We start from the raw sequence: 72089 nt of genomic DNA, 5'->3' as shown, positions 1-72089 counted from the left end.
AAGAACAAATTCTTATTTTCAATGACGGCCTAGGAACAGTGGGTTAACTGCCTTGTTCAGGGGCAGAACAACAGAGTTTTACCTTGTCAGCTCGGGGATTCGATCCAGCAACCTTTTGGTTACTGGCCTAACGCTCTAACCACTAGGCTACCTGCCGCCCCAGCGCTACCTGTCTAACAGAACACAGAGAGTGTTCTTTAATGGAAGCCTGTACAACAAAATCAAGGTAGAATCAGGAATTCCACAGGGCAGCTGTTTGGCACCTACTTTTTCAATCTTTACCAACGACATGCCAACGACATTTGAGTTAAGCCAGTGTGTCTATGTAGGCGGATGACGCAACACTGTACACGTCAGCTACCACAGCGACTGAAATGACAGCAACACTTAACAAAGAGCTGCAGTGAGTTTCAGAATGGGTGGCAAGGAATAGTTAGTTACTCCAAAATATTTCAGATGACCTTAAGTTACAAGGCCTACTATGCTAATTCTGTAGCGGTATTGTTAGAGGGGGGTAAAGATAAAGATTTTGTTGGGGAGCCAGACAGGTATTATTAACCCTAGTTATTAAAGTTAGTTATTACGTATTATAACATTATTATTATTATAAAATATTATTAAAACCGAAAGGATGAGAGTAGGATAGATAGAGTAGCGCTTCCAGACACATTCTAAACATGATAGGCTCTTAAAGGAGGACTTTAGCATCTAATGATGAAACATGATGGAGTCTTAAAACTTCTTATGGCTGCAATCCCGGTAACGGGATGATATGACAACAGCCAGTGAAAGTGCAGGGCTCCAAATTAAAAAAACAGAAATCTCATATTTAAAATTCCTCAGACATTCATGTGTCTTATATCATTTTAAAGGTAATCTTGTTGTTAATCCCACCAAAGTGTCCGATTTCAAATAGGCTTTTCAGCGAAAGCACTACAAACGATTGTTAGGTCACCACAAAACCACAATAATCATAGCCATTTTTTCCAGCTTAAGATAGCTTCACAAAAACCTGAATACAGATAAAATGAATCACTAACCTTCGATTATTTTCATCAGATGACACTCATAGGACTTCATGTTACACAATACATGCATGTTTTGTTTGATTAAATTCATATTTATATAAAAAAATCTGAGTTTACATTGAGGCGACTAGATTCACTAGTTGCAAAAACATCAAGTGACTTTGCATAGCCACATCGTTTCAACAGAAATACTCATCATAAATAGATGATAATACAAGTTATACACATGGAATTATAGATATACCTCTCCTTAATGCAACCGCTGTGTCAGATTTAAAAAAAACTTTACGGAAAAGAAACCCACGCTATAATCTGAGATGGCGCTCAAAAGTAAAACACCAGAGCCGCAAAGATGGCGTCAAAATAAACAAGAAAATATATGATAAATATTCCCTTACCTTTGATGATCTACATCAGAAAGCACACCAGGAATCCCAGGTCCACAATAAATGTTTGTTTTGTTTGAAAAAATCCGTTATTTATGTCCAAATACCTTCTTTTGTTAGCGTGTCTGGTTTACATATCCAAACACATCCAAACACATTTCAAACTAAGTACACAATCAATCATTAGGATGTTTTTAACATATAGCTTCAATAAAGTTCCAACCGGAGTATTCTTTCTTGTCTTCGTGAGGAATGAGGAAAAAGCATGATCAGAAAATGGCTGCTTGATGGACACCTGACTGATTCTGCTCTCATTCTCTCCCATAACATCATAGAAGTCTCATTATAATTTATATTGATGGTTGACATCTAGTGGAACCCATAGGCAGTGCAAACTCATATCTCAAGGGAATTTCTTTAGGGACTCTGGTGAATACATACAAGCTCAGATTTCTGACTTCCTGTTTTGATTTCAACTCAGGATTTTGCCTGCCAATATGAGTTCTGTTAATCTCACAGACATAATTCAAACAGTTTTAGAAACTTTAGAGTGTTTTCTATCCAAAACTAATAATAATATGCAAATATTAGCAACTATGACTGAGGAGCAGGCCGTTTGATATGTGCACCTTTCATCCAAGCTACTCAATACTGCCCCTTCAGCCATAAGAAGTTAAAGAAGGACTGTAGCATCTAATGATGAAACATTATGGAGTCTTAAAACTTCTTATGGCTAGTGGAACCCCTCGACAACATTCCGCTGAAAAGGCAGAGCGCTAAATTAAAAAATATTTTTTAGAAATATGTAACTTTGATGCATTCACAAGTGCAATACACCAAATTAACGCTTAACTTCTTGTTAATCTACCCATCGTGTCCGATTTCAAAAAAGCTTTACAGCGAAAGCACACCATATAATTATGTTAGGTCAGAGCCTAGTCACAAAAACACACACAGACATTTTCCAGCCAAAGAGAGGAGTCACAAAAAGCAGAAATATAGATTCAATTAAATTTATCACTAACCTTTGATGACACTTATAGGACTTCATGTTACACAATACATGTATCTTTTGTTCGATAAAGTGCATATTTATATCCAAAAATCTCAGTTTACATTGGCGCTTTATGGTCAGTAATGTTGTGCATCGAAAACATCCTGCAAATTTTCAGAGGCACATCAATTTACAGAAATACTCATAATAAACTTATAAAAGTTGATACAAGTATTATGCACAGAATTATAGATATACTTCTCCTTAATGCAACCGCTGTGTCAGATTTCAAAAAAGCTTTACGGAAAAAGCAAACCATGCAATAATCCGATTACGGCGCTCAGACACAAGCCATGCAGATACCCGCCATGTTGTTGAGTCAGAAATAGCGTTTTAAATATTCACTTACCTTTGATGATCTTCATCAGAATGCACTCCCAGGAATCCTAGTTCAACAATAAATGTTTGTTTTGTCCGATAAAGTCCAACATTTATGTCCAAATACCTCCTTTTGTTAGCGCGTTTGGTAAACAAATCCAAACTCACGAGGCGCGGGCAAGTCCATGCGAAAGTTCCGATGAAAAGTTCAAAAATGTATATTAAAGTTCGTAGAAAAATGTCAAACGATGTATAGAATCAATCTTTAGGATGTTTTTAACATAAATCTTCAATAATGTTCCAACCAGAGAATTTCTTTGTCTTTAGAATTGCAATGGGACGCAGGTTGTGCTCACGTGTAGGCGCGTGATCAGCTCATGCCACTCTGGCAGACCTCTGGTTGAAACAGCTCTCATTCCCCCCTCCTTCACAGTAGAAGCCTCAAACAATGTTCTAAGACTGTTGACATCTAGTGGAAGCCTTAGGAAGTGCAATATGACCCCATAGACACTGTACATTCGATAGGCAATGAGTTGAAAACTACAAACCTCAGATTTCCCACTTCCTGGTTGGATTTTTCTCAGATTTTCGCCTGCCATTTGAGTTCTGTTATACTCACAGACATAATTCAAACAGTTCTAGAAACGTCAGAGTGTTTTCTATCCAATATTACTAATAATATGCATATATTAGCTTCTAGGCCTGAGTAGCAGGAAGTTTGCTCTGGGCACGCTTTTCATCCGAACGTGAAAATGCCGCCCCTTATCCCAAACAGGTTAAGTACTGCAGTGCATCTCCTCCTCATGGACTGCACCAGATATGACAGTACTTGCTGTGAGATGTTACCCCTCTCTTCCACTAAGGCACCTGCAAGTTCCCGGGCATTTCTGGGGGGAATGGCCCTAGCTCTCACCCTCCGATCCAACAGGTCCCAGACGTGCGCAATGGGATTGAGATCCTGGCTCTTCGCTGGCCATGGCAGAACACTAACATTCCTGTCTTGCAGGAAATCATGCACAGAAGGAGCAGTATGGCTGGTGGCATTGTCATGCTGGAGGGTCATGTCAGGATGAGCCTGCAGGAAGGGTACCACATGAGGGAGGAGGATGTCTTCTCTGTAACGCAAACCGTTGAGATTGACTGCAATGACAACAAGCTCAGTCTGATGATGCTGTGACACACCGCCCCAGACCATGACGGCCCCTCCACCTACAAATCGATCCCGCTCCAAAGTGCAGGCCTCGGTGTAACGCTCATTCCTTCAACGATAAACGCGAATCCGACGATAAACGTGAATCCGACCATCACCCCTAGAGACAGAACCGCAACTTGTTAGTGAAAAGCACTTTTTGCCAGTCCTGTCTGGTCCAATGACGGTGGGTTTGTGCCCAGAGGCGACGTTGTTGCCGGTGATGTCTGGTGAGGACCTGCCTTTCAACAGGCCTACAAGCCCTTAGTCCAGCCTCTCTCATTCAATTGCGGACAGTCTGAGCTAGAGGTCGACCGATTAATCGGAATGGCCGATTAATTAGGGCCGATTTCAAGTTTTCATAATCGGAAATAGTTATTTTTGGGCTCCGATTTGCCCAATTTTTTTTTTTTGCTACCTTTAATTAACTAGGCAAGTCAGTTAAGAACACATTCTTATTTTCAATGATGGCCTAGGAAGGGTGAGTTAACTGCCTTGTTCAGGAGCAGAACGACAGATTTTCACCTTGTCAGCCCGGGGTTTTCAATCTTGCAACATTACAGTTAACTAGTCCAACGCAATAACGACCTGCCTCTATCTCGTTCCACTCCACAAGGAGACTACCTGTTACGCAAATGCAGTAAGCCAAGGTAAGTTGCTAGCTAGCATTAAACTTATCTTATAAAAAACAAAAACAATCAATCATAACCACAAGCATACAAGTATCTACGTTTCTGACTGAACGGTGGTAGGCAGAAGCAGGCGCGTAAACATTCATTCAAAAAGCACTTTCGTGCGTTTTGCCAGCTGCTCTTTGTTGTGCGTCAAGCATTGCACTGTTTATGACTTCAAGCCTATCAACTCCCGAGATTAGGCTGGTGTAACCGAAGAGAAATGGCTAGCTAGTTAGCGCGCGCTAATAGCGTTTTAAACGTCACTCGCTCTGAGCCTTCTAGTAGTTGTTCCCCTTGCTCTGCATGGGTAGCGCTGCTTCGATGGTGGCTGTTGTCGTTGTGTTGCTGGTTCGAGCCCAGGGAGGAGCGAGGAGAGGGACGGAAGCTATACTGTTACACTTGCAATACTAAAGTGCCTATAAGAACATCCAATAGTCAAAGGTTAATGAAATACAAATGGTATAGAGGGAAATAGTCCTATAATTCCTATAATAACTACAACCTAAAACTTCTTACCTGGGAATATTGAAGACTCATGTTAAAAGGAACCACCAGCTTTCATATGATCTCATGTTCTGAGCAAGGAACTGAAACGTTAGTTTTCTTACATAGCACATATTGCACTTTTACTTTCTTCTCCAACACTTTGTTTTAGCATAATTTAAACCAAATTGAACACGTTTCATTATTTATTGATTTTATTGATGTATTATATTAAGTTAAAATAAGTGTTCATTCAGTATTGTTGTAATTTTCATTATTACAAATAAAATTAAAATAATCGGCCGATTAATCGGTATCGGCTTTTTTTGGTCCTCCAATAATTGGTATGGGCGTTGAAAAATCATAATCGGTCGACCTCTAGTCTGAGCACCGATGTAGGGATTGTGCGTTCCTGGTGTAACTTGGGCAGCAGACGATACGCTGTTTATTGCAATTTATTGCAACATTGAAATTTATTGCCCTGGCCACATCTGCAGTTCTCATGCCTCCTTGCAGCATGCCTAAGGCACGTTCACGCAGATGAGCAGGGACCCTGGGCATCTTTCTTTTGGTGTTTTTCAGAGTCGGTAGAAAGGCCTCTTTAGAGTCCTAAGTTTTCATAACTGTAACCTTATTAAAGCATCAGACTCCATAGTAATTCAACATTAGAAGCTACAGGCCTCCTTTAATGCAGCTGGTGGCCACACCAGATACTGACTGTTACTTTTGATTTTGACCCCCCCACTTTGTTCAGGGACACATTATTCAATTTCAGTTAGTCACATGTCTGTGGAACTTGTTCAGTTTATGTCTGTTATTGAATCTTGTTATGTTCCAACAAATATTTACACATGTTAAGTTTGCTGAAAATTAAAGCAGTTGACAGTGAGAGGACGTTTCTTTTTTTTGCTGAGTTTAGATTGACGAGGGGGGGAAAACAATTGAATCAATTTTAGAATAATGCTGAAATGTAACAAAATTTGGAAAAGGTGATGGGGTCTGAATACTTAAAACCTCTCTGGGATATGTGGGACGCTAGCCTCCCACCTGGCCAAAAGACAGTAAAAATGCAGAGTGCCAAATTCAACTAAAATACTATAAATATCAAACTTTCATTAAATCACACATGCAATATACCAAATTAAAGCTACACTTGTTGTGAATCCAGCCAACATGTCAGATTTCAAATACGCTTTTCGGCGAAACCAAACGATGCTATTATCTGAGGATAGCACCATAGTAAACAAAGAGAGAGAAGCATATTTCAACCCTGCAGGCGTGACACAAAACGCAGAAATAGAAATATAATTCATGCCTTGCCTTTGACAAGCTTCTTTTGTTGGCACTCCAATATGTCCCATAAACATCACAAATGGTCCTTTTTTTCGATTAATTCCGTCGATATATATCCATAAAAACACCGGTTCCAACTTGCGTAACGTGACTACAAAGTATCTCAAAAGTTACCTGTAAATTTGGCCAAAACATTTCAAACTACTTTTGTAATACAACTTTAGGTATTTTGTAACGTAAATAATCGATAAAATTGAAGACGGGCTGATCTGTGTTCAATACAGGAGGAAAACAAACTGTAGCTAGCTTTCTGGTCACGCGCCTCTATCTAACAGTACACTTCAAGTTACCCTCGTTCTGGATGGCCGTACTTCTTCATTACACAAAGGAAAAACCTCAACCAATTTCTAAAGACTGTTGACATCCATTGGAAGCGGTAGGAACTGCAAGAAGGTCCCGTAGAAATCTGGATTCCCAATGAAAACTAATTGAAAAGAGTGACCTCAAAAAAAAAATCTGAATGGTTTGTCCTCTGGCTTTCGCCTGCTAAATAAGTTATGTTATACTCACAGACATGATTCAAACAGTTTTAGAAACTTCAGAGTGTTTTCCATCCAAATCTACTAATAATATGCACATCTTATCTTCTGGGGATGAGTAGCTGGCAGTTGAATTTGGATATGCTTTTCATCCAAACGTGAAAATGCTGACCCCTATCCTAGAGAAGTTTTTAACGAATGCACTGTGTGTGTGTATACTTAACCAAAATATAAACAACGATTTACAGTTTATATGAGTAAGTGATTGTAAATAAATAAACGAGGCCCTAATCTATGGACTTTACATAACTGGGCAGGGGCGCAGCCATTGGTGGGCCCTGGAGGGCATGCTCCCACCCATTGCGGAGACAGGCCCAGCCAATCAGAATTAGTTTTTCCCCACAAAAGGGCTTCATTAGAAAGAGAAATACAACTCGGGTGGCTGGTCTCAGACGATGTGGAGGTCCTGGGCTGGCGTCTTTATATGTGTTCTGTGGTTGTGAGGCCAGTTGGATGTACTGCCAAATTCTCTAAAATGACGTTGGAGGTGGCTTCTGGTAGAGAATTTAACATTCAATTATCTGGTAACAGCTCCAGTGGATATTCCTGCAGTCAGCATGCCAATTGCACGCTCCCTCAAAACTTGAGACATCTGTGGCATTGTGTTGTGTGACAGAACTGCACATTTTAGAGGCCTTTATTCTCCCCAGCACAAGGTGCACCTGTGTAATGATCATGCTGTTTAATCAGCTTGATATGCCACACCTGTCAGGTGGATGGATTATCTTGGCAAAGAATAAATGTTAACTAACAGGGATGTAAAAAATTCAGCATTTTTTTTTCAGCTCATGAAACATCCAACACTTTACATGTTGCGTTAATATTTTTGTTTATTGTAGTTACTCTCAGTTTTAGGAACATCTTCCTAAATATTTCACTTTAAAAAAGCTTGTCCGGAGAAGACAAGGTGAGCGCTTCCATCAGTCCTGTGTCATTGCCAATGGTAAATCATCCTGAGACCATTCATGTGTGGGGTTGCTTTTCAGCCAAGGGTGTGGGCTCACTCACAATGTTGCCTAAGAACACAGCCATGAATAAGGAATGCTACCAACACATCCTCCGAGAGCAACTTTTCCCAACCATCCAGGAACAGTTCGGTGACGAACAATTCCTTTTCCAGCATGAAGGAGCACCTTGCCGTAAGGCAAACGTGATAAGTGGCTCGGAGAACAAAACATCAATATTTTGGGTCCAGGGCCAGGAATCTCCCCAGACCTTAATCCCATTGAGAACTTGTGGTCAATCCTCAAGAGGCGGGTGGACAAACAAATACCCACAAATTCTGACAAACTCCAAGCATTGATTATGCAAGAATGGGCTGCCATCACAGGATGTGGCCCAGAAGTTAATTGACACCAGGGTGGATTGCAGAGGTCTTGAAAAAGAAGGGTCAACACTGCAAATATTGACTCTTTGCATCAACTTCATGTCATTGCCAATAAAAGCCTTTGATACTTATGAAATGCTTGTAATTATACTTCAGTATTTCATAGTAACATCTGACAAAAATATCTGAAGACACTGAAGCAGCAAACTTTGTGGAAATTAATATTTGTGTCATTCTCAAAACTTTTGGCCACAACTGTAGCTCGCATTCTGTATCATACAGCTATGAAAGTTATATATTTAGAACCACCTGCTCGATTGGAATTAAGCGACATCTGTGTCTTGAGTGTCCAAGAACGGTTTAGTTTTTTGTGTTCTGACTTGTAAAACAGAATGAATAAATAAGTAATGTAAACATTATCAGTAATTACCAGGAAACTCTACAACATTTGTTTTAAAATCACACCAAGATTGTTAAAACTGGCCTTAGGTTATTGAGCGATCTGATTAGGATTTACCCTCGTAGCAAGGCCTATTTATCATGTGGAGGTTTCATTCAGGTCTCTTTTTTTAAAAACACACTGTCTTTGGCAGGAGAAAGACCAGACTCAGAGGAACCAGAGCCAGGGACGTCCAAACCAACAAGAAGACACCAGTGTTCCCACTGTGGAAAGTGTTTTAACCAGTTAAGGGACCTGAAAGTTCACGAGATAATACACACAGGGGAGAAGCCTTACCACTGCTTCCAGTGTGGCAAGTGTTTTAAGCAGTTAGGGAACCTGAAACAACATGAGAGAATACATACAGTTGAAAAGCCTTACCAGTGTTCCCACTGTGGAAAGTGTTTTAACCAGTTAAGGGACCTGTACCGACATGAGAGAATACACACAGGGGAGAAGTCTTACCACTGCTCGCAGTGTGGAAAGAGTTTTAACGGGTCAGGGTATCTGAAAAAGCATGAGAGAATACACACATTGGAGAAGCCTTACCACTGCCCCCAGTGTGGAAAGTGTTTCAACCAGCCGGGGGAGCTGAAATGTCACGAGAGAATACACAGAGGGGAGAAGCGTTACCACTGCTCCCAGTGTGGAAAGTGTTTTAACAAGTTAGGGAACCTGAAACAACATGAGAGAATACACACAGGGGAGAAGCCGTACCACTGCTCCCAGTGCGGTAAGAGTTTTAACAATTTAGGGAACATGAAAAAACATGAGAATACACACAAGAAGCCTTACCACTGCTCCCAGTGTGGAAAGTGTTATAACCTTTTAGAGAACCTGAAACAACACGAGAGAATACACACTGCCTTACCACTGCTCCCAATGTGGAATGAGTTTCAACCAGCCGGGGGAGCTGAAATGGCATGAGAGAATACACACAGGGGAGAAGCCTTACCATTGCGGAAAGTGTTTCAACCAGCTGGGGGAGCTGAAATGCCATGAGAGAATACACACAGGGGACTTGCTGTCTTATATTGTTGACTGATAATGATTACCTGTTTTTACCATATGAACTTGAATTGTACAAAGTATACTAAAACATATATTTGTATGTTTTTATTAGAAAAAATGACTAGAATATGGAGTTTTAATATAGAGTAGGTCAGATTCCTTCTGTTTTAAATTGTCCTTTTTTAAACTCTGACACTGTGTGTGTGTTTATCTGTGTGTCATTCCTCCAGCACTGCAGATAATCAAGTGTTATTTGGATGTGATGCATTTGTTCCGTTGTTTACATTTGCAATGTTGGCCCAGTGATGATTTAATGAAATGAAAATGTTCACAGACTCTGTAATGCAAAATGTTAATTGTATGTGTCCACATATCTGAGTATGTGACTTGTGGTGGATGAATCAGAATTAGTTGGGTAACATAGATAATTAAGATGTCTTATCTGCATAATATGCTGATGTGATGTACTTGTTATTAGAATGTATCCCTTTGGACTCTGGTGATGGCAGTTGCACTTCTTCCCTCAGCTGGGGCTCAGTCACCTGGGGCCCAGAGAGGGAAGAGGTCAGGCTTGTCTTTTACATGTCCCTGGTGCTATGCAGAATATCAGGAAGGGAAGAGGACAGGAGGGAACATTGTCTTCATATGTGAATGTATCTGTTAAACTATGTAAAGGGATGGTGTGATTAATGGGGAACCAATTACTGGTTTCCACAATGTCTGTGCGCAAGTCACTCCCTCCTTTGGCATTGGGGGAGGTGTATGGCAGCGTCTGGAACCATTGTATGTCCTCTCTGATGTTGCACTTATCCTGGGATAGTGTATGACCTAGAGGCTCACTCCCCTCAGTGAGCTTGTCCAGGAGTGGGGTCAAGAAGGGGTTTTACTTGAGATGGGAGTATCTAGAGTTGACAATTGAGTTATGCCATTGGATGGGTTGGTGTTTTTGTGCAATGAAGTACCAGGAAAGAGATTAGAACCTCGTCTTAGGGACCAAACTGAATGATAAATTATAGCGAATGCTATCTGGCTACGGGATACTCCTTTCTCATTATAAAGTCTCACTTTGTGAACTGTTCCTAATATCTGTGGTTTGTTATGTCGACTAGGGGGGTGGATCTTTGCTATAAAAGATCTCAGTAGCCATTGTTTTGACACTCAACGGTTTATTATAAATAGTGAATTGTTGAAAGTCATTGCAAAGATGTAGTTTAAGTATAACTCTGATTGGTGTGTGAAGTTTGTCTCTCCTCATTTGGTAATACAGAAATTAACCACCACAGACGAAACTTGTGAAACTGACCTATTATAATCTCCTGTTCCTGGGAGTATCATCCTGCGTTGCAAACCAGCTGCCCCTGCGTCTTTGTATGAATAAAGTCCCTCCCAGGAACAGGAAACTATAAAGATATGTACTATAAAGATATGTGCTCATCACCTAATGCTTCAGGAATTCAAACTGTCTACACTGCGCTGTGTAACTGTTATTCTCTCTGAGCTCAGAAATAAAGAATCTTGGTTTGACTTGGACTCCAGCAGATCCTTATTTTATAATATCCACCACAACTCTCCCACGGATTGCTGTTTCATCATTGTCTCAAAGAAGAGTTCCTCATTCCACTTTCCTGGGTGCAAGCTTTCACTGGTTGAATAAACGTTTCCACGTCATTTCAACAAAACACCTTTTGTTTCATGGACTTGCAACCTAAATCCAATGACAGGTGACATCTTATGTTGATTTCATGTTGAATTGACTTTAGTAGACGACTCAAAGAAATGTAAATAGAAACTAGATGTTGAACTGACGTTTGTGCCTAGTGGGCTGGTTTGAATAAGCGGCAGGTGTTGGATCAATATCCACCTTAGTAGCTAAGTTTCCATGTAATTTGCAACAGATGTTCATGTGAATATTCTAAAATCTGCATTACACAATATATGCATTTTTCCACAAGAAATGTTTTTATCAGACAGACTTATTGCTGATCAAAGGCTTTATGAGACCAAAAAATACTTTTGCTGTTGAATTCCCATGTGCCGAATGGAAAAATACAAGTTAAAACCTCTTTGGGATATGGGGGCGCTGTTTTCACTTTGTAAAAAATCGTTCCCAAATTAAACTGCCTCGTACTCAATTCTTGCTCGTACAATATGCATATTATTATTACTATTGGATATAAAACACTCTCAGGTTTCTAAAACTGTTTGAATTATATCTGTGAGTAAAACAGAACTCTTTTTGCAGCAAACTTCCTGTCAGAAAGTGAAAAATCTGAAATCGAGGCTGTGTTCCAGGGCCTCCCTATTCATTTGCTTGAAATCTATGGATAAACATGCACTTCATACGCCTTCCACTAGATGTCAATAGGCAGTGAGAGGTGAAATGGAGTGTATAGCTTGATCTGAGGTCAAAAGAGAGCTCTTGGAATGACATGACCCCAATTTCCTTTGTTCAGGAAGGCGCGGGAAGGAACTCTGGATTGCCTTCTGAAGAGCTTTCGTTATAGACGGCTATTATCTCCGGCTTTGATTTTATTTGATAAATGTGATAATATCATCGTAAAGTATGTTTTTTCAATATAGTTTTATCAGATTATTGAAAGTTTATCGGGAGTTTTGGCGTGTTCCGTTCTCTGCGTTTGGTGACGATGGACAGCTTCGCGCCACTTGGCTAGCTTTGGTTGCTAATTCGACAGACGAAGAGAACATTCTAAATCCAAACAACGATTATTCTGGACAAAGGACCCCTTGTACAAGATTCTGATGGAAGCTCAGCAAAAGTAGGACCCATTTATGATGTTATTTCGTATTTCTGTCAAATGTTTAGTATTATTTTCCGCCCTGATTTTGGGCGCTGTCTCGCTATAACGTAAGCTGTATGTCGTACTAAAGTTATTTTAGAATTCTAACACGGCGATTGCATTAAGAACTAGTGTAACTATCATTTGCTGTACAACATGTATTTTTTAGTAAAGTTTATGATGAGTTATTTGGTCAGATTAGGTGAGTGTCAGAAATATATCCGGAGATTCTGGAAAAAAGTTGCTACGTTTTCACAATGTATAACCACGGATTTCAGCTCTAAATATGCACATTTTCGAACAAAACATAAGTGTATTGTATAACCTGATGTTATAGGACTGTCATCTGATGAAGCTTGTCAAGGTTAGTGAAAAATTATATATCTTTTGCTGTTTTTTTGCGATCGCTAACTTTTGCTGCTGATAAATGGGTTGTGTTTTTGGCTATTGTGGTAAGCTAATATAATGCTATATTGTGTTTTCGCTGTAAAACACTTAAAAAATCTTAAATTTTGGCTGGATTCACAAGATGTTTGTCTTTCATTTGCTGTACACCATGTATTTTTCATAAATGTTTTATGATGAGTATTTAGGTATTTCACGTTGGTCTCTGTAATTGTTCTAGCTGCTTCGGTGCTATTTGTGATTGTAGCTGCAATGTGAAACTATGATTTATACCCGAAATATGCACATTTTTCGAACAAAACATAGATTTATTGTATAACATGTTATAAGACTGTCATCTGATGAATTTGTTTCTTGGTTAGTTTGGTTGGTTCTTGGTTAGTTTGGTTGGTTTTGTGCAAGCTACCTGTGCTGTGAAAGAAATGTCTGTGCTTTTTTGTATTTGGTGGTGAGCTAACATAAATATACGTGGTGTTTTCGCTGTAAAACATTTAAAAAATCTGACATGTTGGCTGGATTCACAAGATGTTTATCTTTCATTTGCTGCATTGGACTTGTTAATGTGTGAAAGCTAAATATTTAGTTTTTTTAATTATTTTATTTCGCGCGCTGCCTTTTCAGTGGAATGTGGGCGGGGTTCTATCTGATGTCATAATACACCCCTCTGATAATCAAGTGATATTTGGAATGTCTGAGTAGTTCTATATGATGTCATAATACACTCTGATAGTGATCCATTTGCTCCATTGTTTCCATGTCAGTTGGTTTCCCACTCTGATGATTTATATCTGACAGAGGGGCTTTAAAGGAATAGTATGGTGACATCTTAGCGGGGCTTTAAATAAATAGGATTATTCATTAATTTAATACTCCTATAGCTACAATACACTGCAGCTTTGACATCAAGAAGAGATTGGGCTGATGGGTGTTGGTGCTACTATACAGGTAAGGCTGTCCAATATGAATGTGAATGTTCAATACACACAATAGGTTGATCGGTAGCCAGTTAGTTAGCTGCTACGTTTTTAGCAATACAACTCGCTATCAACTTAGTCAAAATGCCCTCCAGGCCTGGTAGTGGCAGCAGTGTACTACATCAACTGTTTACCAGAGCTTCCTGAGGGGAAACAATTAGGCTGTATATAGGTTGATTTTGGAGCCAGCAGCATACCACCCTACTTCCCACAGCTGGCTTGCTTCTGAAGCTAAACAGGTTCCTGGTTGGTTATGCAAACATTTGTTTATTACATTATGTTTATCATTAAGAATATTGTTTTATTTCTAAATGGTCACGCCTTGCTTTGGTCATGTGTTCTCTTATGGATCAATCATTTTAATTAGAATATAGCAATTACGGTGTCTCCTCAATCACTTCCAGTGCCTTTGGGAAAGTATTCAGATTGGGGACATTGCCTTGTGTCGGTTGCCATCTTTCAGATGGGACGATAAACGGGTGTCTTGACTCTCTGTGGTCACTAAAGATCCCATTGCACTTATCATAAGAGTAGGGGTGTTAACTCTGGTGTCCTGGATTAATTCCCATCTGGCCCTCATACCATCATGGTCATCTGATAAACAGTTTACAATTTGGCTCATGCATCCTCCCTCCTCTCCCCTGTAACTATTCCCCAGGTTGTTGCTGTAAATGAGAATGTGTTCTCAGTTGACTTACCTTGTTAAATAAATAATAACCATGTTTCCATCCAAAGTTTATTCATTAGGATATATACAAATATGATGATGTCATAGTGAATTCATGACATGTGAATGAACAAGCCTTTTCATACTTTATAACATGGCTATATACAATGCCTTCAGAAAGTATTCAGACCCCTTGACTTTTTCCACATTTTGTTACGTTACAGCCTTATTCTATTGTGTATTAAATCATTTTCCCCCTCATTAATCTACACACAATATCCCATAATGACAAAACAAAAACAGGTCTTAAAAAATAAAAAACTGAAAAATAACATTTACATAAGTATTCAGACCCTTTACTCAGTACTTTGTCAAAGCAACTTTGGCAGCGATTACAGCACTGAGTCTTCTTGGGTATGATGCTGCAAGCTTGGCACACCTGTATTTGGGGAGTTTCTTCCATTCTTCTCTGCAGATTCTCTCAAGCTTTGTCAGGTTTCAGGTTGGATGGGGAGTGTTGCTGCACAGCTATTTTCAGGTCTCTCCAGAGATGTTAGATCGGGTTCAAGTCCAGGCTCTGGCTCGGCCACTCAAGGACATTCAGAGACCAGAGACTTGACCCGAAGCCACTACTGCATTGTCTTGGCTGTGTGCTTAGGGTTGTTGTCCTGTTGGAAGGTGAACCTTCGCCCTCAGTTTGAGGTCCTGAGCGCTCTGGAGCAGGTTTTCATCAAGGATCTCTCTCTACCTAGCTCGGTTCATCTTTCCCTTGATCCTGACTAATCTCCTAGTCCCTGCTGCTGAAAAACATCCCCACAACATGACGCTGCCACCACCATGCTTCACCCTAGGGATGGTGCCAGGTTTCCTCCAGACGTGACGCTTGGCATTCAGGCCAAAGAGTTCAATCTTGGTTTCATCAGACCAGAGAATCTGGTTTCTCATGGTCTGAAAGTCCTTTTGGTGCCTTTTGGCAAACTCCAAGTGGGCTGTCATGTGCATTTTACTGAGGAGTGGCTTCCGTCAGGCCACTCTACCATAAAGGCTTGATTGGTGGAGAGGTGGAGAGATGGTTGTCCTTCTGGAAGGTTCTCCCATCTCCACAGAGGAACTCTAGAGCTCTGTCAGAGTGACCATCGGATTCTTGGTCACCTCCCTGACCAAGGCCCATCTCCCCCGACTGTTCAGTTTGGCCGAGCCGCCAGCTCTAGGAAGAGTCTTGGTGGTTCCAAACTTCTTCCATTTTAGAATGATGGATTCCACTCTGTTCTTTGGGACCTCCAATGCTGCAGAAATGTGTTGGTACCCTTCCCAAGATCTGTGTCTCGACCCAATCCTGTCTCGACCCAATTCCTTCTACCTCATGGCTTGGTTTTTACTCTGACAGTCTCATAATAAAGGGTCTGAATACTTACTGTTATGTAAAGAAGGTATATTTTTTATCTTTAATAAATGTTTCTATAAACCTGTTTTTGCTTTGTCATTTAAATGTTTTATATTTAACGAGGCAAGTCAGTTAAGAACAAATTCTTATTTACAATGACGGCCTACCGCTGAACAGTGCCTTGTTCAGGGGCAGAACAACAGATTTTTACCTTGTCAGCTCAGGGATTTGATCCATCAACCTTTTGGTTACTAGCCCAATGCTTTAACCAATAGGCTACCTGCTGCCCCAAATGATGGGCTATTGTGTGTAGTTTGCTGAATATATAAATATATTTTTAAAATCCATTTTAAAATAAGGCTGTAACTTAATAAAATGTGGAAAAAGTCATGGTGTCTGAATACTTTCCGAAGGCACTGTACAAACATCACATTGAATATTCTCCTCACTTTTGAAAAGCTCCATGAGGAAGAAAGGATTCCCAGATGATCTTTTAGATGTTCTGTCTTCAGGATGTTCTGGGTTGATGCCTGCTGGAGAGGGGAGGGGCAGTTGAGTGAGCTGGGGCCTTTTATTACATGATGAGAGAGTTAGAGAGGACCTACCCTTCCTCTGGGAGCCTGTCAGCTGTGACATGATGAAAGAGAGTTAGAGAGGACCTACCCTTCCTCTGGGAGCCTGTCAGCTTGTGACATGATGAGAGAGTGAGAGAGGACCTACCCTTCCTCTGGGAGCCTGTCAGCTTGTGACATGTTGAGAGAGAGTGAGAGAGGGCCTACCCTTCCTCTGGGAGCCTGTGACATGATGAGAGAGTGAGAGAGACCTACCTGTAAGATATGTGTTATAAACATACTTCTATTTGAAGAGCTTTTTGACCATTCAGGGAGCTAATCTCAAACACTCATGAAAACATGAGAAAAATATTGTCCACACGAAAGATAGAATTTGGTAATAAAAAAGATTCTTGAAAAGTTATATGCATGAAAATAAAGATGTTTAAAAAATGTGACATTTTGGAGAGGTTTCTGCAGACTATATGGGAGGCCTAAGCCTTGTTATGGATACATGTCTGTAAAGAATGACTGGTATAAGATATCAGCTCCATTTTTATTGAACATGTTGAAAAGATGTTGGGGAATCACTGGAGGGAAATGTTGACCAACTGAGCATCTCAGTGTACAGTTTAATAAACACAATAGGCATTTTGTTACATTTCAGTCTTCTGTGATGTATTTAAAGTGTCACATTGGGATGCAAATTCAAACATGAATACATTTAAACTGTATCTGACATGGTACTGGTGTCTTCTTTTTTAAGCCCATAACCATGTGTGTGATGTGTCAACAAAAAAGCCCCCCCCATAAAAATATCCTGCAACAGAAAGCTGCACAATATGTTGAGTAAAGTATTTTGCTTACCATGACAATATCAAACCCAACTCCATGTGTTGCCACTATTATGTATCCTACCATGACTATATCCAACCCTATTCCATGTGTTGCCACTAACATGTATCCTACCATGACTATATCCAACCCAACTCCATGTGTTGCCACTATCATGTATCCTACCATGACTATATCCAGCCCTACTCCATGTGTTGCCACTATCATGTATCCTACCATGACTATATCCAACCCTACTCCATGTGTTGCCACTATCATGTATCCTACCATGACTATATCCAACCCAACTTCATGTGTTGCCACTATCATGTATCCTACCATGACTATATCAAACCCAACTCCATGTGTTGCCACTATCATGTATCCTATCATGACTATATCCAACCCAACTCCATGTGTTGTCACTATCATGTATCCTACCATGACTATATCAAACCCAACTCCATGTGTTGCCACTATCATGTATCCTACCATTACTATATCCAACCCAACTCCATGTGTTGCCACTATCATGTATCCTACCATGACTATATCCAACCCTACTCCATGTGTTGCCACTATCATGTATCCTACTTGGCTGAAGCTTTGATCCAGTGGAAGAAGTATTGAGGAGCAGGGAGGTTAAAGGTCACTTCAGGACACAGCTGTTACTCTACACTATCCCTAGATAATCCAGTAATAAGAGAACATTTATACATTATTTAGGGCTCTATAACATCTCTATCTATATATAACATCTCTATCAATTATTATTATTATTTTTTTTACCCAATTCCATTTTCTCCGTTTAGGTTTTCCAGGTTTCTGATTTGTCCCTGTTTTTCTGCTTTTTGCTCTAAATCACACTGTTAATAGAAAACTACTGCAGCATAAATACTGGAGGGGTCAGGAGACACTGTGGTCCCATCCGATGAGACCCCGGACAGGGCCAAACAGGAAGGATATAACCCCACCCACTTTGCCAAAGCTCTACACAATATTCTGCTGCTGATGCCAGATGCCATAGCAGTCTCTTTCTGATGTAAAGCAGAGGGTCACCGAGCATGTGGTGCAGGTGATGGGGGACTTCATCTTGCAAACAACACAGCAACGCCTCCATGCTGTGCCCTTTTGGCCCTTAGGGACATCCATGCCTGCACAAATATATTTGGGCAGATGAACACTTGTGGCAGGAGCAGAAGGGACAGGGCGTGGTGCAGTGGTGCTGTAGCCAGCAAGCTCCTTGATGACCTGCTCTCTGAAGGCTTTCTGTGAGAGGAAGGGCTTTCCACAGCTCTTAGCCATTTCCTTGTGTAGGATGAATGCATTCACCACAGCAATGTCGACGAAATGATAGAAGAAGGTCTTGTACCATTTCATTGTCTTATGCAGAACATTGTAATAGCCTATCAGCGCATCTGATAGGTCCACACCTCCCATGCTCTTGTTGTAGTCCTTTACTGCAGCTGGAATGGGGACATTTTTGGTGGTCCATACCCCGTCCTTGACACGTCTGACCACATGATCCCCATTGAAGGATTTGTGGATTGTTGTGCACATCACCACCTCTCTGGTGTCCATCCACTTCACAAAAAGCAGGCCATCTTCACGGATCCATCGCATGGTCCCCCGCTCAGCCTGCTTAGGCATGTCGTTCACCTTCGTCTTCGGAAAGCCCACCCTGTTGGTACGAATGGTGCCACAAGCCCACACTTCCCGCTTCCTAAGGTCTGTGAACAGGGTAGGGCTTGTGTAGAAGTTATCCACAAACAGTTTGTAGCCCTTCCCTAGCAGTTTAAAATCCAATAACTCCATTACAGAGTCATAGCCAAGTCCCTTACCGGTAGCAAAACTGTTCCTCCCCTCATAGACAAAAAAATTGCATGTGTAGGCACACACAGAATCAGCCAACACAAACAGCTTGTAACCCCACTTGGTTGGTTTGTTTCGCATGTATTGTTTGAGGCCAATTCTGGCCTTTGAGGCTACCATCCTCTCATCAATTGACACGTTCTGGGCTGGCTGAAAGTACGTCTTGCAGGCCTCAACAATACTGGAGTAGAGAGGTTTTATTTTGCACAGTCTATCAAACGTTGCTGTGCCTCTCTTCTTGTCATTCTCTTCATCAACCTTTGGGTCACTGATATGAAGCGCCTGTGAAAGAGCCAGAAACCTTTTGCAGGACATAACAGTCATGGGGAAAGGCAGTTGGTAGAGTGATGACGTTTTCCAGTAGTCCGTCAGGCTTTTCAGCTTCACCAGCCCCATGTAGATGACCAGTGAAAGGTAGCAGAAAAAGTCTGACATGGATATGGGCTTCCATGCTACCTTTTTGCCCGCCTGCTTCTTCTTCCCATACTTATTCGTGTTCGACACGAGCGAATCTACAACGGATTGTGTGAAAAACAACTGAAAAAGCTGAAGGGGGCTGTAAGTTGTGGTCGAGTTCACCTGAGGTCCTGGCTTCCTTTTCGGACGAAAAGTTGGTTGGGGTGGCTCCACATCATCTTCTAGGACAGTGTGCCAACGCCCTTCTGTCCCTTTGTTAGCAGGTGGCACACTTCCCCTCTTCCGCTTCTTTGTCGGTGCCTTCACACCTGTAGATGGCCCAGAGACAGCAGGGGTCCAGCTGGATGAACAAGTTGGAGCTGGGGGCTCCCAGTCGGAATCAGTGCCACTGTGAATGAAAATGTTCAGTTAGAATAGTTTCACATATGAGCCCTGTATCAACAGGTATAATAAACATATACACTGTTCAAAACAATAAAGGGAACACTTAAACAACACAATGTAACTCCAAGTCAATCACACTTCTGTGAAATCAAACTGTCCACTTAGAAAGCAACACTGATTGACAATAAATTTCACATGCTGTTGTGCAAATGGAATAGACAAAAGGTGGAAATTATAGGCAATTAGCAAGACACCCCCAATAAAGGAATGGTTCTGCAGGTGGTGACCACAGACCACTTCTCAGTTCCTATGCTTCCTGGCTGATGTTTTGGTCACTTTTGAATGCTGGCGGTGCTTTCACTCTAGTGGTAGCATGAGACGGAGTCTACAACCCACACAAGTGGCTCAGGAAGTGCAGCTCATCCAGGATGGCACATCAATGCGAGCTGTGGCAAAAAGGTTTGCTGTGTCTGTCAGCGTAGAGTCCAGAGCATGGAGGCGGTACCAGGAAACAGGCCACCAGGAGACAGGCCAGTACATCAGGAGACGTGGAGGAGGCCGTAGGAGGGCTACAACCCAGCAGCAGGACCGCTACCTCCGCCTTTGTGCAAGGAGGAGCAATGCCAGAGCCCTGCAAAATGACCTCCAGCAGGCCACAAATGTGCATGTGTCTGCAATATTTTTTTGAGCAGTGTATATATAAATAAATAAAAAAAATAAAAAAAATGAATATGCGACAGTTTAAACAAATGCATTAGCATGAGAAGCAAAAACCTATTTTACTTACTGGTCTAAAAGTGGATCTTTTCCTTCCAAAAACATTTCTTCCGCGCTGGAATCATAACTGTGGCCACTCACAGAGTCCTCATCCATTCCTTCTGTGTCACTCTCCTGGTCAATGTCTGCAATAATATCATCAAAATGTTTATACTTGGACTGAGATTTAGCTTTTCCACTCTTAGTAGCCATGTTTAACTTTTTCAGATTTGAGAAGTTTGTAGAAGAGAAGGAACTGCTGTGAAACGTAAACTACAGTGCGTCCTGTTTCCTTTCACCAGAGAATGAACTCTGTTGTGCACAGCTCTAGCATGATGGCTGTTTGTCCTACAAACGGCATTCACATACTGCTGGAAAGCCCAGCTCATTGGCTATCTAGCTAGGTTTCAAAACGATAGGTGGTCATTGGACCAAGACCCTTTATGGGCTACTTCAGGTGTTGTATAGCCAATACGTAATGTAGAATGATGAAACGAGAGTCTGAGGATTGCACAAAAACCAAACTTGACCGCGTTAAACAACGTTTAGCCAATTAGATTTCATAAAATTGTTTTGTTGCAAGTTGAAAGAGTCGGAATCCTTGCAGAATGCTGTTTCCAACATGGATCGTGTTAGGATATACACTACCGTTCAAAAGTTCGGGGTCACTTAGAAATGTCTTTTTGCCAATTAAAATCACATTAAATTGATCGTAAATACCGTGTAGACATTGTTAATGTTGTAAATGACTATTGTAGCTGGAAATGGCTGATTATTTGTGGATTATATAGGCCCATTATTATCTACAGAGGATCATTATCAGCAACCATCATTCCTGTGTTCCAATGGCACGTTGTGTTAGCTAATCCAAGTTTATCATTTAAAAGGCTAATTGACCACTAGAAAACCCTTTTGCAATTATGTTAGCACAGCTGAAAACTGTTGTTCTGATTAAAGTATATAAATAAAAATGGCCGCCTTTAGACTAGTTGAGTATCTGGAGCATCAGCATTTGTGGGTTCGATTACAAGCTCAAAATGGCAAGAAACAAAGAACTTTCTTCTGAAACTTGTCAGTCTATTCTGGTTCTGAGAAATGAAGGCTATTCCATGCGAGAAATTGCCAAGAAACTGAAGATCTCGTAAAAAGCTGTGTACTACTCCCTTCACACAGCAGCACAAACTGGCGCTAACCAGAATAGAAAAAGGAGTGGGAGGCCCCGGTGCACAACTGAGCAAGAGTACAAGTACATTAGAGTGTCTAGTTTGAGAAACGCCTCACAAGTCCTCAACTTGCAGCTTCATTAAATAGTACCCACAAAACACCCGTCTCAACGTCCACAGTGAAGAGGCGACTCCGGGATGCTGGCCTTCTAGGGGTGCCTTTTGCATCCCTTTGATATAAGTAGACATTATGCTCCAATATTGCATTTTAAAAGCCTGTTGTATTAGATCAGGGGAACTTTAATACAGACCACATGGAGAGTTTAATACATCTAATTGAAAAGTCCCCCAAAATATATGTACCAATGGCAGATTGCCCCTTCAACAACTCCTACAGTACAGAACAACATATTCAAGTGTAGAACTTCAGTAGAATGCCCCTTTAAAAAACACATTAGTTCAAGAACCGCATAGTGTGTGCCCCTGTTTAAGACAGTACTCACTGGTGTTAATCTGATATTCTGTCTCCTCCTCTTTCACTCCCAAGACGTCTTCCTTCTTCACCTCTACTGAGATAGCATTGTCTTCCTTCTTCACCTCTACTGAGATAGCATCGTCTTCCTCTCTGAAAGGTTCTTCCTCTCTTTCCTCTATAACATCCTCTCCTTCTTCCACGACATTGTTCAGTCCCAGAGCTTTTTTCTGCATACAGCAGACCTCCTCTTCTTTAGCAGGGGATGAGTAGTTTAGTGAACTCATGATCAGGGATGTTAGCTAGCTAGCTAGCATTAGCGACTAGCCTAGTGCTAGGCTCAGTATCAATATTTAACAAGTTTGCAAATTGAACAAGCAAATTAGGTTAAAGTTAACTAGTTGATACGTCAACTGAACTGTGTTCACAACACTGAGATTAGCTAATGTACATTAACGTGGTCTAAAGCGTCAATCTTTCAGTGTTATGTTGGCTAGCAAGCTACCGAGGTGGTTGAAAGAGTAGCCGTGGTGTTGTTCCTGAAGATGCGCCCTGTCCAGTAAATTATACGTCACGCAAGAAGCATCACATGAAAGACGCAAATCGCCATCTGCTGACTGGAGTGAGTAATGCAGTTTGGAAACAATAGTTACTACACTTTTTTGAATGGGAAAGAACGTCATAATAATTTTACAATAAGGTGATATATTTTCTCTTACGTCTTACAAATAAAACCGTCCTGTACACAGACGTAGAAGCTTAATATGAATATGTAGATGCTGAATAAATACGTATATGAATAGGTAGTGTTTTACTACACATTTGCTCTGTTCATTTTTCACATTAGTTTTTATCTAGATGTGACGGTACTATTCCCTTAAAGCTACGCTCTTTAAGATACAAATCATCCTGTAAACCAGGGGTGGGCAACTCCAGTCCTCGGGGGCCTGATTGGTGTCACACTTTTTCTCCCTCCCTAGCAAACACAGCTGATTAATCAAACTGCATTCTAAACTGAAGATCATGAATTGTTGATTATTGGAGTCAGGTGTGTTAGCTGGGGCAAAACTGTGACACTAATCAGGCCCTCGAGGACTGGAATTTCCCAACCCCGCTGTAAACAATAGAGCAAATGCATCACATTCACATAGCACTTGATTATCTGTAGTGCTTTACACTGAGTCTACAAAACATTAAGAACACCTGCTCCTTCCATGACTTAGACTGATCAGGTGAATCCATGTGAAAGCTATGATCCCAAGTTAAATCCACTTCAATCAGTGTAGATGAAGGGGGGAGACAGGTTAAATGAGGATTTTTAAGCCTTGAGACAAATGAGACATGGATTGTGTATGTGTGCCATTCAGTGGGTGAATTGGCAAGACAGAATATTTAAGTGTCTTTGAACAGGGGATGGTAGTAGGTGCCAGGTGCACCGGTTTGTGTCAAGAACTGCAAAGTTGCTGGGTTTTCCAGCTCAACAGTTTCCCATGTTTACCAAGAATGGTCCACCACCCTAACAGTGGCGGTCAGTGCCATTTAAAATGAGGCAGGACGATTTGTTTTTTCATGAGCATGGCCTTAATTGTATTACACCATATTAGAAGAGTGTCATTCATATTTCACTCACCCTGTTCAATGTAACTGCAATAGGTTTAGGCTTCTACATGATACTAACATTCCCCCTATACCCATCCTGAGGTTGCTACAACCCCACCTATGAATTAAAGTTTACAATGTAGGTGCAGACAGGTCGAGAGCAAATTTGAGGTGACAGACAGTGAAACATGGACAGACAGTGACACATTCAATACCACCTTGCACACTCTTGCCTGCATCTAGCTGAAATACGGTGTAATCATTAGTCCAACAGTTGCAAACAAGAGTTTCTATTGGACAAATTCAGGTATGTTTATCTCCATTTTGTTCCGTTTAAGAAATGTTTTTCAACAACAATCGGAGGAATGTGTGGTCTGTCATGAAGTTTAAGTAGCCTATATTTGATGTGATATATTCCTTTACACACTGGGAGAAGAATGTGTGTTCTCTCATGAACTGCAAGTAACCTATATTTGATGTGATATATTCCTTTCGAGACAGGATTGTGTCACGGATCTGTGGAAGTGGACCAAAGCATTTCTGCAGCATTGCAGGTCCCAAAAAACACAAGGGCCTCGATCATTCTTAAAAGGAAGTAGTTTGGAACCACCAAAACCCACCAAGACTCTTCGGAGGAGAAGGGCCTTGGTCAGGGAGGTGACTAAGAACCCGATGGTCACTGACAGAGCACCAGAGTTCCTCTGTGGAGATGGGAATACCTTCCCAAAGGACAACCATCTCTGCAGCACTCCACCAATCAGGCCAATCGGGCCAAGGTTCACCTTCCAACAGGACAACAACCCTAAGCACACAGCCAAGACAAAGCTGAAGTGGCTTCGGGACAAGTCTAGGAATGTCCTTGAGTGGCCCAGACAAAGCCCGGACTTGAACCTGATCGAACATCTCTGGAGAGACCTGAAAATAGGTGTGCAGCAATGCTCCCAATCCAACCTGACAGAGCTTGAGAGGATCTGCAGAGAATGAGAGAAACTCCCCAAATACAGGTGTGCCAAGCTTGTAGCGTCATACCCAAGAAGACTCGAGGCTGAAAATTAGGAAAATAATTAGGCTGTATATAGCTTGATTAAACACGTTTCCATTCAAAGTTTTTATGTGAATAAAGTCATAACGTATAAAACTTCTCACGACAGATGTGATGGAAACAGTCTGACACATACAACCACACAGTTACACATGGAGTAAAACAAACATACAGTCAATAATACAGTAGAAAAATAAGTCTATATACAATGTGAGCAAGTGAGGTGAGATAAGGGAGGTGAAGGCAAAACAAAACAAATGCAATAAATATACATTGTAAACAAACGGTATATATTTATATTCCAGACTCTTGACATTAATCGTTCTACTATTTCTATATTTCTAAATCCTTAAAATACATTGTGGGGATTTGCATGTATTGTTTTGTTAGATATTACTGCGCTGTTTCACTACACCTGCGATATCAGAGAAATATGTGTATGAGACCAATAACATTGAATTTGATTTGATCTGTGGTCAGATGTGTGCAGACAACAGATGGTGTTTATGGTGCAGAGGACTGTGGACTCAGTGTAGGACATCCCAGCCACTTGGCAGTGTTAACATAACAACAATACACGGGACGAGACCCGTAATGACAATACACGGGACGAGACCCGTAATGACAATACACGACGAGACCCGTAACGACAATACACGGGACGAGACCCGTAATGACAATACACGGGACGAGACCCGTAATGACAATACACGGGACGAGACCCGTTACGACAATACACGGGATGAGACCCGTAATGACAATACACGACGAGACCCGTAACGACAATACACGGGACGAGACCCGTAACAACAATACACGGGACCAGACCCGTAACGTCAATACACGGGACGAGACCCGTAAAGACAATACACGGGACGAGACCCGTACTGACAATACACGGGACGAGACCCTTAATGACAATACTTGGGACGAGACCCAAAATGACAATACACGGGACGAGACCCGTAATGACAATACAAAAAAACTAAGTATATGTTGTTTTATAGATTGCACAAAAATAATTAATGATTTAAGTGTATGTAAATTGTATGGTGTATCTGATGTTAAGCTGTCTTTAAAAAAAACATATTTATGAGTTAGTTCATTAAGATGCTGAGTTTGAGTTTTAGGCTGGGTTTCTGTATAGACATGAAGCTGTCTTTAAAAAACCATATTGATGAGTTAGTTAATTAAGATGCTGAGTTGGGGTTTTAGGCTGGGTTTCTGTCTAGACGTTAAGCTGTCTTTTAAAAAACATATTGATGAGTTAGTTCATTAAGATGCTGAGTTTAAAAAGGGTCTTCTATAGAAATAGGTCAGGCCTCTTGCTTAATAGTACAAAGCAGATCATTCAATCGATGTTCTTACTGGTCCTAGACTATGGTGACATCATCTATATGAATACAGCTGCCACTTCATTAAAAGCCATTAGATGCATTTGACCATAATGCACTTTGTTTTATTCTGGGTACAGGTTCAGTACACATCCCTGCATTCTCCATCAGGAAGTAGGCTGACCCTCTTTGTGGTCACGTAGGTCCATTCATTGCTCTCTTTGCATTTATAAATCTCTTTGACAGTAACTCCCTCTGTAGCTAACATCTACAATAACCATTAGAGGTAAGAGTTGGTGTTATCATACACAGTCTCAGGGATGGCTAGCTCTGGGAATTCCTTTGGTCTGTACAGAGTTAGGTAAATCTGCTCTTAGCACCTTACTTGTGGAATAATCTCCAAACTTCTCTAAAAGTTGATGTTTTGGTGCCTCTAGGTTAATTCAGACTGCTGATTGAGGACCGGTTACAACTTACTTACAAAACCTTTAAAGGAGTTCATGAAACCATTCAGTCATGGATGTATGTAAACATATTTAGCAGGTATTGCTTGTTACAGAAGACTACTGTTGTACATTGAATAGTCATTCATCACTGTTACACCTCCTTGATGTGATGGTTTTCTATGTCTGTACATAGTGTGAATAGTGGTTTCCAAAAAGGGATTACCCCCCTAAACCAGAATGATAAATGACCTTTATGATCTTTTGTACCACTATTACTTTAGGGTTCGAATCCCCCTCTGTCAACATCCACACTGTGAACACCACATCTGTAACATTCATGAACCTTCACTATCTTCATCCCTAAACTAGCAACAATAACTATTGTCTATTGTTATTCTCAATGACCTTCCTGGCCATATGAAAGTCTTGCTAAATACAATGTTTTCATGTCTTTGATTATGCAAACATTTGTTTATTAGATTATATTTCTCATTAAGAATAATGTTGTTTTAATTCTATATGGGTCACGCCTTGCTTTGGTCAGGTGTTCTCTTATGGGTCAATGATTTTAATTCGAATATATCAATGATGCTCTCTCCTCAACCACTTCCAGTGCCTTTGGAAAGTATTCAGACCCCTTGACGTTGTCCACATTTTGTTATGATACAGTCTTATTCTAAAATGGATTAAATAAAACTATTTCCTCAGAAATCTACACACAGTACCCCATAATGATAAAGCGATAAAATACTTTTAGACATTTTAGAAAATTTATTTAAAAAAAAAAACATACATCTTATTTACATAAGTTTTCAGACACTTTGCTCTGATACTCGGAATTGAGCTCAGATGCATGTTTCCATTGATCATCCTTGAGATATTTCTACAACTTGATTGGAGTCCACCTGTGGTAAATTAAATGATTATTGGGTATTGTGTGTCGATTGACGAGGAAAAAATTTAAGTAATACATTTTAGAATAAGCTGTAATGTAACAAAATGTGGAAAAAGTCAAGGGGTCTGAATACTTTCCGAATACACTGTACAAACATCACATTGAATATTCACCTCACTTTCAAAAATCTCCATGAGGAGGAAAGGATTCCCAGATTATCTTTTAGATGTTCTGTCTTCAGGATGTTCTGGATTGATGGCTGTTGGAGAGGGGAGGGGCAGTTGAGTGAGCTGGGGCCTGTTATTGCCCTGCCTCTGGGAGCCTCTCAGCTTGTGACATGATGAGAGAGAGTGAGAGAAGGGCTACCTGTAAGATATTTTGTGCTATAAACGTACTTCTATTTGAAGAGGTTTTTGACCATTCAAGGACCTAATCTTTCATTTATATTCTACGTTTAGTTTTTCAAGGTTTCTGATTGTCGCTGTTTTTCTGTTTTTCGCTTCCAAAATCACACTGTTAATAGAAAAAAAACAACATTGGATGTTCTAAATCCACAACAATAATTTAACCACATCAGGAGACCACTTTTGAAGTCTGAGAAAAATATTTGAGATATCTGAGAAGATATTTTCATTTTTTTGGGTGTAGATAACGACAACAAGGTTCAGAATAACTTTGGCAAAAATGAATATAAATTATGCCACCAGATGAGCCTTGGTCAATTTAGCTAGGAATATGCCACCCTCTTCAATCTGTCACCTAATCCTGCCTAATGGGCAGGTCAGCCCTGGAGGAAAGTATTGGCTGTAAAGAAGGAGGAGAAAACATAACATCTGGTTGTTTTTAAATGACTTCTTATGACATTGCTTGCCAGAATAAACAATGTAATGGTGATTTTTTTCCCAGTCTGCGTTACCCACTCCAGGCAGCAGACGGCGATGTGAGTCTTTCAGTTGATGGTTCTTGTGTGACGTATAATCTAGTGGACGGGACGGGAGGCTTCTTCAACAGCGACAAAAGGCTTCTGATTCACCCACCGCGGTGGTCTGCTAGCGAACATAAAACCGAACCATTTAAGATCTTTAGACCATTATTGTGTATTTTATGTATTATTAATCTTAGTGTTTAGAACATCATTCTGTTTACGTATCTACTTGTTCATTTAAACGCAATTTGCTTATTACATTAGCAAATCTGTTACATTGGTATTGCGCTAGGCTAATGTCCCTGAGCATTTTTTATTTTTATTTATTTCACCTTTATTTAACCAAGTAGACTAGTTGAGAACTAGTTCTCATTTACAACTGCGACCTGGCATGAGTTCACTAAACTAGACGGAGAAAGAAGCTCTGATGGAAGGAGAGGAAGAAGCTTTCAGAATGAAAGACGAGGAAGAGGAGGCTATCACATTGAAAGGAGAGAATGATATTACAGTGAAAGAGGAAGATGGGAGAGAGGTTGTCAAAGTGGAAGAGGAGGAGGTAGAAGCTTTCAGAATCAGAAAGGAGGAAGATGCCGTAACAATACAAGAAGAGAATGTAGTGAAAGAAGAGGAAGAACCTTTTAGAGTAAAAGAGGAAGAGGAGGCTATCTCAATAAAAGAGGAGGAAGACGTTTTGGGAGTGAAAAAGGAGGAGGCTGAAGATCCGATTACCACCAGTGAGTACTGTCTTAAAAACAGGGGCACAAGCTATGCAGTTGTTGAACTAATGTGTTGTTTTAAAGGGACATTCTACTGAAGTTCTACACTTGACTATGTTGTTCAGTACTGTAGGAATTGTTTAAGGTGTAATCTGCCATTGATACATATATTTTTGGGACTTTTAAATGAGATGAATTGAATTCTCCAGGTGGTCTATATTAAAGTGCACTTCATCTAAAATAACAGGTTTTTAAAATGCAATATTGATGCATAATTTCCTACTTAAAATGTCAAAGGGAAGTAAAAGGCACCCATTTAGTGGAACGACCCTTTTACATTTACAACACAAACAATATTCGACAAAATGATGATGAAAGTGGCCATTTTAGGCCCTTTTTATACATGTTCATGCCTCTTGTAAGACTCTGTGATTGTAATAGATGGTCATAAGTTTACAATCTGTTTGATGTTCTCATTCACACAGGAGAGAGACATGACTATTGTGGATCCTCTGGGGAGCCTCAACGACATCCTGATGCTGACGAGGCAGAGAAGAGTCTCTCCAGATCAGAACACCAGATGGTACAGCTTGGTCTGGTCTAGTATACAGCTTGCTCTATCTGGGTCTGGGCTGGGTTTCTGTAAAGCACTTTATGACAACAGTGACATCAGTATCCATAATGATAAATGTCTGTGTCCCCTCTTTATGGTTACCAGGACAACACTAGCCCTTCCTCCCTCCCGGAGTCCGTGTGTAGTGCCTCTCCCGGTAGCACCTTACTGCTGGGTATGAAGAGGTTGTCTGTGCTGCTGGTGGACTGCAGGAAATCAACTTGTCTGAGTGGAACTGTGAGAGGAGGAGAAGAGAAGAAAGGATCAGATCTGACACATCAAAGTAAGTGCTGTAGTTTAGTTTGAACAAATACAAAAGATCTGCCCACTGGTATCTGTTACCAGGACAACCAGCAGAGTTCTGTTAGTTGACAGGAAGATAGACTGGTGCATATGGATGTTATGAATATCATAACACTGAAAAGGATTCTGTCAATGAAAAGAGAGAAACCAATAGACCATATTAAACCTTGATGAAAGTTAGCTTTGGAGAGAAAGTTTCAAGATGATCCGATGTAAGCTGCATGTTTTACAAACACTTTTTCTCAAAACATTATGGATGTTACATTGTCTGTCCCAGTCAACCCCCCCTTTCTTTACAAGACTCTAGAACACACAAACTAAACTCCAGACACTTCAATGTGGTCTCTATTGCTTCATTAACATCTGATCTACACAACAAATATATTGTTTAAAACAAACTCTGTAAAGCCTTTTCTAAAAGCCATGAAATATGTATAAATGAAAAGCATTTTTTGCGAGACTTGGCCTCCGTCCCTGTAATGGACAAAATTAATTTAATTTCCTACTTTATCAGGTCAAATGACGGCTGAACTCCAACATAGACTTTAAAGAACATTGTTTCATTTGAAATTACTAACTTTTTTGACATCAATGTGCTGCTAACAGTTTAGTTTCCTCCACTGTCCCTGTCCTCATACCGGGCTTAAACTGTTGATACCGCTTGCCATGTGGTACCGCTTGCCATGTGGTAAAAGAGAGAACAGTCTATGACTAGGGTGGCTGGAGTCTTTTGACAATTTTTGCATCATCTGTGGATCTGTTGGGGTGGTATTTATTTATTTTTTTTCACCTTTATTTAACCAGGTAGGCTAGTTGAGAACAAGTTCTCATTTGCAACTGCGACCAGGCCAAGATAAAGCATAGCAGTGTGAACAGACAACAACACAGAGTTACACATGGAGTAAACAATAAACAAGTCAATAACATGGTAGGAAAAAGAGAATCTATATACAATGTGTGCAAAAGGCATGAGGTAGGCAATAAATCGAATAATTACAATTTAGCAGATTAACACTGGAGTGATAAATCATCAGATGATCATGTGCAAGAAGAGATACTGGTGTGCAAAAGAGCAGAAAAGTAAATAAATAAAAGCAGTATGGGGGTGAGGTAGGTAAATTGGGTGGGTAGTTTACAGATGGACTATGTACAGCTGCAGCGATCGGTTAGCTGCTCATATAGCAGATTTTTAAAGTTGTTGAGGGAGATAAAAGTCTCCAACTTCAGAGATTTTTGCAATTCGTTCCAGTCGCAGGCAGCAGAGAACTGGAAGGAAAGGCGTCCAAATGAGGTTTTGGCTTTAGGGATGATCAGTGAGATACACCTGCTGGAGCGCGTGCTACGGGTGGGTGTAGCCATCGTGACCAGTGAACTGAGATAAGGCGGCACTTTACCTAGCATAGCCTTGTAGATGACCTGGAGCCAGTGGGTCTGACGACGAACATGTAGCGAGGGCCAGCCGACTAGGGCATACAGGTCGCAGTGGTGGGTCGTATAAGGTGCTTTAGTAACAAAACGGATGGCACTGTGATAAACTGCATCCAGTTTGCTGAGTAGAGTATTGGAAGCTATTTTGTAGATGACATCGCCGAAGTCGAGAATCGGTAGGATAGTCAGTTTTACTAGGGTAAGTTTGGCGGCGTGAGTGAAGGAGGCTTTGTTCCGGAATAGAAAGCCGACTCTAGATTTGATTTTGGATTGGAGATGTTTGATATGAGTCTGGAAGGAGAGTTTGCAGTCTAGCCAGACACCTAGGTACTTATAGATGTCCACATATTCTAGGTCGGAACCGTCCAGGGTGGTGATGCTAGTCGGGCGTGCGGGTGCAGGCAGCGAACGGTTGAAAAGCATGCATTTGGTTTTACTAGCATTTAAGAGGAGTTGGAGGCCACGGAAGGAGTGTTGTATGGCATTGAAGCTCATTTGGAGGTTAGATAGCACAGTGTCCAGGGAAGGGCCGGAAGTATACAGAATGGTGTCGTCTGCGTAGAGGTGGATCAGGGAATCGCCCGCAGCAAGAGCAACATCATTGATGTATACAGAGAAAAGAGTCGGCCCGAGAATTGAACCCTGTGGTACCCCCATAGAGACTGCCAGAGGACCGGACAACATGCCCTCCGATTTGACATACTGAACTCTGTCTGCAAAGTAGTTGGTGAACCAGGCAAGGCAGTCATTAGAAAAACCGAGGCTATTGAGTCTGCCGATAAGAATATGGTGATTGACAGAGTCGAAAGCCTTGGCCAGGTCGATGAAGACGGCTGCACAGTAATGTCTTTTATCGATGGCGGAACATCTGCTATCTGGATATGGGTAAAGGAGAAGCTGGGGAGGCTTGGGCGAGTAGCAGCGGGCCGGGCGGGGCTGCTGGCCAAGGTTGGAGTCGCCAGGTGGAAGGCATGGCCAGCCATTGAGAAATGTTTGTTGAAGTTTTCGATTATCACGGACTTATCAGTGGTGACCGTGTTATCTAGCCTCAGTGCAGTGGGCAGCTGGGAGGAGGTGCTCTTGTTTTCCATGGACTTTACAGTATCCCAGAACTTTTTGGAGTTAGAGCTACAGGATGCAAATTTCTGCTTGAAAAAGCTAGCCTTTGCTTTCCTGACTGACTGCGTGTATTGGTTCCTGACTTCCCTGAACAGTTGCATATCACGGGGGCTCTTCGATGCTATTGCAGTTCGCCACAGGATGTTTTTGTGCTGGTCGAGGGCAGTCAGGTCTGGAGTGAACCAAGGGCTATATCTGTTCTTGGTTCTGCATTTTTTGAACGGAGCATGCTTGTCTAATATGGTGAGGAAGTAACTTTTAAAGAATGACCAGGCATCCTCAACTGACGGGATGAGGTCAATATCCTTCCAGGGTACCCGGGCCAGGTCGATTAGAAAGGCCTGCTCGCAGAAGTGTTTCAGGGAGCGTTTGACAGTGATGAGGGGTGGTCGTTTGACCGTGGACCCGTGGCGGATACAGGCAATGAGGCAGTGATCGCTGAGATCTTGATTGAAGACAGCAGAGGTGTATTTGAAGGGCAAGTTGGTCAGGATAATGTCTATTAGGGTGCCCATGTTTACGGATTTAGGGTTGTACCTGGTGGGTTCCTTGATGATTTGTGTGAGATTGAGGGCATCAAGCTTAGATTGTAGGACTGCCGGGGTGTTAAGCATATCCCAGTTTAGGTCACCTAACAGAACAAACTCTGAAGCTAGATGGGGAGCGATCAATTCACAGATGGTGTCCAGGGCACAGCTGGGAGCTGAGGGGGGTCGGTAGCAGGCGGCAACAGTGAGAGACTTATTTCTGGAGAGATTCATTTTTAAAATTAGAAGTTCGAACTGTTTGGGCATAGACTTGGAAAGTATGACAGAACTTTGCAGGCTATCTCTGCAGTAGATTGCAACTCCTCCCCCTTTGGCAGTTCTATCTTGACGGAAAGTGTTATAGTTGGGTATGGAAATCTCAGAGTTTTTGGTGGCCTTCCTAAGCCAGGATTCAGACACGGCAAGGACAAAACGAGGCCAAGGCTTTTTCGATCACAGAAGTCAACAAATGAGGGTGACTGGGGACATGCAGAGCCTGGGTTTACCTCCACATCACCCGAGGAACAGAGGAGCAGTAGGATGAGGGTGCGGCTAAAGGCTATCAAAACTGGTCGCCTAGAGCGTTGGGGACAAGGAATAAAAGGAGCAGATTTATGGGCGTGGTAGAATAGATTCTGGGCATAATGTGCAGACCAGGGTATGGTGGGGCACGGGTACAGCGGAGGCAAGCCCAGGCACTGGGTGATGATAAAAGAGGTTGTATCTCTGGACATGCTGGTCTCAATGGGTGAGGTCACCGCATGTGTGGGGGGTGGGACAAAGGAGGTATCAGAGGTACGGAGAGTGGAACTACGGGGTCCATTGCAAACCAAAACAATGATAACTAGCCTGAACAACAGTATGCAAGGCATATTGATATTTGAGAGAGACATACAATAAGGCATAAAGTGATTGCAGGTCATGATTGGGAGAGCTAGCTAAAACAGCAGGTCAGATAACAGCAGCTAGTCAGCTAACACAGCAACAGAAGGTAAAAATGGCGACGACTGGGCAGAGAGGGTCAGATTAACTACACACAGATCCTGAGTTAAGGCACAGAGCCGACAGATAAAACACAAATAAACAGAATGGAGTACCGTGAATTAATGGACAGTCAAGCAGGCATAAGCTATGTAGCCAAGTGATCATAGTGTCCAGGGGGCAGCCGTAGATGGAGTAGTGAGGCCTCCACTAAGCTAGCCCGCGGCGTTTAAAGTTAGTAGCCCGGGGGGGTGGTCTGCTCAGACTGAGGGGGTCTGCTCAGACGGAGGCCGGTTGAGGGCACAGCGGATGGGGTATTTGTCTGCAGACCAGACGTGGTCGTGTCGACAGAGAATCCAAGCCGGATGGCGGTGGCGAAAGAGAGGTTGTGAGTTGTAGAATTGTGTTTGCTAACTGGTGCTAGCTTCGTGATTCAGACAGCTAGTCATGGGTAGCAAGCTAGCAGAAGATGGAGGTCTGTTTTTAGCCACGCCGTGCAATTCCGTCGGTAGATTAGTGGGGTTCCGTGTGGTAGAGGGGACCAATCCAATTGTCAAAATAGTTATAGTGGCCTAAGAAGATTGTTCGATAGACCTGTTCAGATAGCAGCCGATATGCTCAAGACAGCTAACGATTAGCGGGCCGCAGTTAGTATATGGACGTTCAGGTTACGTCGCGATGGAGGGGCCGGTTGAAATACTCCCTCGGGCAGATAACGTCGGTATCCCAGTCGTGAAGGCCCGGTGGGGCTCCGCATCGGCAGTAAAACGGGTCCGGATAGGTGATTGTAGCCCAGGAGTGGCTGATGGAACTCTTCAGCTGGCTAGGTCCGGGATAATTGGTGTTTGCTCCGGAATTGATGTTAGCCGATAGTCACTCGGATAGCAGCTAGTTAGCTGCAAGATCCAGGTGTAAATGTCCAGAGCTTGAGGTAAAAATCTGGGGATATGGAGAGAAAATAGGTCTGGTATGCTCTGGTCTGAGTCGCGTTGTACAAAACTGGCAATAGTTTTCCGAGCTAAAGGATAGCTGATGAGCGCTAGCTGTGGTTAGCTGAACTACTAACGTTAGCTTGTGAGCTGGCTAACTTCTGGTTAGCTTGTTAGCTTCTGTTGTAGATTTCGGATACGAGGTGAATAATACTTTTGAGGAAGAAAAAAAAAACAGATCCGCACCACATTTGGAGGTGGGTTGCAGGAGAGTGTTTTGAAGTTGAGTTTTTAAGAAGAAAAGAATATATATATAAAAAGATATGCGAAGAAAAATATATAAAATATATATACACGGGACAAGACGAGGACAATGGACATCTGACTGCTACGCCATCTTGGATTTAGTATGCAAATTGGAGTGGGTCTAAGTGTTACTGGGATAATGGTGTTTTCATGTGAGCCATGACCAGCCTTTCAAAGCACTTCATGGCTACAGACGTGAGTGCTACGGGTCGGTAGTAATTTAGGTAGGTTACCTTAGTGTTCTTGGACACAGGGACTATGGTGGTCTGCTTGAATTATGTTGGTATTACAGACTCGGTCAGGGCATGCTCGGAGTACACATCTGGGTAATCCGTCTGGCCCTGCGGCCTTGGGAATATTGACCCGGAACAGCTGATGCTCTCATGCATGCTTCAGTGTTACTTGCCTCGAAGCGAGCATACAAGTAATTTAGCTCATCTGGTAGGTGTCACGGGGCAGCTCGCGGCTGTGCTTCTCTTTATAGTGTGTGATAGTTTGCCCTGCAAATATCCGACGAACCTCGGAGCCGGTGTAGTACGATACGATCATAGTCCTGTTTTGACTCTTTGCCTGTTTGATGGTTCGTCGGAGGGCGTAGCGGGATTTCTTATAAGCTTCCGGATTAGAGTCCCGCTCTTTGAAAGCGGCAACTCTACCCTTTACCTCAGTGGAGATATTGCCTGTAATCCATAACTTCTGGTTGGGGTATGTACTAGAGGTCGACCGATTATGATTTTTCAACGCCGATACGGATTTATTGGAGGAACAAAAATAGCCAATACCGATTAATCGGCACATTTTTATATATATATTTGTAATAATGACATTTACAACAATACTGAATGAACAATTTTATTTGAACTTAATATAATACATACATAAAATCTATTTAGTCTCAAATAAATAATGAAACATGTTCAATTTGGTAGAAATATTGCAAATGCACAGCGTTGGATTAAGAAAGTAAAAGTACAGTATGTGCCAAGTAAAAAAGCTAACGTCTAAGTTCCTTGCTCAGAACATGAGAACATATGAAAGCTGGTGGTTCCTTTTAACATGAGTCTTCAATATTCCCAGGTAAGAAGTTTGAGTTTGTAGTTATTATAGGAATTATGACGCGTCGACTATTTCTCTCTATACCATTTGTATTTCATATACCTTTGACTATTGGATGTTCTTATAGGCACTTTAGTATTGCCAGCCTAATCTCGGGAGTTGATAGGCTTGAAGTCATAAACAGCGCTGTGCTTCAAGCATTGCTAAGAGCTGCTGGCAATCGCAGGAAAGTGCTGTTTGAATGAATGCTTACGAGCATGCTGCTGCCTACCACCGCTCAGTCAGACTGCTCTGTCAAATATCAAATCATAGACTTAATTATAATAAACACACAGAAATACAAGCCTTAGGTCATTATTATGGTAAAATCCAGAAAGTTTAATTTAGAAAACAAAACGTTTATTCTTTCAGTGAAATACGGAACCGCTCCATATTTTATAAAACGGGTGGCATCCATAAGTCTAAATATTGCTGTTACATTGCACAACCTTCAATGTTATGTCATGATTACAGTTGAAGTCAGAAGTTTACATACACCTCAGCCAAATACATTTAAACTCAGTTTTTCACAATTTCTGACATTTAATCCTTGTTAAAATGCCCTGTCTTAGGTCAGTTAGGATCACCACTTTATTTTAAGAATGTGAAATGTCAGAATAATAGTAGAGAGAATGATATATTTCAGCTTTTATTTCTTTCATCACATTCCCAGTGTGTCAGAAGTTTACGTTTCGGGTAGCCTTCCACAAGCTTCCCACAATAAGTTGGGTGAATTATGGCCCATTCCTCCTGACAGAGCTGGTGTAACTGAGTCAGATTTGTCGGCCTCCTTGCTCACACACGCTTTTTTAGTTCTGGCCACACATTTTCTATAGGATTGAGGTCAGGGCTTTGTGATGGCCAATCCAATACCTTGACTTTGTTGTCCTTAAGCCATTTTGACACAACTTTGGAAGTATGCTTGGGGTCATTGTCCATTTGGAAGACCCATTTGCGACCAAGCATTAACTTCCTGACTGTTGTCTTGAGATGTTGTTTCAATATATCCACAATTTTCCTCTCCAAAAAGTATAATCTTTGTCCCCATGTGCAGTTGCAACCTGTAGTCTGGCTTTTTATGGCGGTTTTGGAGCAGGGGCTTCTTCCTTGCTGAGTGACCTTTCAGGTTATGTTGATATAGGACTCGTTTTACTGTGGATATAGGTAATTTTGTACCTGTTTCCTCCAGCATCTTCACAAGGTCCTTTGTTGTTCTGGGATTGATTTGAACTTTTCGCACCAAAGTACGTTCATCTCTAGGAGTCAGAACGCGTCTCCTTCCGTAGCTGTATTTATTTATTTTTTATTTTACCAGGTATGTTGACTGAGAACACATTCTCATTTACTGCAACAACCTGGGGAATAGTTACAGGGGAGAAGAGGGGGATGAATGAGCCAATATGACGGCTGCGTGGTCCCATTGTCAGAGCTTCTAGGAGTACTGGGTGGAGGAGTCAAGCGCAGAGAGCAGGTTAGTTCAGGACGTGGTTTTTTATTCCTGTCGACAGTAACAACGGTCATGCCCAACACAACGGGCACATGAAAATCCCAGTCCAAACACACAGGACTAAACTGTCCGGAAAATAGCTTCCACTTAAATACCAACACCAAATAACAGAAAACAAGCCCGCACAAAAGCCGACGGGCCTACTGCCCTTAAATAGCCTACCCACAAAACTAAACTCAAAACAGGTGCACCCAATCAGCCCAAACTAACAGAAACAAAAAGAAGGGAATCGATGGCAGCTAGTAGGCCGGTGACGACGACCGCCGAGCGCCGCCCGAACAGGAAGAGGCACCATCTTCGGCGGGATTCGTGACACCCATGGTGTTTATACTTGCGTACTATTGTTTGTACAGATGAACGTGGTACCTTCAGGCGTTTGGAAATTGCTCCCAAGGATGAACCAGACTTGTGGAGGTCTACAATTATTTTTCAGAGATCTTGGCTGATTTCTTTTGATTTTCTCATGATGTCAAGCAAAGAGGGCACTGCGTTTGAAGGTAGGCCTTGAAATACATCCACAGGAACACCTCCAATTGACTAAAATTATGTCAATTAGCCTATCATAAGCTTCTAAAGCCATGACATAATTTTCTGGAATTTTCCAAGCTGTTTAAAGGCACAGTCAACTTAGTGTATGTACATTTCTGACTCACTGGAATTGTGATACAGTGAAATAATCTGTCTATAAGCAATTGTTGGAAAAATGACTTGTGTCATGCACAAAGTAGATGTCCTAACCGACTTGCCAAAACTATAGTTTGTGAACAAGAAATTTGTGGAGTGGTTGAAAACAAGTTTTAATGACTCCAACCTAAGTTAATGTAAACTTCCGACTTCAACTCTGTCAAATTCTGTCAAATGAGTTTCCAGTTCACAACGAGCCCGGTGGCCCTAACTGTTCCATATACCCTGACTCTGCTTGCACTGAACACAAGAGAAGGGACACTATTTCCCTAGTTAATATTGCCTGCTAACATCAATTTCTTAACTAAATATGCAGGTTTAAAAAAATCTACTTCTGTGCATTGATTTTAAGAAAGGCGTTGATGTTTATAGTTGGATACATTTATGCAAAGATTGTGCTTTTTTTCAGCAATGCACTTTTTTTAATCATCACCTATTTGGCGAAGTTGAAGTAGGCTGTGATTCGATGATAAATTAACAGGCAGCGCATTGATTATATGCAACGCAGGACAAGCTAGTTAACCTAGTAATATCATTAACCATGTGTAGTTAACTAGTGATTATGTGAAGATTGATTGTTTTTATAAGATAAGTTTAATGATAGCTAGCAACTTACCTTGGTTCTGTGCAACACAAGGTCCTTTTGACGCTGCACTTGTGTAACGAAGTCAGCCTGCCACGCAGTTTCCTCGTGGATTGCAATGTAATCGGCCATAGTCAGCGTCCAAAAAGGCAGATTATTGATTGTTATGAAAACTTGAAGTCGGCCCTAATTAATCGGCCATGCTGATTAATCGGTCAACCTCTAGTATGTACGTTCGGTCACTGTGGGGACGACGTCATCAATGCATTTATTGATGAAGCCAGTTACTGATGTGGTGTACTTCTCAAAGCCATCGGAAGAATCCCGGAACATATTCCAGTCTGTGCAAAATAGTCCTGTAGCTTCTGCTTCATCTGACCACTTTCTTAGTGACCGAGTCGCTGGTGCTTCCTGTTTTAGTTTTTGCTTTTAAGCAGGAATCAGGATAGAATTATGGTCAAATTTGCCACATGGAGGGAAAGCTTTGTATCAAATCAAAACAAATGTTATTTGTCTCATACACATGGTTAGCAGATGTTAATGCGAGTGTAGCGAAATGCTTGTGCTTCTAGTTCCGACAATGCAGTAATAACCAATGAGTAATCTAACAATTCCACAACTACTACCTTATACACACAAGTGTAAAGGGATAAAGAATATGTACATAAAGATATATGAATGAGTGATGGTACAGAACGGCATAGGCAAGATGCAGTAGATGGTATAGAGTACAGTATATACATGTGAGATGAGTAATGTAGGGTATGTAAACATTATATTAAGTGGCATTGTTTAACGTGTCTAATGATACATTTTTACATACATTTCCATCAATTCCCATTATTAAAGTGTCTGGAGTTGAGTCAGTATGTTGGCAGCAGCCACTAAATGTTAGTGGTGGCTGTTTAACAGTCTGATGGCCTTGAGATAGAAGCTGTTTTTCAGTCTCTCGGTCCCTGCTTTGATGCACCTGTACTGACCTCGCCTTCTGGATGATAGCGGGGTGAACAGGCAGTGGCTCGGGTGGTTGTTGTCCTTGATGATCTTTATGGTCTTCCTGTGACATCGGGTGGTGTAGGTGTCCCGGGGATGCGTTGTGCAGACCTCACTACCCTCTGGAGAGCCTTACGGTTGTGGGCGAAGCAGTTGCCGTACCAGGCGGTGATACAGCCCGACAGAATGCTCTCGATTGTGCATCTGTAGAAGTTTGTGAGTACTTTTGGTGACAAGCCAAATTTCTTCAGCCTCCTGAGGTTGAAGAGGCGCTGCTGTGCCTTCTTCACAACGCTGTCTGTGTGGGTGGACCAATTCAGTTTGTCCGTGAAGTGTACGCCGAGGAACTTAAAACTTACTACCCTCTCCACTACTGTCCCGTCGATGTGGATAGGGGGGTGCTCCCTCTGCTGTTTCCTGAAGTCCACAATCATCTCCTTTGTTTTGTTGACGTTGAGTGTGAGGTTATTTTCCTGACACCACACTCCGAGGGCCCTCACCTCCTCCCTGTAGGCCGTTTCGTCGTTGTTGGTAATCAAGCCTACCACTGTAGTGTCGTCCGCAAACTTGCGTCTATGTGTGGAGTAAAGGGGGTCTAGAGTTTTCCTCTGGTTGTGCATTTAACATGCTGGTAGAAATGAGGTAAAACAGATTTGAGTTTCCCTGCATTAAAGTCTCCAGCCACTAGGAGCCCACCTCTGAGTGTGTTCCTGTTTGCTTATGGCCATAGTTATATTGAACCTTTATATAACTGGGCAATGCCAGCAGCATACCACCCTGCATACCACTGCTGGCTTGCTTCTGAAGCTAAGCAGGGTTGGTCCTGGTCAGTCCCTGGATGGGAGACCAGATGCTGCTGGAAGTGGTGTTGGAGGGCCAGTAGGAGGCACTCTTTCCTCTGGTCTAAAAAATATCCCAATGCCCCAGGGCAGTGATTGGGGACAGTGCCCTGTGTAGGGTGCCGTCTTTCGGATGGGACGTTAAACGGGTGTCCTGACTCTCTGAGGTCATTAAAGATCCCATGGCACTTATCGTAAGAGTAGGGGTGTTAACCCCGGTGTCCTGGCTAAATTCCCAATCTGGCCCTCAAACCATCATGGTCACCTAATAATCTCCAGTTTACAATTGGCTCATTCATCCCCCTCCTCTCCCCTGTAACTATTCCCCAGGTCGTTGCTGCAAATGAGAACGTGTTCTCAGTCAACTTACCTGGTAAAATAACGGTAAAATAAAATAAAATAAATAAAAAAGTCAGTTAAGAACAAGTTCTATTTTACAATGACGGCCTGCATCAGACGACGCTGGGCCAATTCTGCGTCGCCCTATGGGACTCCCAACAATAGCTGGTTGTGATATGATGACTCGGTGAAACAGTTTTTAATGTCCCGTTGGTAGGATATATACGTAATCGTATTTCTTCTTTTATCGATTGATTGTACGTTGGCTAATAGGACCGATGGTAAAGGTAGATTACCCTCTTGGCGACGGATCCTTACAAGGCACCCGGACCTTCGTCCCTGATACCTCCGTTTCTTTCTCATGCGAATGACGAGGATGAGGGCCTTGTCCGGCTTCTGAAGTAAATCCTTCATTGAAGATGAAGTATTTCTCCAGTACGGGGTGAGTAATCGCTGTCCTGATATCTAGAAGCTATTTTCAGTCATAAGACACAGTGGCAGAAACATTATGTACAGAATAAGGTACAAATAACGAGAAGAAGCATACACAATCGCACAATTGGTTACGGGATCGAAAAATGGCAGCCATCTCCTTCAGCGCCATTCTTCATATGATCTACTACATCATAAAACACTACTCAACCCATATGATCTATTACATCATAAAACACTACTGAACCCACATGATCTATTACATCATAAAACACTATTCAACCCCTATAATCTATTACATCATAAAACACTACTGAACCCACATGATCTATTACATCATAAAACACTAAACCCATATGATCTATTACATCATAAAACACTTTTCAACCCATATGATCTATTTCATCATAAAACACTTTTCAACCCATATGATCTATTACATCATAAAACACTACTCAACCCGTATGGTCTATTACATCATAAAACACTTTTCAACCCATATGATCTATTATATCATAAAACACTACTCAACCCATATGATCTATTACATCATAAAACACTACTGAACCCACATGATCTATTACATCATAAAGCACTACTCAACCCATATGATCTATTACATCATAAAACACTACTCAACCCGTATGATCTATTACATCATAAAACACTACTCAACCCATATGATCTATTACATCATAAAACACTACTCAACCCGTATGATCTATTACATCATAAAACATTACTCAACCCGTATGATCTATTACATCATAAAACACTACTCAACCCGTATGATCTATTACATCATAAAACACTACTCAACCCGTATGATCTATTACATCATAAAACACTACTCAACCCATATGATATATTACGTCATAAAACACTACTCAACTCACATGATCTATTACATCATAAAACACTACTCAACCCACATGATCTATTACATCATAAAACACTACTCAACCCACATGATCTATTACATCATAAAACATTACTCAACCCGTATGATCTATTGCATCATAAAACACTACTCAACCCACGTGATCTATTACATCATAAAACACTACTCAACCCACATGATCTATTACATCATAAAACACTACTCAACCCGTATGATCTATTACATCATAAAACACTACTCAACCCATATGATCTATTACATCATAAAACACTACTCAACCCGTATGGTCTATTACATCATAAAACACTACTCAACCCATATGATCTATTACATCATAAAACACTCCTCAACCTATATGATCTATTACATCATAAAACACTACTCAACCTATATGATCTATTACATCATAAAACACTTTTCAACACATATGATCTATTACATCATAAAACACTAAACCCATATGATCTATTACATCATAAAACACTTTTCAACCCATATGATCTATTTCATCATAAAACACTTTTCAACCCATATGATATATTACATCATTAAACACTACTCAACCCATATGATCTATTACATCATAAAACACTTTTCAACACATATGATCTATTACATCATAAAACACTAAACCCATATGATCTATTACATCATAAAACACTTTTCAACACATATGATCTATTACATCATAAAACACTAAACCCATATGATCTATTACATCATAAAACACTTTTCAACCCATACGATCTATTACATCATAAAACACTTCTCAACCCACATGATCTATTACATCATAAAACATTACTCAACCCGTATGATCTATTACATCATAAAACACTACTCAACCCACATGATCTATTACATCATAAAACACTTCTCAACCCACATGATCTATTACATCATAAAACACTTCTCAACCCACATGATCTATTACATCATAAAACACTACTCAACCCACATGATCTATTACATCATAAAACACTACTCAAACCGCATGATCTATTACATCATAAAACACTACTCAACCCACATGATCTATTACATCATAAAACACTACTCAACCCGTATGATCTATTACATCATAAAACACTACTCAACCCGTATGATCTATTACATCATAAAACACTACTCAACCCGTATGATCTATTACATCATAAAACACTACTCAACCCGTAAGATCTATTACATCATAAAACACTTTTCAACCCATATGATCTATTACATCATAAAACACTTTTCAACCCACATGATCTATTACAGAATAAAAGTCTAATAAAACATATACAAATATGATGTCATAGTGAATTCATGACGTGAATGAACAAGCCTCTTCATACTGTATAATATGGCTATATATAGACTGAACAAAACATAAATGCAACAATTTCAACGATCTACAGTTCATATACGTCAGTCAATGTCAATACATTCATTAGGCCCTGATCTGCGGACTTCACATGACTGGGCATAGGCCCACCCACTGGTTGAGCCAGGCCCAGCCAATCAGAATTAGTTTTCCCCCTCAAAATGGCTTTATTACAGATAGACGTTCTACTCGGTTCCATCAGCTGTCCAGGTGGCTGGTCTCAGTCTCCCGCAGGTGAAGAAGCCGGATGTGGAGGTCCTTGGTGGGTGTGGTTACGCATGGTCCAGGTGGCTGGTCTCAGTCTCTCGCAGGTGAAGAAGCCGGATGTGAAGGTCCTGGGTGGGTGTGGTTACGCATGGTCCAGGTGGCTGGTCTCAGTCTCCCGCAGGTGAAGAAGCCGGATGTGGAGGTCCTGGGCGGGCGTGGTTACACGTGATCTGCATTTGTGAAGCCGGTTGGACGTACTGCCAAATTCTCTAAAATGACGTTGGAGGCGGCTTATGGTAAAGGAATTTACAGTACCAGTCAAAAGTTTGGACACGCCTACTCATTCCAGGGTTTTTCTTTATTTTTACTATGTTCTACATTGTAGAATAAAAGTGAAGACATCAACTATGAAATAACACGTATGGAATCATGTAGTAAACAAAAAAGTGTTCGACAAAACAATATGTTTTATATTTGAGATTCTTCAAATTAGCCACCCTTTGCTTCGATGACAGCTTTGCACACTCTTGGAATTCTCTCAACCAGCTTGATGAGGTAGGCTCGTAGAATGCATTTTAATTAACAGGTGTGCCTTCTTAAAAGTTCATTTGTGGAATTTATTTGATTCTAAATGCATTTGTGCCAATCATTTGTGTTGTGACAAGGTAGGGGTGGTATACAGAAGATAGCCCTATTTGGTAAAAGACCAAGTCCATATTATGACAAGAACAGCTCAATTAAGCAAAGAGAAAAGACAGTCCATCATTACTTGAGGGTCAGTCAATCCGGAAAAGTTCAAGAACTTTTTTAAATGTTTCTTCAAGTACAGTCGCAAAAGAGCTATGATGAAACTGGCTCTCATGAGGACCACCACAGGAAAGGAAGACCCAGAGTTACCTCTGCTGCAAAGGAAAAGTTAATTAGTTACCTCTGCTGCAGAGGATAAGTTCATTAGTTACCTCTGCTGCAGAGGATAAGTTCATTAGTTACCTCTGCTGCAGAGGAAAAGTTCATTAGTTACCTCTGCTGCAGAGGAAAAGTTCATTAGTTACCTCTGCTGCAGAGGAAAAGTTCATTAGTTACCTCTGCTGCAGAGGATAAGTTCATTAGTTACCTCTGCTGTAGAGGATAAGTTCATTAGTTACCTCTGCTGCAGAGGATAAGTTCATTAGTTACCTCTGCTGCAGAGGATAAGTTCATTAGTTACCTCTGCTGCAGAGGATAAGTTCATTAGTTACCTCTGCTGCAGAGGATAAGTTCATTAGTTACCTCTGCTGCAGAGGATAAGTTCATTAGTTACCAGCCTCAGAAATTGCAGCCCAAATAACTGCTTCACAGAGTTCAAGTAAGAGACACATCTCAACATCAACTGTTCAGAGGAGACTGTGTGAATCAGGCCTTCATTGTCAAATTGCTGCAAAGAAACAACTACTAAAGGACACCAATAAGAAGAAGAGACTTGCTTGGGCCAAGAAACACAAGCAATGGACATTAGATCTGTCTTTTGGTCTGATGAGTCCAAATGTAAGATTTTCGGGTCCAACCGGCGTGTCTTTGTGAGACACAGAGTAGGTGAACGGATGATCTCCACATGTGTGGTTCCCACCGTGAAGCATGGAGAAGGTGGAGTGGGGGTACTTTGTTGGTGACACCGTCTGTGATTTATTTAGAATTCAAGGCACACTTAACCAGCATGGCTACCACAGCATTCTGCAGTGATACACCATCCCATCTGGTTTGGGCTTAGTGGGCCTATCATTTGTTTTTCAACAAGACAATGACCCAACACACCTCCAGGCTGTGTAAGGGCTATTTGACCAAGAAGGAGAGTGATGGAGTGCTGCATAAGATGACCTGGCCTCCACAATCACCCGATGCTCAGCATATGTGGGAACTCCTACAAGACTGTTGGAAAAGCATTCCAGGTGAAGCTCGTTGAGAGAATGCCAAGCTGTCATCAAGGCAAAGGGTGGCTACTTTGAAGAATCTAATATATATTTAGATTTGTTTAATACTTTTTTTGGTTACAACATGATTCCATATGTGTTTTTCATAGTATTGATGTCTTCACTATTATTCCACAATGTAGAAAATAGTAAAAATGAAGAAAAACCCTTGAATGAGTAGGTGATTCCTAACTTTTGACTGGTACTGTACATTAAATTCCCTGGCAACAGCTCCAGTGGACATTCCTGCAGTCAGCCAATTGCCCGCTCCCTCTGAGACATCTGTGGCATCCTGTTGTGTGACAAAACTGCACATTTTAGAGTGGCCTTTTATTGTCCCCGGCACAAGGTGCACCTGTGTAATGATAATGCTGTTTAATCAGCTTCTTGATATGCCACACCTGTCAGGTGGATGGATTATTTTGGCAAAGGAGAAATGTTCACTAACAGGGATGCAAAATTTGTGCCCAATTCAAGAGAAATAAGCATTTTGTACGTATGGGGGGAAATTCTGCTATTTTTTTTCAGCTCATGAAACATGGGACCAACACTTTACATGTTGCGTTTATATTTTTGTTCAGTGTAGTTGCTATCAGTTTTAGAAACATATGATGTCATAGGTTATTCATCACATGAGAATGAACAAGCCTTTTCAAACTCTAAGATATGGCTGTATATAGACTTACTATATATAGTAACTATCAGTTTTAGGAACATCTACTCCAAATATTTCACTTTATTTTTTACTTTACCCAAAATATGACATCAACGATAGTCAACATGTTGAAAATCTGTGAAAGTATAAATAAGAAATTGGTCCATTTAAACATCATGTGTCGAACCCTTTCAACAACGGGGAGATGTTACTGATGTGCTTTGTGCCTTCGACGTAAAAACTAGTTTTGGACTTCCACACACAATTTCTTATTTACTTATTTTTCGTTTTAAGGGAGTGTGTAGGTCGCATTCTGTATCATACAGCTATGAAAGTTATATATTTAGAACCACCTGCTCAATTGGAATCCAGCGACGTCTGTGTCTTCAGTGTCCAAGAACGGTTTAGTTTTTTGTGTTCTGACTTGTAAAACAGAATGAATAAAATAAGTAATGTAAACATATTAATAGTAATTACCAGGAAGCTCTACAACATTTGTTTTAAAATCACACCAAGACTGTTAAAACTGGCATCAGGTTATTGAGGGATCTGATTAGGATTTACCCTCGTAGCAAGGCCGTTTTATCATGTGGAGGTTTCATTCAGGTCTCTATTTAAATGAACACTCTGTCTTTAGCAGGAGAAAGACCAGACTCAGAAGAACCAGAGCCAGGGACGTCCAAACCAGCAAGAAGACACCAGTGTTCCCACTGTGGAAAGAGTTTTAACCAGAAAGGACACCTGAACCAACATGAGAGAATACACACAGGGGAGAAGCCTTACCACTGCTCCCAGTGTGGAAAGGGTTTTAACCAGAAAAGCTACCTGAAAAAACACGAGAGAATACACATAGAGGAGAAGCCTTACCACTGCTCCCAGTGTGGAAAGAGTTTTACCCACTTGTGTAATCTGAAAACACATGAGAGAATACACACGGGAGAAAAGCTGTACTGCTGCTCCCAGTGTGGAAGGAGTTTTACCCACTTACGTAACCTGAAAACACATGAGAGAATACACACAGGGCAGAAGCCTTACCATTGCTCCAAGTGTGGAAAGAATTTTACTGACTTAAATAACCTGAAAACACATGAACAATTACACACAGGGGAGAAGCCTTACTGCTGCTCCCAGTGTGGAAAACGTTTTAACCAGAAAAGCTACCTGAAAAAACACGAGAGAATACACACAGGAGAAAAGCCTTACCACTGCTCCCAGTGTGGGAAGGGTTGTAACCAGTTAGGTGACCTGAAACGACATGAGAAAATACACACAGGAGAAAAGCTGTACTATTGCTCCCAGTGTGGAAAGGGCTGTAACCACTTAGGTGACCTGAAACGACATGAGAGAATACACACAGGAGAAAATCTGTACTATTGCTCCCAGTGTGGAAAGGGTTGTAACCACTTAGGTGACCTGAAACGACATGAGAGAATACACACAGGAGAAAAGCTGTACCACTGCTCCCAGTGTGGAAAGAGTTTTACCCACTTACGTAACCTGAAAACACATGAGATAATACATACAGGGGAGAAGCCTTACCACTGCTCCCAGTGTGGAAAGAGTTTTATCCACTTATGTAATCTGAAAACACACAAGCAATTACACACAGGGGAGAAGCCTTACCACTGCTCCCAGTGTGGAAAGAGTTTTAATCAGAAAAGCTACCTTAAAAAACATGAGAGATCACACACAGGAGACAAGCCTTACCACTGCTCCCAGTGTGGTAAGGGTTGTAACCAGTTAGGGGACCTGAAACAACATGAGAGAGTACACACAGGAGAAAAGCTGTACCACTGCTCCCAGTGTGGAAAGGATTTTACCCAGTTAGGGGTCCTGAAACGGCATGAGAGAATACACACAGGAGAGAAGCCCTACCACTGCTCCCAGTGTGGAAAGAGTTTTACCCAGTTAGGGGACCTGAAACGACATGAGAGAATACACACAGGAGAAAATCTGTACTATTGCTCCCAGTGTGGAAAGGGTTGTAACCACTTAGGTGACCTGAAACGACATGAGAGAATACACACAGGAGAAAAGCTGTACCACTGCTCCCAGTGTGGAAAGAGTTTTACCCACTTACGTAACCTGAAAACACATGAGATAATACATACAGGGGAGAAGCCTTACCACTGCTCCCAGTGTGGAAAGAGTTTTATCCACTTATGTAATCTGAAAACACACAAGCAATTACACACAGGGGAGAAGCCTTACCACTGCTCCCACTGTGGAAAGAGTTTTAATCAGAAAAGCTACCTTAAAAAACATGAGAGATCACACACAGGAGACAAGCCTTACCACTGCTCCCAGTGTGGAAAGGGTTGTAACCAGTTAGGGGACCTGAAACAACATGAGAGAGTACACACAGGAGAAAAGCTGTACCACTGCTCCCAGTGTGGAAAGGATTTTACCCAGTTAGGGGTCCTGAAACGGCATGAGAGAATACACACAGGAGAGAAGCCTTACCACTGCTCCCAGTGTGGAAAGAGTTTTACCCAGTTAGGGGACCTGAATCGGCATGAGAGAATACACACAGGAGAAAAGCTGTACCACTGCTCCCAGTGTGGAAAGAGTTTTACCCAGTTTTTGAACTTGAAAACACATGAGAGAATACACACACAGGGGAGAAGCCTTACCACTCCTCCCAGTGTGGAAATCGTTTTAATCAGTTAGGTAACATGAGAACACTTGAGAATAAACACACAGTAGATAAGGATGTAGGCTACTGAACAGTAGGAAACAGGACAGATTTTAGTCTGCTGAACAGTAGGACATAGGAGAGGTGCAAGCCCTATACGTGGTGGGAGGCTGCAGAGACTCGGGAAATTCGTGTTAGGTATTGACTTTACAGTGTTTTCCTTACTGCATGTATTTTTATGTAAATAAACTGTTATCTCAGAATGATGTTGGGGATAATTAAGTACTGGTGCTATAATGTCTGGCGCCGCCTCCACTAGCCAATAGGGATGTGTGTCATAGTATCATAGGATATCATAGGGTATCATAGTATCATAGGGCTGTGTATCATAGTATCATAGGATATCATAGGGATGGGTATCATAGGATATCATAGGGATGGGTATCATAGGATATCATAGGGATGGGTATCATAGGATATCATAGGGCTGTGTATCATAGGATATCATAGGGATGGGTATCATAGGATATCATAGGGATGGGTATCATAGGGAATAATAGGGAATAATAGGGATGTGTATCATAGTATCACAGGGTATCATAGGGATGTGTATCATAGGGGATCGTAAGGATATCATAGGGAATAATAGGGATGTGTATCATAGGGATGGGTATCATAGGATATCATAGGGAATAATAGGGCTGTGTATCATAGTAGTGTGCTGAATAACTGATGAATAAGTAGTGGTCCTATAATGTAAACTCCAACAGGAAATAAATTCTAATGTATAACTTCAAGATAATTTTCACTCTGGTTTCAATTACATTTTCATCCAAACTAACAAGCAAATACTTTATGCATTTATTGTTACAAATCAACTTGCAAGGTTCCACAGATCAAAAGGGCAAAGCCTTGCAGATTGATGGCTGGGGTCCATCTGATGATAAGAGTCTGGGAAGATCAAAGCCTTGCAGATTGATGGCTGGGGTCCGTCTGATGATAAGAGTCTGGGAAGATCAAAGCCTTGCAGATTGATGGCTGGGGTCCATCCGATGATAAGAGTCTGGGAAGATCCAATAGCCGTATTTGCCAAATTTGTTAGAAGTAGTGTAAGATAGCAGTTAATAGTGTAAGAATTTGAGTTGTGTAATTTTGCCAAATCAAAATGTATTGGGAGTATGTGAGACAATGAAGATGTACCATAGTTGTTTATTATATTGTGATTGTCTTGTATATACATATATATATATATATACATATATATATATATTAGGGTTTGATTGTTTATATATTAAGGGTATGTTGTTTATTATATTGTGATTGTCTTGTGTATATATATATATATATATATAAATATATATTAGGGATTGATTGTTTATATATTAAGGGTATGTTGTTTATTATATTGTGATTGTCTTGTGTTTATATATATACATATATATATATATTAGGGTTTGATTGTTTATATATTAAGGGTATGTTGTTTATTATATTGTGATTGTCTTGTGTGTATATATATGCATATATATATTAGGTATTGATTGTTTATATATTAAGGGTATGTGAGACAAGGAAGACGTACCATAGTTGTTAATTAGGAAAGGAAATTGTATTAATTATCGGATGTTGTGAAACAAACAACAGTTGTGTCTCTCATTGTCTGTTGTCTTTACAATCGCCGCCTAACCTTGTTGTATTTCCCCTTCCCCTTTTGAAAAGAACCACCATGTAAACATCTGTTAAGCATTATTGTGTTATCCTTCATGATTTTATTAAATTGTATGTGGAGGCGTCACCAGCTGGAGCGCCCTTATTGTATGTATTTTACAAATTGTCAAATAAATTCAATCAATATACATGTTCATATTACGCTTATACTTCTGTGTACAGGAAAGTATTATTTGTAAGATGGAAGAGAAAATATGTCAGCTTATTGTTAAATTATTATGACGTTCTTTCCAGTACAAAAGTGTAGTAACTATTGTTTCCAAACTGCGTTACCCACTCCAGCCAGCAGATGGCGATATGCGTCTTTCAGGTGACTCTTCTTGTATAATCTTGTGGATTGAACGCTTCTTCAGGAACAACAACACGGCTACTCTTTCAACCAGCTCGGTAGCTTGCTAGCTAATTTAAATGCGAAACATTGACGCTTTAGACCATGTTAATGTACATTAGCTAATCTCAGTGTTTTAAACACAATTCTGTTGACGTTTCTACTGGTTAACTTTAAGGTAATTTGGTTGTTCAATTTGCAAACTTGTTAAAGATTGATACTGAGCCTAGCACTAGGCTAGTCGCTAATGTTAACTAGCTAGCTAACATCCCGGACCATGAGCTCACTAAACTACTCGCCCCTTGCTAAAGAAGAGGAGGTCTACTGGACTGAGAAAGAAGCTCTGGGGCTTAACATTGTCGTGAAAGAAGAAGAAGAAGAGGGTGTTACAGTGAAAGAAGAGAAATCTCCGTTTGGAGAGGAAGAGGGGATGGAGGCTCTCACAGTGGAAGAGGAGGAGGAAGAAGCTTTCAGAATGAAAAAGGAGGAAGAGGAGAATATCACACTGAAAGAAGAGGATGAGGGTATTACAGTGAAATATGAGAAAGAACATATTGTAGTGGAAGAGGGGATAGAGGCTGTCACAGTGGAAGAGGAGGAGGTAGACATTTTCAGAATGAAAGAGGAGGCAGAGGAGGCTGTGAAAGAGGAGGAGGATGTTGCTGTGAAAAAAAATAAAGAACCTTTAGGAGTGGGAGAGGGGATAGAGGCAGGCAGAGTGGAAGAGGAGGATGTTATAGGGGAAAAAGAGGAAGAACCTTTTAGAGAGGAAGAGGAGGCTGTCTCAATAAAGGTGAAGAAGGAGGTCATTTTTGGAGTGAAAGAGGAGGAGACAGAAGATCGGATTACCACCAGTGAGTACTGTTTTAAACAGGGACACAAACTCTGCCATTGTTGAACTAATGTGGGGTTTTAAAATTCAATATTGGTGCATAATTTATACTTAAAAGGAATGCAAAACTCACCCAATTCGTGGAACGACCTTTTTACATTTGCATCACAAAAAATATTTAATAAAATCATGATGGAAGTGGCCATTTTAGGCCCTTTTTAGACATATTAATGCCTCTTGTTAGACCCTATGATTGTAATAGAAGATCATAAGTTTACAATCTGTTTGATGTTCTCGTTCACACAGGAGAGAGACATGACTATTGTGGATCCTCTGGGGAGCCTCAACAACATCCTGATGCTGACGAGGCAGAGAAGAGTCTCTCCAGATCACAACACCAGATGGTACAGCTTGGTTTGGTCTAGCATACAGCTTGCTCTATCGGGGTCTGGGCTGGGTTTCTGTAAAGCACTTCATGACAGCGGTGACATCAGCATCCATAATGGTCTGTGTCCCCTCTTTAGGGTTACCAGGACAACGCTAGCCCTTCCGTCCTCCCGGAGTTCCCGTGTTGTGCCTCTTCTGGTAGCGCCTTACTGCTGGGTATGAAGAGGTTGTCTGTGCTGCTGGTGGACTGCAGGAAAACAACGGGGCTGAGTGGAACTGTGAGAGGAGGAGAGAAGAAAGGATCAGATTTGACTCATCAAAGTAAGTGCTGTAGTTTAGTTTGAACAAATAAAATAGATCTGCCCTCTGGTATCTGTTACCAGGACAACCAGTCTTGAAGGAGTTCCCACATATGCTAAGCACATGTTGGCTACTTTTCCTTCACTCGGCGGTCCAACTCATCCCAAACCTTCTCAATTGGGTTGAGGTCGGTTGATTGTGGAGGCCAGGTCAACTGCTGCAGCACCACATCACTCTCCTAATTGGTCAAGTAGCTCTGGGTGGCGGGTGCTCAGACGATGTGGAAGTCCTGGGCTGGCGTTGTTATACATGGTCTGCGGTTGTGAGACCGGTCGGATGTACTGCCAAATTCTCTAAAACAACGTTGGAGGCGGCTTGTGGTAGAGAAATTAACATTACATTCTCTGGTAACAGCTCCAGTGGATATTCCTGCAGTCAGCATGCCAATTGCACGCTCCCTCAAAACTTGAGACATCTGTGGCATTGTGTTGTGTGACAAAACTGAACATTTTAGTGGCCTTTTATTGTCCCCAGCACAAGGTGCACCTGCGTAATGATCATGCTGTTTGATCAGCTTCTTGATATGCCACACCTGTCAGGTGAATGGATTATCTTGGCAAAGGAGAAATGTTCACTGACAGGGATGTTATCAAATTTGTGAACCAGATTTGAGAGAAATTATCTTTCATGCGTGTGGAAAAATTCTGGCATGTTTTATTTCAGCTCATGAAACATGGGACCAACACTTTACATATTTATATTTTTGGAACATCTACCCAAAATATTTCATTCTTTTTTTACTTTACTCAAAATATCATGACATTAATGATAGTCAAAATGTAAAAAAAATGTGTGAACTTCGAAATAAATAAAAATTGCCTTTTTTTCCCACCTTTATTTATCCAAGTTCTCATTTACAACTGCGACCTGGCCAAGATAAAGCAAAGCAGTGCTACAAAAACAACACAGAGTTACACATAAACAAACGTATAGTCAACAACACAAAAGAAAAGGTCTATGTACAGCGTGTGCAAATGTAGTAAGATTAGGGAGGTAAGGCAATAAATAGGCTATAGGCCAATTTAGCATTAACACTGGAGTGATAGATGTGTAGATGATGATGTGCAAGTCGAGATACTGTGGTGCAAAAAAATAACAATATGGGGATGAGGTAGTTGGGTGTGCTATTTACAGATGGGCTGTGTACAGGTAAGCTGCTCTGACAACTGATGCTTAAAGTTAGAGAGGGAGATACAAGTCTCCAGCTTCAGTGATTTTTGCAATTCGTTCCAGTCATTGGCAGCAGAGAACTGGAAGGACAGGCGGCCAAAGTAGGTATTGGCTTTGGGTGTGACCAGTGAAATATACCTGCTGGAGTGCGTGCTACTGGTGGGTGAGCTGATGGTGACCAGTGAGCTGAGATAAGGCGGGGCTTTACCTAGCAAAGACTTATAGATGACCTGGAGCCAGTGAGTTTGGCGACGAATATGTAGAGAGGGCCAGGCAACGAGAGCATACAGGTCGCAGTGGTGGGTAGTATATGGGGCTTTGGTGACAAAACGGATGGCACTGTGATAGACTACATCCAATTTGCAGAGTAGAGTGTTGGAGGCTATTTTGTAAATGACTTCGCCGATGTCAAGGATCGTTAGGATAGTCAGTTTTACAAGCGTATGTTTGGCAGCATGAGTGAAGGAGGTTTTGTTGCGAAATAGGAAGCCGATTCTAGATTTAATTTTGGATTTGAGATGCTTAATGTGAGTCTGGAAGGAGAGTTTACAGTCTAACCAGACACCTAGGTATTTGGTAGTTGTCCACATATTCTAAGTCAGAACCGTCCAGAGAAGTGATGCTAGTAGTCAGGCGGGTGGGTGCGGGCAGCAATCGGTTGAAGAGCATGTATTTAGTTTTACTAGCATTTAAAAGCAGTTGGAGGCCACGGAAGGAGTGTTGAATGGCATTGAAGCTCATTTGGAGGTTTGTTAACACAGTGTCCAAAGAAGGGCCAGATGTATACAGAATGGTGTCGTCTGCGTAGAGGTGGATCAGAGAATCCCCAGCAGCAAGAGCGACTTCATTGATACAGTTGAAGTCAGAAGTTTACATGCACTAATGTTGGAGTCATTAAAACTCGTTTTTCAATCACTCCACAAATTTCTTGTTCACAAACTATAGTTTTGGCAAGTCGTTTAGGATATCTACTTTGTGCATAACACAAGTCATTTTTCCAACAATTGTTTACAGACAGATTATTTCACGTTTAATTCACTGTATCACAATTCCAGTGCCTTTACACAGCTTGGAAAATTCCAGAAAATGATGACATGGCTTTAGACGCCTCTGATAGGCTAATTGACCTCATTTGAGTCAATTGGAGGTGTACCTGTGGATGTATTTCAAGGCCTACCTTCAAACTCAGTGCCTCTGTGCTTGACATCATGGGAAAATCAAAAGAAATCAGCCAAGATCTCAGAAAAAAAATTGTAGACCTCCACAAGTCTGGCTCATTGTTGGGAGTAATTTCCAAATGCCTGAAGGTACTATGTTCATCTGTATAAACAATAGTACGCAAGTATAAACACCATGGGACCACGCAGCCGTCATATTGGCTCATTCATCCCCCTCTTCTCCCCTGTTACTATTCCCCAGGTTGTTGCTGTAAATGAGAATGTGTTCTCAGTCAACATACCTGGTAAAAAAAATAAATAATAAATACAGCTACGGAAGGAGACAAGTTCAGTCTCCTAGAGATGAACGTACTTTCGTGCGAAAAGTGCAAATCAATCCCAGAACAACAACAAAGGACCTTGTGAAGATGCTGGAGGAAACAGGTACAAAAGTATCTATATCCACAGTAAAACAAGTCCTATATCGACATAACCTGAAAGGTCGCTCAGCAAGGAAGAAGCCACTGCTCCAAAACTGCCATAAAAAAGCCAGACTCCGGTTTGCAACTGCACATGGGGACAAAGATCATACTTTTGGTCTGATGAAACAAAAATAGAACTGTATGGCCATCGTTATGTTTGGAGGAAAAAGGGAGAGGCTTACAAGTCGAAGAACACCATCCCAACCATGAAACACGGGGGTGGGAGCATCATGTTGTGGGGGTGCTTTGCTGCAGGAGGGACTGGTGCACTTCACAAAATAGATGGCATCATGAGGAAAGAAAATGATGTGGATATATTGAAGCAGCATCTCAAGACATCAGTCAGGAAGTTAATGCTTGGTCACAAATGGGTTTTCCAAATGGACAATGACCCCAAGCATACTTCCAAATTTGTGGTAAAATGGCTTAAGGACAACAAAGTCAAGGTATTGGAGTGGCCATCACAAAGCCCTGACCTCAATCCCATAGAATATTTGTTGGCAGAACTGAAAAAGCATGTGCGAGCAAGGAGGCCTACAAACCAATTACAATTTTGGCCCTGTCAGGAAGGAATGGGCCAAAATTCACCTAACTTATTGTGGGAAGCTTGTGGAAGGCTACCCGAAACTTTGACCCAAGTTAAACAATTTAAAGCCAATCCTACCAAATACCAATTTAGTGTATGTAAACTTCTGATCCACTGGGAATGTGTTGAAAGAAATAAAAGCTGAAATAAATCATTCTCTCTACTATTATTCTGACATTTCACACCTAAAATAAAGTCGTGATCCTAACTGACATAAGACAGGGACTTTTTACTGGGATTAAATGTCAGGAATTGTGAAAAACTGAGTTTAAATGTATTTGGCTAAGGTGTATGTAAACTTCCGACTTCAACTGTATATACAGAGAAATTGAACCCTGTGTCACCCCCATAGAGACTGTCAAAGATTTTAGAAAGGCAGGGCAGGATGGGAATAGGTCTACAACAGTTTGGGTCTAGAGTGTCTCCCCCTTTGAAGAGGGGGATGACCGCAGTAGCTTTCCAATCTTTGGGGATCTCAGCCAATACGAAAGACAAGTTGAACAGGTTAGTAATAGTTAGGGTTAGGGTGGGGTTAGGGTTAGGGTTAGGGTTAGGGTTGGAAGTTGAACAGGTTAGTAATAGTTAGGGTTAGGGTGGGGTTAGGGTTAGGGTTGGAAGTTGAACAGGTTAGTAATAGTTAGGGTTAGCAACAATTTTGGGAAAGAGAGGTTCCATATTGTCTAGCCCAGCTGATTTGTAGGGATCCAGATGTTGCCGCTCTTTCAGAACATCAGCTGTCTTGATTTGCGTGGGGGGGTGCTTGGGCAAGTTGCTGCAGGTGGTGCAGAGCTTTTGGCCGGGGTAGGGGTAGCCAGGTGGAAAGCATGGCCAGCCGTAGAAAAATGCTTATTGAAATGATCGATTATTGTAGATTTATCGGTGGTGACAGTGTTTCCTAGCTTCAGTGCAGGGGGCAGCTGGGAGGAGGTGCTCTTATTCTCCATGGACTTTAGTGTCCCAAAACGTTTTGGAATTAGTGCTACAGGACGCAAATTTCTATTTGAAAAAGCTAGCCTGAGCTTTCCTAACTGGCTGTTGTGGTGGCATATTTCTGCTTTACCAAATGAGGAGAATTACAAACTTCACACACCAGTCAGAGTTATACTTAAACTGCATCTTTAATAATAAGAGCTTTGCAATAGCATTTTACTTTCAATGATGCGCTATCTCTAATGAACCATTGAAAGTGTCAACAGAAAAGTACAAAGATCTTTTATAGCCAAAATACACCCCTCTCAACTTACATGACAGAACAGGGAGTAAAAGGAGCAGATTTCTGGGCACGGTAGAATAGATTCAAGGCATAATGTACAGACAAGGGTATGGTAGGATGTGACTACAGTGGAGGTAAGCCTGGGCATTGAGTGATAATGAGAGAGGTTTTGTCTCTAGAGACACCAGTTAACCCAGGTGAGGTCACTGCATGTGTGCGGGGTGGGAAAAAAGGGCTATCTAAGGCATGTTGGGCGGGGCTGGGGGCTCTACAATGAAATAAAACAATAATAACTAACCTAAACAGCAATAGACAAGGCATATTGACATTAGGGAGAGGCATGTGTAGCCGAGTGATCATAGGGTCCAATGAGCAGCAATAGGTGAGTCAGGGGGCCGTTCGGTAGTCGCTACTACGCTAGGCGAGCTGGAGACACGGTGATTCAGACAGCTAGCGGGCAGGGGCTAGCAGATGGGTCTTCGGCGATGTCGGGCGATTACGTCGGCAGACCAGTCGTGATGGATCGGCGGGGCTCCGTGTCGGCAGTAATGGGTCCAGGCCAATTGGCAAAAGAGGTATTGTAGCCCAAGAATTAGCTGGTGGATCACTTTGGCAAGCTGGGAGATGGGCCTAGTTCGAGGCTAGTTCAAGTCTAAGTGGTGCTTGCTTCGGGACAGAGACGTTTGCCAGGAGTAGCTACTCGGATTGCAGCTAGCTAGCTGCGATGTGTAAAGGTTCAAAGCTTGCGGTAGGAATCCGGTGATGTGGTAGAGAAAAAGCAGTCCGATATGCTCTGGGTTGATATCGCGCTGTGCAGACTGGCAGGTATTGACCGAGCTGAAGCTGGCTGGTGTCCGAGTTAACGGTGAAGACCGCTAGTAGTGGCTAACTGACTACTAGCTAGTAGCTAGTTAGCTGGCTAGCTTCTGATGGGGTTTCCGGTTCTAAAGTATAAAAATAGCAGATCTGTACCACATTGGGTGAGGCGGGTTGCAGGAAAGTTAATTCAGTCCGTAAATGGAAAGTGAGATTACAATATATACGAAATGAAAACAATATATAAAAATATTTACATGGGACAGGACGGGACAAGACAAAACACACGTCCGACTTCTACGCCATCTTGGAATGTGTCGACCCTATCGACAACGGGGAGATGTTACTGATGTGCTTTGTGTCTGTCTCCAATGTAAAAATGAAACTTACACACAAAATGACTTCTTTACTTAATTTAGGTTCAAGGAAGTGTGTAGGTCACATTCTGTAACATACAGCTATGAAGGTTATATATTTAGAACCACCTGCTGATTGGAATCCAGTCTGTGTCTTCCAGTGTTCTAGAACTGTTTAGTGTTTTGTGGTCTGACTTATATAACAGAAAGAATAATAAGTAATGTAAACATATTATCAGTAATTACCAGGAAGCTCTACATCATTTGTTTTAAATGAAATATGAAATGTTTGAAAACTGGCATCAAGATATTGAGGGATGTGATTTGGATTAAACCTCAGCAAGGCAGTTTTATCATGTGGAGATTTCATTCTGGCATCTCTTAAAATTAACACTGTCTTTTGCAGGAGGAAAACCAACCTTGGAGGAACCAAAGATGTCCAAACCAGCAAGACGACACCTCTGCTCCCATTGTGGAAAAAGTTTTAACCAGTTAGTTAGCTTGAAAAGACATGAGAGGGTACACATAAGAATGAAGCCACACCATTGCTCCCAGTGTGGAAAGAGTTTTAAGCGGTTAGACACCCTCAAAGCTCATGAGCGAATACACACAGGGGAGAAGCCATGCCATTGCACCCAGTGTGGAAAGAGTTTTACCCAATTAGGAAGCCTGAAAGAACACATGAGACTGCACACAGGGGAGAGGCCTTACCACTGCTCCCAGTGTGGAAAGAGTTTTAACCAGTCAGGAAGCCTGAAAGCCCATGAGCGAATACACACAGGGGAGAAGCCATACCACTGCTCCCATTGTGCAAAGCGTTTTATCCAATTAGGAAGCCTGAAAGAACACATGAGAGTGCACACAGGGGAGAAGCCTTACCACTGCTCCCAGTGTGCCAAGCGTTTTACCCATTTAGGCAACCTGAAAGAACACAAGAGACTGCACACAGGGGAGAAGCCTTACCACTGCTCCCGGTGTTCAAAGCGTTTTACCCATTTAGGAAACCTGAAAGCTCATGAGCGAATACACACAGGGGAGAAGCCTCACCATTGCTCCCACTGTGGAAAGCGTTTTAACTATTCAGGAAAGCTGAAAGAACACATGAGACTGCACACAGGGGAGAAGCCTTACAAATGCTCAGACTGTGGGAAGACATATTACTCATCACAGTCACTTAAACATCATGTGCGAATCCACACAGGAGAGAATAATTACTTCTCCTAGTGTGTAAATTTATATTTCACATCACATTAACTAAAAATTAATCAGAGAACATACACAGTGCTCCCAGTGTCTTATATTGTTGCCTGAGAATGTGTTTACCTGTTTGTACCATATTAAATTAAATGGTTCAAAGTATACTCAAATGTATGTTTTTGTAATAAAACATGAATTGAATATGGAGTATGCCAGTTTGAATATAAAATAGATCAGATTCCATGGTCCTTTTTTAAACTCTGTGTGTGATTATCTGCATGGCATTCCTCCAGCACTACAGATAATCAAGTGATATTTGGATGTGATGCATTTGTTCCATTGTTTAAATTTGCATTGTTGGCCCACTGATGATTTAATGAATTGAAAATGTTCACAGACTCTGTAATGCAAAATGTTAATTGTATGTGTCCACATATCTGCGTATGTGACTAACCTTGTGAAACTGACCTATTATAATCTCCTGTTCCTGGGAGTATCATCCTGTGTTGCAAACCAGCTGCACCTGTGCCCTTGTATGAATAAAGTCCCTCCCAGGAACAGGAAACTATAAAGATATGTGCTCATCACCCAATGCTTCAGGAATTCAGACTGTCTACACTGCGCTGTGTAACTCTGTTATTCTCTCTGAGCTCAGAAATAAAGACTCTTGGTTTGACTTGGACTCCAGCAGATCCTTATTTTATAATATCCACCACAACTCTCCCACAGATTGCTGTTTATCATTGTCTCAGTAAAGAGTTCTTTGTTTTCCTTTCCTGGGGGCATTTACAAGCCTCCCACTGGTTGAATAAATGTTGTTTCCACGTCATTTCAACAAAACAAATCCATGTGATGTTAGATCAATGCAGAAAACTGATTGGATTTGTAAAAAGCCGTCAACATCAGGAATCTTTATTTATTTTTCACCCAACTTTGTAAGCTAAATCCAATGACAGGTGACATTTTATGTTGAATTCACTTTAGTTGACGACTCAAAGAAATGTAAATAGAAACTAGATGTTGAACTGACGTCTGTGCGCAGTGGACTCGTTGGAATAAACGGCAGGTGTTGGATCAATATCCACCTTAGTAGCTAAGTTTCCGTGCAATTTTCGACAGATTTTCATGTGAATATTCTTAAATATGTACAAAACAATATATGCATTTTCCCACCAGAAATGTTTCTTTCACAGACTAACAGACTAATTGCAGACATAAGGCTTTGTGTGACAAATAAAAACATTTTTGCTGTTAAAATCCCATATACCGTATGAAAAATACAAGTTAAATGGGTTTCCATCACATTTTCAACTACTGAGGGTTTAAAAAGCTGTTGTATTATATAGAAAACGTGCTCATGTCCCGTGTACTGTAGTCAGCAGCTCACATATACAGTGCTGGTAGGCTACCTACATGATGAGATTATTATGGATGAGAGAGATATTATTTTATTTGTCAAATGGCAACCAAGCATCAATCATCATGTCACCAGAATAAGACCATCAAAATGTATTGGAAAGGAGCATCAAGCTCATCACATGCAGTTTCACCACCCTGTGAAGTTCATAACTTATGTCATCTGTAGCCTAATAAACTGCATGGTTTCCCAAGTCGTAGTGGGAGGACCACACAACATATCATCGCGTGACTCCAAGTTAACTGAGATGTGATGGTTATTATATAAATATTTGCACATAAAAGGAGTTTCCATCGCCATTTCTCATTCATACATTTTTACTGACGCAAAAAGACCCCACCATGTAAAACGAACTAACAAATTGTCTGTCTGCATTAATAAAATTGTACAGGCATATCCTGTTTCCATCAGCCCGGTCATTACTTTTGAAATGGTTGGATCAATATCCACTTTCATGATATGGATGAAGCCTGATTTGGAATGTCTGAGTAGTTCTATCTGATGTCATAATACACCCATCTGATAATCATGTGATATTTGGAATGTCTGAGTAGTTCTATCTGATGTCATAATACACCCATCTGATAATCATGTGATATTTGGAATGTCTGAGTAGTTCTATCTGATGTCATAATACACTCTGATAGTGATCCATTTGCTCCATTGTTTCCATGTCAGTTGGTTTCCCACTCTGATGATTTATATCTGACAGAGGGGCTTTAAAGGAATAGTATGGTCACATCTTAGTGTGGCTTGAAATAAATAGTATGGTCACATTTACAGGTTGTGGCTCAGTATTCTTAGTATGATGTGAAAAAAGAACAATCAACTATTTATTGATAATGTATATTCCTATTCAGCTTCTACATCTGCATAGAGGCAAACAGTATCTTAAAACTTCTTAGGGATAGGGGGCGACATTTTCACTTTTGGATGAATTGGTGCCCAAATTAAACGGCCTCGTACTCTGTCCTAGATCATACGATATGCATATTATTATTACTATTGGATAGAAAACACTCTGAAGTTTCTAAAACTGTTTGAATTATATCTGTGAGTAAAACAGAACTCATATGGCAGGCAAACTTCCAAATAGGAAGTGAAAATTCTGAAATGGGTCGCTGTGAAAGCCATCGCCTATTCAATTCTCCTATATTTATGGTTATATGCATACGCCTTCCAGTAGATGTCAACAGGCAGTAGAACGTGGAATGAAGCGTATAGCTTGATGTGGGACCGAATGAGAGCCATTGGAGTGACAGGTCAGGCATATTGCCAGTTCTTGGCCACGCACACTACGCATGTGATGTCCTTCCTTGCTGTCGGTCATATAGATATGAAGAAATGCTCCGTCTGGGACATTATTGGATATATATGAGAAAAACATCCTGAAGATTGATTCTCAACTGAGTTTGACCAGTTTATTCGATTTGTAATATCACTTTTTGAAGTTTTCGTTCATTAGCGTAAAGTTCTATGGACACGTGAACTACATATGCTAGCCAAAGTTGCTAATTTGACAGAAGTAATGGACATTATAAAACAAAAAAACGATTTATTGTGGAACTAGGATTCCTGGCACTGCATTCTGATGAAAGATCATCAAAGGTAAGGGAATATTTATGATGTAATTTTGTATTTCTGTTGACTCCAACATGGCGGAGAATGGCTGAGCGTTGTCTCAGATTATTGCATGCTGTGCTTTTTACTAAACTTATTTTTTAAATCTAACACAGCGGTTGCATTAAGAACCAGTGTATCTTCAATTATATGTTAAACATGTATCTTTCATCAAAGTTTATGATGAGTATTTCTGTATTTCACGTGGCTATCTGTAATTACTTTCGCTATTTTGGAGCCATTTCTGAACATGGCGCCAACGTAAAACCACGATTTGTGCCTATAAACATGCACATAATCGAACAAAACATAAATGTATTGTATAACATGATGTCATATGACTGTCATCTGATGAAGTTGTTCAAAGGTTAGTGATTCATTTTATCTCTATTTGTGGGTTTTGTGAAAGCTATCTTTGCTGTGAAAAAATGGCGGTGTGTTTTTGGATATTGTGGTGAGCTAACATAAATATATGTTGTGTTTTCGCTGTAAAACATTTTAAAAATCGGACATGTTGGCTGGATTCACAATATGTTTATCTTTCATTTGCTGTATTGGACTTGTGATTTCATGAAATTATATTATATTTGATTATATATATATATATATATAAATTGTACACTTCTATTTTCACAATTTGAATTATTATTCATCAAAAACTATACCAACAATACACTGCAGCTTTGACTTCAAGAAGAGAATGGGCTGATGGGTGGTGGTGCTACTCTACAGGTAAGGCTGTCCAATATGAATGTTCAATATCAATCAATCAAGCTTATTGTATATAGGCCTTCGTACATCAGCTGATATCTCAAAGTGCTGTACAGAAACCCAGCCTAAAACCCCAAACAGCAAGCAATGCAGGTGTAGAAGCACGGTGGCTAGGAAAAACTCCCTAGAAAGGCCAAAACCTAGGAAGAAACCTAGAGAGGAACCAGGCTATGAAGGGTGGCCAGTCCTCTTCTGGCTGTGCCGGGTGGAGATTATAACAGAACATGGCCAAGATGTTCAAAATGTTCATAAATGACAAGCATGGTCAAATAATAATCAGGAATAAATGTCAGTTGGCTTTTCATAGCCGATAATTAAGAGTTGAAAACAGCAGGTCTGGGACAGGTAGGGGTTCCATAACCGCAGGCAGAACAGTTGAAACTGGGACAGCAGCAAGGCCAGGTGGACTGGGGACAGCAAGGAGTCATCATGCCCGGTAGTCCTGACGTATGGTCCTAGGGCTCAGGTCCTCCGAGAGAGAGAAAGAAAGAGAGAAGGAGAGAATTAGAGAGAGCATACTTAAATTCACACAGGACACTGGATAAGACAGGAGAAGTACTCCAGATATAACCAACTGGCCCTAGCCCCCCGACACAAACTACTGCAGCATAAATACTGGAGGCTGAGACAGGAGGGGTCAGGAGACACTGTGGCCCCATCCGATGATACCCCCGGACAAGGCCAAACAGGAAGGATATACACACAATAGGTTGATCAGTAGCCAGTTAGCTGTGCTGCTACAGTCCAATATGAATGTTCAATACACACAATAGGTTGATCAGTAGCCAGTTAGCTAGCTGCTACAGTCCAATATAAATGTTCAATACACACAATAGGTTGATCGGTAGCCAGATAGCTAGCTGCTACAGTCCAATATGAATGTTCAATACAAACAATAGGTTGATCGGTAGCCAGATAGCTAGCTGCTACAGTCCAATATGAATGTTCAATACAAACAATAGGTTGATCGGTAGCCAGATAGCTAGCTGCTACAGTCCAATGTGAATGTTCAATACAAACAATAGGTTGATCGATAGCCAGTTAGCTGTGCTGCTACAGTCCAATATAAATGTTCAATACACACAATAGGTTGATCGGTAGCCAGATAGCTAGCTGCTACAGTCCAATATGAATGTTCAATACAAACAATAGGTTGATCGGTAGCCAGATAGCTAGCTGCTACAGTCCAATATGAATGTTCAATACAAACAATAGGTTGATCGGTAGCCAGTTAGCTGTGCTGCTACAGTCCAATATGAATATTCAATACACACAATAGGTTGACTGTTGACCAATATGAATGTTCATAATGAGGGAAAAATAAAGGTGGGCTCTCCTGTCAACATGGGGCTCCTGCTGCAGGTAGCCTAGCGGTTACTAGTGTTGGGCCAGTAACCGAAAGATCTCTGGTTTGAATCCCAAAGACAACTAGGTGAAAAATCTGTCAATTTTCCCTTGAGGACAGCAGCAGCAGGAGCCTCATGTTTCTCCCATTCTTCAATGCAGATCCTCTCAAACTCTGTCAGGTTGGATGGGGAGTGTCACTACAAAGCTATTTTCAGGTCTCTCCAGAGATGTTAAATCGGGTTCAAATCCGGGCTCTGGCTGGGCCCCTCAAGGATATTCAGAGATATCTCCCAAAGCCACTCCTGCATTGTCTTGGCTTTGTGCGTAGGGTCGTTGTCCTATTGGAAGGTTAACCTTTGCCCCAGTCTGAGGTCCTGAGTGCTCTGGAGCAAGTTTTCTGAAATTGTCTCTCTGTATTTTGCTCCGTTCATCTTTCCCTCGATCCTGACGAGTCTCCCAGTCCATGCCGCTGAAAAACATCCCCACAGCATGATGCTGCCAACCCCATGCTTCACCGTAGGAATGGTGCCAGGTTTCCTCCAGACGTGACCCTTGGCATTCATCAGACCAGATAATTTTGTTACTCATGGTCTGATAGTCCTTTAGGTGCCTTTTGGCAAACTCCAAGCTGGTTTTATGTGCCTTTTACTGAGGAGTGGCTTCCGTCTGGCAACTCTACCATAACGTCCTGCTTGGTGGAGTGATGCAGAGAATGTTGTCCTTCTGGAAGGTTCTCCCATCTCCACAGAGGAGCTCTGTCAGAGTGACCATTGGGTTCTTGGTCACCTCCCTGACTAAGGCCCTTCTCCCCCGATTGTTCATTTTGGCCGGGCAGCCAGCAGTAGGAAGGGTCTTGGTGGTTTTAAACTTCTTCCTTTTAAGATGATGGGGACCTTCAATGCTGCAGAAATGTTTTGGTCCACTTCCCCAGATCTGTGCCGTGACACAATCCTGTCTCGAAAGGAGTATATCACATCAAATATAGGCTACTTAAAGTTCTTGAGAGAACACACATATGCTCGTACAGTTGTCTCATTTTTACAAAAATAGAATTGTGCTTTTGGTCATGCAATATTTTCTTCATATACAGTGGGGAGAACAAGTATTTGATACACTGCCGATTTTGCAGGTTTTCCTACTTACAAAGCATGTAGAGGTCTGTCATTTTTATCATAGGTACACTTCAACTGTGAGAGACGGAAATCAGAAAATCACATTGTATGATTTTTAAATAATTAATTTGCATTTTATTGCATGACATAAGTATTTGATCACCTACCAACCAGTAAGAATTCCGGCTCTCACAGACCTGTTAGTTTTTCTTTAAGAAGCCCTCCTGTTCTCCACTCATTACCTGTATTAACTGCACCTGTTTGAACTCGTTACCTGTATAAAAGACACCTGTCCACACACTCAATCAAACAGATTCCAACCTCTCCACAATGGCCAAGACCAGAGAGCTGTGTAAGGACATCAGGGATAAAATTGTAGACCTGCACAAGGCTGGGATGGGCTACAGGACAATAGGCAAGCAGCTTGGTGAGAAGGAAACAACTGTTGGCGCAATTATTAGAAAATGGAAGAAGTTCAAGATGACGGTCAATCACCCTCGGTCTGGGGCTCCATGCAAGATTTCACCTCGTGGGGCATCAATGATCATGAGGAAGGTGAGGGATCAGCCCAGAACTACACGGCAGGACCTGGTCAATGACCTGAAGAGAGCTGGGACCACAGTCTCAAAGAAAACCATTAGTAACACACTACGCCGTCATGGATTAAAATCCTGCAGCGCACGCAAGGTCCCCCTGCTTAAGCCAGTGCATGTCCAGGCCCGTCTGAAGTTTGCCAATGACCATCTGGATGATCCAGAGGAGGAATGGGAGAAGGTCATGTGGTCTGATGAGACAAAAATAGAGCTTTTTGGTCTAACTCCACTCGCCGTGTTTGGAGGAAGAAGAAGTATGAGTACAACCCCAAGAACACCATCCCAACCGTGAAGCATGGAGGTGGAAACATCATTCTTTGGGGATGCTTTTCTGCAAAGGGGACAGGACGACTGCACCGTATTGAGGGGAGGATGGATGGGGCCATGTATCGCGAGATCTTGGCCAACAACCTCCTTCCCTCAGTAAGAGCATTGAAGATGGGTCGTGGCTGGGTCTTCCAGCATGACAACGACACGAAGCACACAGCCATGGCAACTAAGGAGTGGCTCCGTAAGAAGCATCTCAAGGTCCTGGAGTGGCCTAGCCAGTCTCCAGGCCTGAACCCAATAGAAAATCTTTGGAGGGAGCTGAAAGTCCGTATTGCCCAGCGACAGCCCCGAAACCTGAAGGATCTGGAGAAGATCTGTAGGGAGGAGTGGGCCAAAATCCCTGCTGCAGTGTGTGCAAACCTAGTCAAGAACTACAGGAAACGTATGATCTCTGTAATTGCAAACAAAGGTTTCTGTACCAAATATTAAGTTCTGCTTTTCTGATGTATCAAATACTTATGTCATGCAATAAAATGCAAATTAATTACTTAAAAATCATACAATGTGATTTTCTGGATTTTTGTTTTAGATTCCGTCTCTCATAGTTGAAGTGTACCTATGATAAAAATTACAGACCTCTACATGCTTTGTAAGTAGGAAAACCTGCAAAATCGGCAGTGTATCAAATACTTGTTCTCCCCACTGTATATATACACTGATCATACCAAACATTTGGAGAGAAATAAACGTCCTAATATGGACTAGGAACCTCCTCCTTTTCCCTCAGAAGAGCCTCAATTTGTCGGGGCATGAACTCTTCAAAGTGTCCAAAGCCTTCCACAGGGATGCTGGCACATGTTGACTCCATTGCTTCCCACAATTGTGTCATGTTGGCTGGATGTCCTTTGGGTGCAGTGAAGGCTCCTCAGAGAAGGATGGTCTTCCCCTTCCTCCTCTGAGAAGCCTCCACTGCACCCAAAGGACATCGAGCCAACATGACACAATTGTGGGAAGGAATTTTCTGTGAGTTTCAGAAGAAAATAAATTGGTAAAACATTAAAAAATTATCCTTTTGGATAAAACTATACTAAATATAATCACATCACCAAATAATTGAATAAAAAAAATTATTGAATAAAACATACTATTTTGCGTCCTCCTCTGGGTACATTGACTTCAATACAAAACCTAGGAGGCTCATGGTTCTCAAGGCTTCCATAGACTTAAACAGTAATTATGACAACTTCCGGAGGACGTCCTCCAACCTATCAGAGCTCTTTCACCATGAACCTTCTCCGCTGTGCAATGCGGTTTCCGAGCTGGTCATGGGTGCACCTCAACCCCGCTCAAGGTACTAAACGATATCATAACCGCCATCAAGAAGAGACAATACTGTGCAGCCGTATTCATGGGTTGGCACCCCCTATTGGGTTGTGCCATGGCTTAGATCTTTGTGGGCTATACTCGGCCTTGTCTCGGGATGGTAAGTTGGTGGTTGAAGATATCACTCTAGTGGTGTGGGGGCTGTGCTTTGGCAAAGTGGGTGGGGTTATATCCTGCCTGTTTGGCCCTGTCCGGGGGTATCATCGGATGGGGCCACGGTGTCTCCTGACCCCTCCTGTCTCAGCCTCCAGTATTTATGCTGCAGTAGTTTATGTGTCGGGGGGCTGGGGTCAGTCTTTTATATCTGGAGTATTTCTCCTGTCTTATCCAGTGTCCTGTGTGAATTTAAGTATGCTCTCTCGAATTCTCGCTCTCTCGAATTCTCTCTTTCTTTCTTTCTCTCTCTCGGAGGACCTGAGCCCTAGGACCATGCCTCAGGACTACCTGGAATGATTACTCCTTGCTGTCCCCAGTCCAGCTGGCCGTGCTGCTGCTCCAGTTTCAAATGTTCTGCCTGCGGCTATGGAACCCTGACCTGTTCACCGGACATGCTACCTGTCCCAGACCTGCTGTTTTCAACTCTCTAGAGACAAACGTTTCTTAAACAGAAAAAAACGGGATAAACATACCTGAATTTGTCAAATAAAATCAAACTTTATTTGTCAAATGCGCCGAATACAACAAATGTAGACCTTACAGTGAATTGCTTACTTACAAGCCCTTAACTGACAGTACAGTTCAAGAAGAGTTAAGAAAATGAGCAAATGACCAAAAGTAAAAAATAATAAAAAGTAACACAATAAAATAACAATAACAAGTCTATATACAGGGGGTACTGGTACCGAGTCAATGTGCGGGGGTACAGGTTAGTTGTGTTCATTTGTACATGTTGGTAGGGGTGAAGTGACATTTCATAGATAATAAACAGCAAGTACCAGCAGTGTACAAAACAAATGGAGGGTTAATGTAAATAGTCCAAGTGGCCATTTGATTAATTGTTCAGCAGTCTTATGGCTTGGGGGTAGAAGCTATTAAGGAGCCCTTTGGTTCTAGACTTGGTGCTCCGGTACCACTTGACGTGCGGGAGCAGAGAAAACAGTCTATTTTTGGGGCTTTCTTTATATAAGTCCTGGATGGCAGGAAGCTTGGCCCCAGTGATGTTCACTACCCTCTGTAGTGCATTACGGTCAGATGCCGAACAGTTGCCATACCAGGCGGTGATGCAACCGGTCAGGATGCTCTCGATGGTGCAGCTGTAGAACTTTTTGAGGATCTGGGGACCCATGCCAAATCTTTTCAGTCTCCTGAGGTGGAAAACTTGTTGTCGTGCCCTCTTCACGACTGTCTTGGTGTGTTTGGACCATGATAATTAGTTGGTGATGTCTTCAAGACTGTCTCTCACCTAAAAAACCTATCTCGACCTGTGTGCACCTACATTCTAAACTTTAATTCATAGGCTAGGTTGTAGCAATCTCATGATGGGTATAGGGAAAATTCTAGTATCATGTAGTAGCCGAAACCTATTGCTGTTACATTGAACAGGGTGAATGGAATATGAATGACAGTCATCCAATATGCTGTAATAAAATTAAGGCCATGCTCATGAAAAAACAAATCGTTCTGCCTCATCTTAAACGGCACTGTTTGGATGGTGGATTACCCACTCCAGCCAACAGATGGCGATATGCGTCTTTCAGGTGATGCTTCTTGAGGTTTCATTTACTGGACCGGACGCTTCTTCAGGAACAACAACGCGGATAGTCTTTCAACCACCTCGGTAGCTTGCTAGCCAACATAAAACGGAAAGATTGACGCTTTAGACCATGTTAATGTACATTAGCTAATCTCAGTGTTTTAAACGCAGTTCAGTTGACGTATCAACTGGTTAACGTTAACCTAATTTGCTTGTTCAATTAGCAAAGTTGTTAAACATTGATACTGAGCCTAGCGTTAGGCTAGTCGCTAATTCTAACATCCCAGACCATGAGCTCACTAAACTACTCCTCCCCCGTTAAAGAAGAAGAGATCTGCTGTATGCAGAAAGAAGCTCTGAGGCTGAACATTGTCGTGAAAGAAGAAGAGGATGTTATAGAGGAAACAGAGGAAGAACCTTTTAGAGAGGAAGAGGATGCTATCTCAGTAGAGGTGAAGAAGGAAGACGTCTTGGGAGTGAAAGAGGAGGAGACAGAATATCAGATTAACACCAGTGAGTACTGTCTTAAAAACAGAGTCACACACTATGCCGTTGTTGAACTAAGGTGGGGGTTTTAAGGGACATTCTACTGAACTTCTACACTTGAATATGTTGTTCAGTACTGTAGGAATTGTTAAAGGGGCCATCTGCCTTTGTTAGTTTTAATCTGCCATTGGAACATATATTTTGGGGACTTTATTAGATTTATTAAATTATCCATGTGGTCTACATTAAAGTGCATCTCATCTAGTATAACAGGCTTTTAAAATGCAATGTTTGAGCATAATTTATACTTAAAATATCAAAGGGACGCAAAAGGCACCCATTTAGTGCAACGGCCCTTTAACATTTGCATTTTAGGCCCTGTTTAGAGAGATTAATGCCTCTTGTAAGACCCTATGATTTTAATAGACGGTTGTAAATGCACTATCTGTTTGATGTTCTCATTCACACAGGAGAGAGACATGACTATTGGGGATCCTCTGGGGAGCATCAACAACATCCTGATGCTGACGAGGAAGAGAAGAGTCTCTCCAGATCAGAACACCAGATGGTACAGCTTGCTCCGTCTGGGTCTGGGCTGTGTTTCTGTAAAGCACTTCATGACAGCGGTGACATAAGCATCCATAATGATATGTGTCTGTGTCCCCTCTTTATGGTCACCAGGACAACGCTAGCCCTTCCTCCCTCCCGGAGTCCCCGTTTCGTGCCTCTCCCGGTAGCACCTTACTGCTGGGTATGAAGAGGTTGTCTGTGCTGCTGGTGGACTGCAGGAAAACAACGGGGCTGAGTGGAACTGTGAGAGGACGAGAAGAGAAGAAAGGATCAGATTTGACTCATCAAAGTAAGTGCTGTAGTTTAGTTTGAACAAATACAATAGATCTGCCCACTGGTATCTGTTACCAGGACAACCAGCAGAGTTCTGTTTGTTGACAGGAAGATAGACT

General features: G+C 41.5%; 5 protein-coding genes across 7 annotated transcripts in view; 3 read left to right on the top strand and 2 right to left on the bottom strand.

Annotated features, from left to right (window-relative positions):
* The window catches only part of LOC129845352 (zinc finger protein 32-like), a 28440-nt gene extending 25467 nt beyond the window's left edge, over positions 1–2973 (bottom strand). The window contains exon 1 of the mRNA XM_055913244.1: positions 2955–2973. Within this exon, the coding sequence (XP_055769219.1) occupies positions 2955–2973 (19 nt within the window). The remainder of the gene's footprint in view (positions 1–2954) is intronic.
* Positions 2974–8811: 5838 nt separating this feature from the next.
* On the top strand, positions 8812–11325 carry LOC129845351 (gastrula zinc finger protein XlCGF17.1-like; the record flags this gene model as incomplete). Its single annotated transcript, XM_055913243.1, has 1 exon — positions 8812–11325. A coding segment is annotated over one exon (906 nt), but the record flags the coding sequence as incomplete, so codon positions are not given.
* Positions 11326–17117: 5792 nt separating this feature from the next.
* LOC129845348 (piggyBac transposable element-derived protein 4-like) lies at positions 17118–23016 on the bottom strand. Of its 2 annotated transcripts, XM_055913241.1 has the most exons (4): positions 22604–23016; positions 22510–22570; positions 20875–20989; positions 17118–20091 (listed from the first exon to the last, which is right to left on the bottom strand). In XM_055913241.1, exons 1-4 carry the CDS (start codon positions 22763–22765, stop codon positions 18405–18407), a joined length of 2025 nt encoding a protein of 674 aa, XP_055769216.1. In that variant the 5' UTR covers positions 22766–23016; the 3' UTR covers positions 17118–18404. The 2 variants fall into 2 exon arrangements, with proteins under 2 accessions (XP_055769216.1, XP_055769214.1); XM_055913239.1 differs by having other exon boundaries at positions 22510–23016.
* A 5413-nt stretch (positions 23017–28429) lies between these two features.
* LOC129845345 (zinc finger protein 271-like) lies at positions 28430–51650 on the top strand. Of its 2 annotated transcripts, none has more exons than XM_055913236.1 (4): positions 28430–29453; positions 29921–30018; positions 30154–30331; positions 47829–51650. In XM_055913236.1, exons 1-4 carry the CDS (start codon positions 29147–29149, stop codon positions 49856–49858), a joined length of 2613 nt encoding a protein of 870 aa, XP_055769211.1. In that variant the 5' UTR covers positions 28430–29146; the 3' UTR covers positions 49859–51650. The 2 variants fall into 2 exon arrangements, with proteins under 2 accessions (XP_055769211.1, XP_055769210.1); XM_055913235.1 differs by having other exon boundaries at positions 28431–29453; positions 47826–51650.
* A 249-nt stretch (positions 51651–51899) lies between these two features.
* LOC129845350 (zinc finger protein 260-like) lies at positions 51900–61111 on the top strand. Its single transcript, XM_055913242.1, has 4 exons — positions 51900–52733; positions 53018–53115; positions 53236–53419; positions 59645–61111. Exons 1-4 carry the CDS (start codon positions 52157–52159, stop codon positions 60460–60462), a joined length of 1677 nt encoding a protein of 558 aa, XP_055769217.1. The 5' UTR covers positions 51900–52156; the 3' UTR covers positions 60463–61111.
* The last annotated feature ends 10978 nt before the right edge of the window (positions 61112–72089 follow it).

Source organism: Salvelinus fontinalis, unplaced genomic scaffold (assembly GCF_029448725.1).
Source record: "Salvelinus fontinalis isolate EN_2023a unplaced genomic scaffold, ASM2944872v1 scaffold_0283, whole genome shotgun sequence".
In the NCBI taxonomy this organism is placed as follows: Eukaryota; Metazoa; Chordata; class Actinopteri; order Salmoniformes; family Salmonidae; genus Salvelinus; species Salvelinus fontinalis.
This window is presented reverse-complemented; position numbering and strand designations above follow the sequence as displayed.

Bases quoted from the DNA above. Each gene is read 5' to 3' on its own strand.
- LOC129845348 (XM_055913239.1), bottom strand. From the start codon at position 22,765: ATGAGTTCACTAAACTACTCATCCCCTGCTAAAGAAGAGGAGGTCTGC. The intron at 20,990-22,509 runs GTGAGTACTGTC...ATATTATTGCAG, and splicing joins AGAATATCAGATTAACACCA to ACATTGACCAGGAGAGTGAC. The intron at 20,092-20,874 runs GTAAGTAAAATA...TTTCATTCACAG, and splicing joins AAAGATCCACTTTTAGACCA to TGGCACTGATTCCGACTGGG.
- LOC129845345 (XM_055913235.1), top strand. From the start codon at position 29,147: ATGGAAGGAGAGGAAGAAGCTTTCAGAATGAAAGACGAGGAAGAGGAG. The intron at 29,454-29,920 runs GTGAGTACTGTC...TCATTCACACAG, and splicing joins TGAAGATCCGATTACCACCA to GAGAGAGACATGACTATTGT. The intron at 30,019-30,153 runs GTACAGCTTGGT...TATGGTTACCAG, and splicing joins CCAGATCAGAACACCAGATG to GACAACACTAGCCCTTCCTC.
- LOC129845350 (XM_055913242.1), top strand. From the start codon at position 52,157: ATGAGCTCACTAAACTACTCGCCCCTTGCTAAAGAAGAGGAGGTCTAC. The intron at 53,116-53,235 runs GTACAGCTTGGT...TCCCCTCTTTAG, and splicing joins CCAGATCACAACACCAGATG to GGTTACCAGGACAACGCTAG. The intron at 53,420-59,644 runs GTAAGTGCTGTA...TGTCTTTTGCAG, and splicing joins ATCAGATTTGACTCATCAAA to GAGGAAAACCAACCTTGGAG.